Raw genomic sequence first — 72,089 nt, 5'->3', positions numbered from 1 at the left:
TTTCCGCCTTTATACATTTCCTTAATATACAATAAAACAATCTCAAGCTGTTGAATTTAATAAATCTCTGTGTAGTACCTGATCAGTACACATTTCCCAAAGGTGAGTCCATATTCATCACTGTCTTTGAGACATTAAAAAATTTTATATAGCTGTGTTCTCAGTGAAAATGATTTTAGTGTATTTTTGAAAAGAAATGTTGCATGGAGCATCTTAATGCAATGATATAAAAATGATCTGGTATAATTTGCTGAGCATAAACTCACCCTATTCTTTCTCCACTCATATATGTTAGTGTGAATTATGTATTTACTTCTTATTTGTATTTTATTTTTTCACTTGCTTTGCATGGATTTATAATATTGGAAAGTCTTGGTTATTTATAGCATGACAAGTAAATGTTCAAAAGAACCATGCATTGTCTTTGGCTTCTCTTTTCTATTGCCTTTAGTCATCCGTACTTATTTTTACTGGTGTAACATGGTGACAGAAAGAAAAGGCTTCTCAGTTCCTTGAGGCCACAACCATGTCTCTCATTCATATTCGTCCTACAGGTTAGACTTGTTTAATGATCTCCTGTGACTCCCATTAGGAGGCACAGCAGTGAACCCAAAGACACTGGCATATGCTTGTCTTTTCACAATTGACCCACGTATTATTAATGAACATGCATGTTCACGTTTTATTTTTACTGATGTATATTTTTAGTGAAGTGAATAGCACATACCCCCTTTTCTTTGTCTCAATGCTAATACCAAGACATGAATTCAGGACCTTATGCTCTTGTCTAGGTCTTGTTGCTCACAGCTAGTGCTGGTGCTCTACCACTTGAGCCACACATCTAGCATTTTTATTGGTTTACTAAAAACAGAGTCCCATGGACTTATCTGCCTAGCGGGTTTTAAATTTTGATCCTTAGATCTCAGCCTCCTGAGTAGTTAGGATTCAAGGTGTGAGCCACCGGTTCCTGACCTAAATGTGCATATCTGAAGCATGCACTTTGATGAGTTTTGACAAATATGTACACATGAACCCATATATGTCAAGCTAACAAACGTTTTCATTATCCTAGAAATTTTCTTATTTTCTTCCTAACCAAAACCTTCTTGTTGGAAGCAACTACTGGTAGGATATTTTCAACACAGACTATTTTTGCATATACATACCTCATACAATATATGCTTTTTTTAGATGTGATAATACCTATCAGTTTGTAAAGTTTATCCTTGGCACATATATATGCATATATGCTATCTATAAGCATCATATATAATGCATAGAACAATATGGTGCATGTTTGTATCTTGATATTAATGGCTATTGAATCATTTACAATGCATTATTATTCACCCACAAAGATGAATAAAGTGTTGTTTTCCGAAATGTGAGTGGAACTGGGAATCATCATGTTAAGTGAGATAAGCCAAGGTTTTGCTCATATGTGGAATGTAGAACTAATACAGATAAATAGACAGACAGATAGATAGATGATAAAAAGGAATGTTTAGGGTGGGCAGTGAGTGGAGAAGGGGAAAAGGAGAGTGCGATGGGGTGAATATTATAGGAATCCATTATATGCATTATGAAAATAGCATAATGAAACTCATCAAACACTGTTTAAGAGGTGGGTGGAGACTTAAGAAAGTAATATAGATGGGGTAAATTTGAACATATATTGTCTATAAGTTGTAAATATATCAATGAAACTCCTTTGTGCAAATAAAATTTGCTTTAAAAAGCCTTAAGACTGAGGGAACAATAGGTGCAAAGTTCCTGAGACAGGAAGATGCTTGGTAGGACTGAAGAACAACGAGAATCTTGAGTGGTCTCTTGAGTGGAGCCAACACAGCAGATAACAATAAGAGAGGAGACTGGAGGAGTAGGAGGCTTAGGTGATGTAGGGATTTTAGTCTATTGAGTTGAGATCCTATTAATCTCTTAGGAAGTCCTTGGATGGCTCTGAACAAAAGAGTAGTATGATCTGAAGGTTATTCTCTACAAATCACTCTGCTGCTTCTATGGGGTGGGAGCTTCAGAATGCTACAGGGAAAGCAAGGATGACTTACCAGCAGTCTGGATGAGAAACAGTGGCAGGTGGGACCAAATGAAAGCTGTGAAGCCTGAGAAATGGTTAGTCTTGCCACATATTTTGAAGTTGGACCTGAGAAATTATTCACCTGGAAAGCAGAGTATTAAGGAGATCAGTGTATATATCTATTTGTGCATTCTGTTGCATGCTAAGGGAAAAGCTGACTTCATTAATTTGTTCTAACAGCATGACATTTTACCTGTAAAAGGACAGAGAATGGTTGCGTTTTTGTTTTAGAAAACTATTTTATAGTTTTTACAAAATAAGGTACACATATTCAAATAAACTCAGAGAACATTCTTAACATCACTAATGCAAGAAATAAAGTACCCATAAAGTTCAAATGTATAATGTTTTACATGCGTTGTAATGAGTTCAGAGACTGCGCTGTGGAATTGCACAGTTCCTGTGACATCTCTTGTTTTAGTGTTGTTTCTAATGTGCGTGGTTGATGATCTTTTTTCATTTAATTTAATTTTTATTTCATTTTATTTTTATTTAGTCTGTAGATAGCTGTTTATGTTTAGGGGAGAATTTTCTGTGGGTTATATTCTATAGCCATTTTTACCTTCTTACGTGGTTCCTTTTTCTTTCTTCTCATTGTTTATACATTTAAATGGATTCTATACATCTAAGTCTGATCTAAATTAAGCCCTTATTTGTTCATGTAATCATTTCAGAGCTGGACTCAGCAGCAATGAATTTATTTTTAAAAAGCCATTTTTAATGTACAATTTACATTTGGAGAAAGTGTCAACAACATTTAGATTTTATACTTTAAGTGACCATTTATATGCATACTGCACCTTGTACATAGAGTTGTGAAGCCAAGAAAAGATAAACAGTTAGCTGGCCATAGAATGCATTAAGTGTAGAACTGACTGCAAAATCGCAGTGAGCTATAGCCAGTTCATTGGTATTTTCATTAGGCAGGATATACTGAATTTCATAATTATGCTATTGTTATTGACTGATGATCCACAATAAAAGTTCATGTTATTATTAGCTAAGACTATTATCCATGTAAATAAAATCTCTGCACATTTGAAAGAGATTATTCATTCTGAGATTCTTTGTGGCTAAGTATGCATTCCTTTCAGAGCCTTTCTTTTTCTCTATTTGACACAGTCCTCAGGCTTATGTTTCTAGTTCTCTGTGTCTCTAGTAGGTGGACCAGGGAGTCCTTCCAATCCGAGCTTTCCCTGATTTTAATGATAGCACAGAGCTTTCTAATTCCCAGAAGTGGCTGATATTATTGACTACAATTCTTATTCTCAAGAGATGTTGGAAATCCAATGATCTGGCCCTTATTCATTCTCCGTAGGTTGGGGATAACCTTTGCAATCAATCACACAGTGCAGCTGACTTTAATGCTGCCTGCCAACTAGTCTCCAGGGGCTCCTTTCTCCATTTCTATTTTTATTTCTACATAGGGAGCTCTCTTCAAGGATGAGGAGAATGCGGTGGTAGGTTGTGATCCCAGGTTGTTGAAACAAAAGCTGCAAGAGCTCTTGTTCTAGGGATAAACATGAGTCAGGGCCAGTTCCTACTGCCCACAAAGGGTTTTAACTGGAGCTACATGTCAGCCAGCTAAATCAATCAGGGAAGGTAGATGCTGGGGATTTGGAGGTGAATACTAAATAAAGAGGAGAAAAACTCCAGGGAAGAGAGCATGCATGAAGTCAAAGGCAGCAATGTTCTTTCCTGTGCAGAGAAAACTTTGTGCCCTGATTCCTGCACAGTGCTGGGGTCTATAGGTCAAGGAGAATGCCTACAAGCTGCTTGACTCAAGCATATGCTATAAAGGCTCAACAATAGGAGCAGCATTTGCTGTTCTTTTGTTATTATATTCAACCTGATTCTGCCCCATAATAGAGTAAGTTGCATTTTGTCACATGCAACCCATTGTTCTCATAATGACCAATGGCCTATCTATCATTGGCATTAGTAGGCCAGCATAAAAACTCATCATCATTTACCTTAGAGGAAAATAGTTTGGATTCATGTAGGATTTAAGCCTGTTCTCACTTGAGTTCCATTCTCATTCAACTCTCACAACTTGCAATCATAGAGCTATATGTCATTATATCTAATTACAAAATTATTATCATTAATCATTATTAATTAACCATTCATTAATTATGAGTTAATATAGCATATGAATGTAGTACTCTATAGTGTAATATATGTCTATATAAATATACACATGGAATGTAAACTTTGAAAACAGGCGATTTTTCTCAGTAAGTCTTAAAAATAAACAAAGTATAGAAAAGACAGGCTGTGTTTTCAATTTATGAACCATATGTAATGTTTGTTTATCCTATGTAGTCATAGATAATTTTATAGGAGAAGTAGTAGTGCTGAGGTGTCCCCAAATATTTATTATTATCATTTTTTATCTATCAAGGTAAATTAACAGAGCAGGAAGCTAGGCTGTGGACCTTTTGAACAGATAGGTTATAGGTTGTCTAAAAGTCAATTCGACTATCTTCTCAATCAGTAGTTCTAGAATGGCTACCTCCTAGTTTTTAGGAGAAACCTCATTTACTTAGGGCCCTCGTTTCTGTTTCCCCATAAGACTTGAAGGGAAGGCAGATTGGGATAAAAATGGGTTGATTTAACAGGAGAAATACTCATATTATGAAGTGTTGAAGATTTTTTTGCTGCTGATATGAAAGAATAAGTAACTTAGAGAAGTATTTATGGTTCAAATGTTGAAGAATATCTCTAACTAGGGAGGGTGGTTAAGAAGGAGTAACATAGATGAGGTGAATTTGATCACAGCATATGATATGCACGCTGTACATATCAGGATGAAACTCCTTTGTACAATTAATTTCTCTAAACAAACAGTTAAAATAATAAAAATGCAATGTTCTGCTTGCAGTACTCTCATACATATTGTGATATTGTATATTTTGCATCATTTTCATTTATGCTTGGCTTTATCTCATCTTGTTTTGTTCAATAAGGCTCTAGATACAAAAGGCTATACCATCTGGCAAAGAAATGTAGGGAATACCATCTAGAGTTGCTTAAGCATACTCTACAATATTCACTGAGTGAGAAAATTAACTAATGATTTAGAATGTGTCCCTGTCATTAAGTGGAATGTGACTGAAGGGGAAGTCAAGTAGGTTATAAATAATTCATTCATTTTTAAAGAAAGTGATGCCATATAGGGATATGGATTTTTTTCTCTGCCTATTAAATAATTAAAAGGTAGAAAAGTGTTTAAAGCAGACAGAGCAAGTTTATTTGAAAAATGAAAGAAAAAGCACATAAAGGAAAGCAAGGAGACTCTGAAAAGAAGCCCCCAAGAAGAGTCCAATGGAGTCCTCTCAGAGGTGGGCTAATATAGTACAGAATCCTTCCATATCTCTTCCTCTGGGCTTTGCACTGATGCTGGATGGCTTGTGGATGCACCAAACAGGAACCTGGGGTATTCTGGGAAGAAGCATTTGAGCAAAAACAAAAAGCACTGTGACAGGCAGCCTGCTATCGGCCATGTGTTATGTCTGCCACTTTTCCCCCCATTCTAAAAGTTCCACTTTCTTTCACTCAAAAGAAAAGAAAGAACACCTTTAAATCTCAGGGAAGAGATTTAGTACAACATATGTGAATTTCTAGTAACAAAACAAAACAAATTCCTGCCAAGGCTGGGCATTTTTCTTTGTTTGGGTTTTTGTTTTATTTTGCTTTTTCACTGTATTATAAAGGTGATGTACAGAGGGGTTACAATTGCATAAGTAAGGTAATAAGTACATTTCTTTTCCAGCATTGCTACTCCCTCCCTTGTTTTCTCCCACTTTCCCTCCCCACTCCAAACTGTAAAGTTCATTTCCAACAGGGTCTAATGAGTATCCCTGTTGCATTGGTTCTCCCTTGTCCCACAGTTTCTGTGATTCCCCTTTACTTTCCCCAAATCAGATAAACTTATATACAAGATAAAGGGTACCCAAATCAGAAACAGTGACGAAGAGGAAAAATCCAGAAGAGAGAAAAATAAAAGACAAAAGAAATAAGTGCAAACAAACTGCCCCCAAAGCCACACTAGGCCCTCTCAGGGATTCTGGCTCACCAGACTCCTTATGTCTTACCTCCATCCTTTGTTCTGAACTTCCTCTTCTACAGCCATAAAGATTAAAATCCAATTTCTGTCCCATGGCGTGGTTGTAAAATGCTTTATCATAATCACCATGCCTCCTGTCTTACTTTTTCCAGTGTAGATAAGCCTGCTTTCTTTTAGTTATTGTTCATTATCTTACTTTCAAATTTCTGTCTTCTGAATGATGTTCCTTATATTTTATTAGGAACAGGCAAATAAAGTTGAATCACTCTTAGATGCGGTAAATTCCCGAGTCAGCTGCCTAGCATTATGCTGATGTTGTGACTTAACAGTATAACACTTCTCAGTAGAGCAACAGTGCTATTCCCTGGCTGTGAGCTAAAGTCCGAGGAAAGAGATGGGGCTTTTGTGAGAAAAATGTAAGAATGTACTGTGAACATTGTTTTGAGTTATAGCGGTGACATTTGAAAGTTAGACAACACACTACTGGGCTAAATATAACAAATGAGTTCACGGAAGAACTCAGAAATATGATTATTACCAAGTCTTATTCCAAAAATTCTTTTGGCAGGCTGGTAAGATGAATGTTTGTAGATAACAAGGTCAGTCTCCAGTAATTTGAATAAGGTGGGGTCCACAGTTCAGTTTCATGGGGAAAGAATGGTTTGCTATTTTTACTTGTGTTCATGTACATGAATCTGTGATATAATTTCAACATGAAAATTTATTTTTACTGGATCTATGGGTATTTGCCAACATTTTGTTTGAGTTTGTTAATGCCCAGCAGTTCAGTAGGAAGAAGCAATGCAAGTGGAGAGCAGCCTTTATTTGTACTCAGTTTAAAGGCTTACAGCTACCTCACAGGAGAAACATTAGTTTTAGCCCTGAATTAACAGAGGCAAAGCAGTAGAATTAGATATTCTATTTCTGGAGAATGGTACCCAAAGAAAAAGGCCCAAACTGATTAAGTATTCAACATTTGGTATGTATATGGCTTCAAAGTTTATTTAAAACCAAATCACTACATTGTTACCAACTGTTGCCTCTCCTCTTCCAAAACATAATAGAAGCTGGGCTCAATAGAAGCCGATAGCTCAGGCCTGTAATTCTAGCTGCTCAGGAGGCCGAGATCTGATGATCAGAGTTCAAACCCAGCCCGAGGAAGGAAAGTCCATGAGACTCTTATCTTCAACAAACCACTACGGAAGTGGTGATGTGGCTCAAGTGATAGAGCGCTCGCCTTGAGCTGAAGAGCTGAGGGACAGCACCCAGACTAAGTTCAAGCTTCACGACCGACAAAAACAAAACAAAACAACATAATAGACCTGGGAACCACAATGCATGATACATACTTGGCCTAGGAGCCTTTCCTTTGCATTCCTCAGATGTGGGCTCCTCAGTAACCATTTTCACAACAAATTCCATTCAACAAGTGATAGAGACTCTGAGAAAACATTTGTGGAGATGAGAAGAGAAGCTAGAGTCTTGTTCCTTGATTGGATGTTTGCTTAGAGGGCAGATATGTTTATAATTTTACTTTTCTTGTGTGTATGCATTAGTATAAAAGGGGGAGAGGTGTGGGGGGAAAATTCGAGCATAATAAAAGGTCTAGACTAGAGTCAGCTCTGGAACAGTCTGTGTTCCCCTTTCTGGTTGTAAGAAGAATGCCTGGATTTCCCAGGGTAAGTGGATGTAGCAAAACATAACTGAATTTGGGTCATCATATAGTTATGTCACTTAGGGAAACTGTTACATATGAAGAGAATCAAATTGGAATCAAATTTCTCATATATAGTGCTAGAATTTGGAAGGCCAAGGAATAACAAGTACAAAGAAGAGATTTCAGAAAACTTATAAGCCAGTAAGGTATTATTTTAGATAAGATGACCTTCTCCTATATTTATTGACACTTAATATTTGTTGATTATCTACTGATGTTTATTGATACCTAATATCTTAATATTACAAAAGAGGAAAATCCTTGGGAAAAAGAGTTTTGCAAAACAATAAATCTCAAAAGAGACTTTGAGAAACACAGAGAATAAAGAAAAGAGAAAATATGAATAGCTAATCCTCTTTCTGCCTCCTATATACAAAGAAATCATTAGATAATGTAAAAGAATGATGCAGCAAATGAAGAACCTAAGAATAGTCTAGAGTAAAAACAGAACTTTCCCACATGCAAAAAAGGTGATATATAAAAAAGGCACAACCTTTTCTAAAGGCAAATCAGAATGAAAAGGTAAAGACATTTCACAATTTTTCTTCCTTCCCTCCCTCCCTCTCTCCTTCCCTCCCTCCCTCTCTCCTTCCCTCCCTCCCTCTCTTCCTTCCTTCCTGCCCTTCATTTTTTCTTCTTCCTTCCTTCCCTTCCTTTTTCCTTTCCTTCCTTCTGTATTTGTGTGTGTGTGTGTGTGTGTGTGTGTGTGTGTGTGTGTGTGTGTGTATGTGTGTGTGTGTGTTTGCCTGTTCTGAGGTTTGATGTCAGGGCCTGGTGCTGTCCCTGAACTTTTTTTGCTGAAGGCAGTTGCTCTGCCCCTTGAGCCACAGTGCCACTTCCAGCTTTATTGGAGATAAAAGCCTAGGGACTTTCCTCCCCGGACTGGCTTCAAAATATGATCCACAGATTTCAACCTCCTGAGTAGCTAAGATTACAGGAGTGAGCCAGCTATGCCTGGCATGAGTTTCTTTTTTCATAAAGATGCTGTTTCCTTCTGGTAAAAGAAGGAACTTTCCTATTAACAAGGGCAATAAAGTGAGTGATTAATGATTATACCAATAAAAACATAAACGGGTTAAATAGAAAATCATAAAGGAAGTTAGTGACAAAAATCAAGTATATCAGATATTAAACAATCTGAATGACTTTAAATCTTCAAGTGAAAGACTCAGTTTGCATTAGAATACTGAAATGTATGTCTCAAAATAAAGATACTTAAAAATAAGATTTTAAAAATGTACAGAAAAATCAGAAACTACAAATAAAATATAAACCATGTTAACATTAGACAATGTGGAAATTAAGAATCTGTAGCTGTACAAAGGATAGAATTTGATATTGAAAGCATGAGTCAAAGAGGATATACAAAACAATTTTATATTTCTAAATACTGTAGCGGATGGAATTAACTTGACTTAAAAGCCTATTTTGCAGGGCTGGGAAGTTGGCTCAGTGGGAGAGTGCTTGCCCTGCATGCATGAGGCCCTGGGTTTGATTCCTCAGCACCACATAGGCAGAAAAAGCCAGAAGTGGTGCTGTGGCTCAACTGGTAGAGTGCTAGCCTTGAGCTGAAGAGCTTTGTTTTTGAAACCTCAGTTTTCTGATTGATTCAAGAAATGTTGAGTATTGTTTTGTGTTGTTTTCTCTTTATAAGGTTATCATTTCAAAATTCTTTGCATGTAGTAGCTTATACTGAAAACCACATTGTGAAAAAATATTTTTGAGCATATAATGATATGAAACTGTTGTGGGGCCAAAAGATTCTGTAGTCAAAATCATTTCTACAAATATTTACCAAATGTCTATTTGCAATCAAGGAGACAAATAAGATATACATTTCTATACAATGTAAGGAAGTCTTCAAAATAGCTGAGATAAAGGTTTCTATCTAGTATGATGGTGTCTTACAGATAGACAAATTAAGTCAAGATAGATGAGATATGCAAATCAACAGAAATTTGGTTAATTTGACAAAAAGCAAAGCAAATGGCTAATAAATATAAAAGCAATGAATTTATTAAAGAAATACAAAAGAGCCCAAAGTTAAAATCATTAGTAGTATTTAATAATTAACATTCACAAACTTGGGTACTCATATTTTCTTGTGAAATGTGAATTATTGTAACCATTCTGCAAAACAATCTGGCAATGATCACTAAAATGTAAGGCCAACAAACCCCTAGTCCTAAACAGTTTACTGTTAAATCAACTGCTCACGGCAAGGAAAATGCCTACATAAATTATGAAATATCCCAGCTATGGGGTATTTTGTATTCATTTAAATAATCAAGTGGTTCAAAACTGTGCCAATTGACTTAGAGGAATTGTTGCAAAGTAATATGACTCCAAATTTGGGGAAGAGTAACGAATCATGTAAACGTTAAATCTAAACACATCAACATTTTTATAATGATATAAACATTTTCCTAAAGTTGCAGCCTCTTTTAAAATATGTATGGTAAAATAAGCAACCATAGGAGAGGAATCTTTAAAACATCTTTCTAAATGCATGGAGATGCTCATGTAAATGAGTAAACAGCATGGAATGGATAGAAAGATATACACTCACTTTTATCATGGTTTATCTCAAGATGGTGAAGTGGAGCAGGGGCACAAGGTAGATAAGGAACGTGTGCTGTGCATCTTTATATTTCTTTGCTAGTTTTAAAGTTATAATTTGAAGAAAATCCAAAGTATAAACTCTAACGAAAAACAATAATGCTGGTATAATAGAATTTATTGAGTCTGGATTTGGCAAGGATAACAGTCAGAAGTATTACAAGAATAAGGGATTTAATATAGGAATTAGGTGTTACCTAGTTGTGGGAGTAGCTGAGGTAATGATGCTGGGCACAGCTGCCCTGAAGGATTATGGGAGCAGCTACTTTTAGCAAAGCTACTGAGTCAGATCCCCCACAGTCTCTTTAGACAAATAGTGTGCACTTCAAGGTCTGCCAGATCTTAACAAGAAGTCTTTTCATTCAGAAACTTGTTTTCTCTGGGTTTATGGGAAATTGTCAAGAGGATTCTGAACAGCATTGCACCAAGCTTAACCGGGTTGGCAGAGCTTGATCCAACACATCAACTTGGTATTTATTCAACCCCTATCATGTTCAAGTCAAGAGAATAACTACAATGTGCTTCTAACTTAATATCCATATATTCAAACAATGTCCATATATAGTCACATATTTACTTATATATATATATATATATATATATATGAATGAATGAATGCAACAAAATATCACGTTCTTAGTCCTTATTTATGTGTATCATCACATGGCCAAGAACTGGTTTTATATTTTGTCTTTCTCCATACCACATCCCTTTCCCTCAGCCAGCACCTCACTTGCTTTAAGTTCCTTGTCTCAAGAGTATCTCAGATATTTATTCCACTGAGTGTCTTGCTTTCCATTAAATTGTATCTCAGGAGTACTAAGAGGATCCTTATGGAAACTCCTGAATGCTGAATGCATTGGTACAAAAGAATCATTCACAAGAGGGCTGGGAAGGTGGCTCAGTGGTAGACCGCTTGCCTTGCATGCATGAGGCCCTGGGTTCGATTCCTCAGCACCACATAAGCAGAAAAAAAAGCTGAAGTGGCACTGTGACTCAAGTGGTAGAGTGCTAGCCTTGAGCTGAAGAGCTGAGGGACAGCGCCCAGGCCCAGAGTTCAGGCCCCACGACCGGATCCCCCCCCCAGAATAAAAAAGAATAATTCACAAAATCCAGCAGATTAAACACCAAATATTTCTTTCACATGTTCTATAGATTAGAAGTAAGAGAATGAATAAACAGAATGTTTGTTTCAGGGTCTCTCACAGGCTAGAAGAAGAATATTGACTTATATGACATAACCAGATCAGCATTGGTACATGGAAGCCCATGTTGCTAATACACCTATACCGACTCCTAATTTTAAAATAGGCATGTTACCACGGTGTGGCTTGGGGAACATACTATAGGTAGGCTGAACCATATGACATTAATCTCCAGGGTCTCATATGCCCTTATTTAGAACAGTGAATTTTTTTTCTTGCCTGCGAACATCAGAACTTCAGGTTCTCTCACTCTTGGAATCTAGGCATATACCGGCTTTTCCTCACATTCTCAGATATTTGATGTACCTGAGTTAAAATGAATAACATGGCTTTCCTGGTTCTCAGACCTCTCTACTTACACTAATCCATGCCATTGGCATCCTGAGGTCTCCAGTTTACAAGTGGCTTTTCATCTTTGGGGCTTTTCATCCTTCATAATTACATAATTCAATTCCCTTAATAAATTCCTTCTCATATATCTGTCTGTCATCTATCTGTCTATCTATCATCTCTTATTTGTTTCATCTTTTGGGGAAACTCTGAATGATACATAGTTTTTAGAGTTATTCCTACAAGTCAACGTAGCACATTGAATTCCAAATCACTTGATGAATGCACAAATGTTAATAAACATGCTGAATACAACATTGTATTTCTTCTAACATTCTTAGAATATATTCCCAAAGATATTCTCCCACTTTGACTGATAAATTGTAAAAATATTCTTGAAAGTATTTTTAAATAAATGTTCTTGCAGTGGCATAGTATACTTTCTAGAGTCAGACTTAGTATTTTTTTTTTCAATGTTTGTCTCCAGGCAAAAGTCTAGACGAAATGAGAAATGATGCAGAAGGTCTTGAGGAGAGTCAGTATTTTCCCACAAGGCACAGGTTATTTAGTAAGGGGAGGTGAATCTAGTCAGACAGGAGAGGTTCTTGCTGAGTGAAAACTGAGTGTTCATTGTAATCTCTCTCTCTGAATCTTTAGGTTCCCACTCATTTTCAAAAACTGTCAGAAATACACTGTAAGAAATCCTGAGAAGCCATGAATTTGATTTACAATTAATTTTAGTCACTTTAGTATCAGTAGTTGGTGTTTGGTGCTCAAACTTGAAATAAAAAACAATGAGGGATTTTTTCAAAGGAGACATAGATGTTTCTCTTTTCGTACTCAAGCCTTGAGTTGGGAATATAAAGCCCTAAACTCATCATTTACTTTTTCCAATTTTTTAAAAATAAATAGATCCAGAGTGCCAAGATAATATGGGGAAAATGGGCTTCATTCACATGTTGGTTAATCAAAATGTAGAACCTCATTTTCCTTTGGAAAAGGGATCTAGATACTCTGCTTCAAACCAAAAAATCTGTTGCAAGAAGGAAGTTTTCTAAACGGAGATATGACATGCCAAACTCATTCTCCAATCTCCTGGTCTATCAATTCAGACAAAGCAAGATTAAATTTTCTAAAATCAGAGTTACATTTTCTAAAACTTTGACAACTACTTGAATCTCTTTTTTTTGTGCATGAGAGTATATTTAAAAGATTTAGGTTGTGTGTATGTAACTTTTTCCAATTTTTTAATATAGTTAAAATAGTCAATCTTCCTTCTCTCATGTCCTTATACTCTATGTATTTATTACATGTTTAATACAAATGTTAGTAAGTAGTAGATCACTGCTATAGTCTCAATGTTTGTATTCACCGAAAATTCAGATGTTGAAATCACACTCTCAAGGTAATAGTATTAGGAAGAAGTCATTGGGAGGGAAGTAGATAGGTGGAGACTTTTTGAATGGGATTAGTACCCTAGTCAAAATATCCTGGAAAAAAAGTGTCCTGGAAAAACTCCCCTGCTACTTGTACCACATGAGGATGTAACAAGCTAAGATGTCTAAGGAAATGGCTCACTGTCCAAGATATCCTCTAGAGCCTTGATCTTGCATTTCCCAGCCTCTAGAACTATGTGAAATAGATGTTTGCTGTTCAATCAGCCATCTAGTTATAGTGTTCTTTTATACTACCCTTAATTGATTCAGTCACCCAAAGCTAAAGGATCCAACTTAGTAATAACTTAAGAAGTTTTCTGGATCTAAAAGCATCCTATTTCCATTAACAATGAATCTTTTAGTGCTGTGAAAAATCATCCCTTTATGGAACAAGTTTTGGAATCCCATCTTCAAGTTTCTGCTTCTCTGGACTCACATCAGTACCAAAAGTTATTATATATTTGGTCAGGAAAGTTGAGTCTCTCCAGGGATCCCATGAATAAAACGTTCTAATGTAGGAATTGAGGCCTGGACAAATGTATGTGGTTGATTGACATTTATATGAAAGATTGTAGCTGGAAGACGAGAATGTTCACATTGATTAGTTCATGTTTAGGCACTGGCACAAATGAAATACTTTTCAGGATGTTTGTCAAGTTTGCACAAAGTGGAAGCTCATGAAGAGCGAGAGTGAATGGAATTGTGGTGCTTGATCCTCACACCTCTTAAGGAGAATGACTTCTACTTCACTTCTTCCTACCAAACAATGTGTGAGGCCCCTACAATTGGCAAACTACAGTCTGAAATAACACATGAAAAGGCATTCAATGGAACAAATTTCCAGACTTCAATAAGAGTACATGTTGTGCATCAATTTTGAGGGCTATCATGAGATCCCAAGCTGAAAACTCCATACTTAATTTCCTATTATTTATAATTTGAAGTCAAAACAAAGGTCCACTAGTATTACTATATAAAATTACCTCTAGGACATGTACATAATATATATAAAGCATAAATTTCGTTCTATATTAAGATATAGCATCATATATGTATATATATTTAATTTTATTGTCAATGTGATGTACAAAGGGGTTACAGTTACATAGGTAAGATAATGAGTATACTAGCATTTTAGATGAGATATGTTCACTATGTAATAGTGGTTATGTTGAGTTGTTAATATATAATTGATAACATTATTTCTTTCTTGCATCTGCTACAATTTTCTAAATGACTGGCTAAATAAAGTCCAGTCTTCTCTACAATCACTCTAATATTAGTATTTTGAGCTCGACTAGTATTTTTTGAGTGGTCTGTGCCAAATATTATACTGTAATATGGGAATTACAACCATAAGACACATTTTTGGCTTCAATATTTCATAGGCTAACAGGGATGTGTTATTCAGACTTTCTATTGTTCTACAAAATGCCTGAGAATATTAAATAAAAATGAAGAAAGATTAATTTTGGCTTATTATTCCAGAAGTTTCAGTTTACTTGGCTTTATTGCTTTGGGCCTATGGTGGCATAGTCCATCATGGTGGTATTACATGAAGGAGGAAGTGTATTCATTTCTTGGCAAACAGGAAGCAAAGCAAAGCACAGAAAGAAGGAAAGTAGGAAAGAAGGAAGGAAAGAAAGAAAAAGAGAAAAAGGAAGAAAGAGAATAAAGAGAAAGGAAAGGGAAAGGAAGGAAGAGGAAGAAAGGAAAAAGGAAGGAAGGGAAGGTAGGAAGGAAGAAAGGAAGGAAGAGAAAGAAAAAAAGGAAGGAAGGAAAGAAAGAAAAGGTCTAACTTTTGTAAAATGGGAATTTCTTTGTATAACCACTTAAAGATAATAAAATTAAAAAAAATAAAGGTTATAAGATATCATCAGAAGACAAAAACAAGGTCTAAGCCCAAATATCCTTTTCAAGGCATGCAAGCTCTTCAAAGCAAAGGTTATATTACTAAAAGTGTGAAAGTTGTCAAACAAGTCTTTAACATGTGGGGCTTTAGAGAACATTCCAGATCTAAACTATAGGAGGACATATAAATACATATACATACACATAAGTGTGTGTGTGTGAGTGGTTACAGATAATAGTGTTCAGCCAGGTGCCGGTGGCTGGTGGCTTACCCCTGTAAGCTACTCAGGAAGATGAGATCTGAGGATCAAAGTTGGAAGCCAGCCCAGGCAGGAAAATCAGTGAGACGCTTATCTCCAATTAACCACCAGTAAACAGGAAGTGTCTTTGTAACTCAAAGTGGTAGAGCTCTAGCTATGAGCGACAAAGCTTAAGAACAGTACCCAGGCTTTGAGTTCAAGCCCCATGATGGACAAAAAAAGAAAAGAAAAAAAATATGTTTATCTGTTGAACAACGTAAAGTAGATAGTTCTGAGGAAAAGAAGCAAAATATAGAAATGCCTGAGTTCTGGACTCTGAAAAGTTTAGAAGAAAATCAGATAAATATGAATGACAAGAATTTGAACATAAGACATGAAATAACTGACATAGATAAAAATAAGGAAGGAAGTACGTAGGATACTCACTGTTTGCTGCCAGTAAAGAGATTTGTCTTAAATCAAATCTTTATTAATAGAAATACACTAGAAAAACTAGAGTGAGTCAAGTCCAGATGTAGAAATTATATCAAAGCTATATCTATGATGGTTGAAGAGGAAGGAATTGTTTAAAAAGAGCCACATACCTTATTGATTGGTAGAATTTGTAGATATACAGGGGAAATGGAGTATGTAAGTGTATCTTTTCTACTTCTGGTTTGATTGCCCAGATAATGGAAAAGGCTATTAGCCATGCAGGAACTCAAACCAACATGCATTTTGTGGGAAGTAAAATGCAGAAAAATAGCATGATTTGTATTGTTACTTAGAAATGAAGCTATTTTTAAAATTATAAAGCATATAATATGTCTGTCTCCATGGTACATTAAAGAGAACATACTTAACAGTGTCAAACTAAGAAATAGCTGTTCCAGATGACTTTTCCTATCTGACAATTACAAAACTTGTAGACAGCATGCCATGAATATCAGAAAATGTAGGAAAAGGTATAGAAAGTTTGTAGGATTCCATCTGACTCATCCATCACTCTTCACAAGTCGTGACACAGTCTTCATTTCTTTCTTTTCTTTTCTTCTTCTTTCTCTTTTTCCTTTTTCATTAATTAAAAAATTCTGAGCTCACAGTTTATGTTGATTTCACTGTTTTCCTGTGTGGCATAGTCCTGTTATCTCTGTTCATCTGAACACTTTCTTTTTTTATTTTTTTATTGTAAAGATACTATACAGAGGGTTACAGTTACATGAGTAGGGTAATGAGTACACTTCTTATTGAGCATTGTTACCCCCTCCATTGTTTTCCCCTACCATCCCTTCCCTCCCTATCTTCCCCGAGGTTCTTTTTTTTTTTTTTTGATTGTGATTAAGTGATTAAATAATTTCCCGAATTTCACAGTATTGTGGAATAATGATGCTCATTTAAAGTTACAAGTTCATTCTAACTTTCCTGGAGCAAATTGTCTATCACAGTCTATAACATATAACGGTGTACACATGTTATACACCATACATGTGATCAGCAGCATGGGGATATTTAGTAGTGGTTCGACCAGATGAGTGGGAGTTCTTTGTTTCTTGAGTCCTGTTAGTTTTGTCGTATCACCTAACATTTTGGATTTAGCATCCACTTATTAGGGAGACCATGTACCATTTGTCTCTTTGTTCTTGGCTTACCTCGCTCAACATGATTCCTTCTAGCTCCATCCATTTCTCTGCAAATGCCATTATTTTGTCATTTCTAATGGCTGCATCATATTCCATTGTGCATAGCTACCACAATTTTTGGATCCATTCATTTGTGGTGGGGCATCTGGGTTGTTCCTATATCCTAGCTATTGTGAACAGTGCTGCAATAAACATGGAGGTGCATGTGTCCTTGTATATTGGTTCCTGTTGTTCAGGGGAGATGCCTAGAAGTGGTATGACTGGCTCATAAGGGAGGTCAATATTTAGCTTTTTGAGGACCCTCCAGACTGCTTTCCAAAGTGGTTGTATAAGTGTACATTCCCACCAGCAGTGTAATAGGGTTCCTCTTTCTCCACATCCCCTCCAGCATTTGTCGTTGGCTGATTTGTGGATGTGGGACATTCTGACTGGGGTGAGATGGTATCTCAGGGTTGTCTTTATTTGCATTTCCTTCACCACCAGGGATGATGAACATTTCCTCATGTGTTTCTTTGCCATTTTTATTTCTTCATTTGAGAAGTCCCTCTTTAGTTCCTTTGCCCATTTGGTAATTGGTTTGTTAGGTTTGGGAGGGATTAGTTTCATCCTGTATATACAGGATGTTAACCCCTTGTCTGATATATTGCTGGTAAATATTTTTCCTAATTAGTTGGTTGTCTTTCTAGCTTGGTTGAGATAGATTTAGCTGTGCAGAAGCTTTTTATTTTAAGGTAGTCCCATTTGTCGAGTCTCTCTCCAACTTGTTGTGACCCTGGGACTCTGTTCAGGAAGTTCCTTCCTGTGCCTATTAGTTCAAGTGTCTCTCCTACTCTGTCCTGCAGTAGTTTCAGAGATTCAGGTTTAATATTAAGGTCTTTAATCTGTTTTGAGTTGATGTTGGTGCATGGTGATAGGCTGGGGTCCACTTTTAGTTTTCTGCATGTGGCCACCCAGTTTTCCCAGCACCAGTGGTTGAAGAGGCTGTGTGTGTTTCTTCCATTGTATGTCTTTGGCTCCTTTGTCGAATATCAGCTGGCTGTAGGCCTGTGGATTTATTTCTGGATCTTCTATTCTGTTCCATTGGTCTTCAGGTCTGTTTTTGTGCCAGTACCATGCTGTCTTTGTTATTATAGCTCTGTAGTAGAGTTTGAAGTTTGGCATGGATAGCCCTCCCATATTGTCTTTATCTCCTAGAATTGTTTTGGCTATTCTAGGTCTTTTGTTGTTCCATATGAATTTTTGGACTGTTTTCTGTATTTCAGTGATGTACATCATTGGGATTTTAATAGGAATTGCATTGAATTTGTATATTAATTTTGGAAGTATTACCATCTTTACTATATTGAGTCGGTCTATCCAAGAGCATGGGAGGTCTTTCCATTTCCTAGTGTCTTCTGCAATTTATTTCTTTAACTTTTTATAGTTTTCATTAAATAGTTCTTTTACATCTTTTGTTAGGTTAATTCCTAAATATTTTATTTTTGGGGAGGTTATTGTGAATGGGGTTGCTCCCTTTATTTCCCTCTCTTCTTGTACATTGTCAGTGTACAGGAAGGCAACTGATTTTTGTGGGTTTATTTTGTATCCTGCTACTTTGTTGAAGTGATTTATGATTTCTAAGAGTTTAGGGATGGAGTTTTTGGGATCGTGAAGGTATAGTATCATGTCATCTGCAAAAAAGGATAGTTTAACTTCTTCTTTCCCTATGCGGATCCCTTTAATGTCTTTTTTCTTGCCTTATTGCCCTGGCTAAGGGTTCCAGGACTATATTGAAGAGGAGTGGAGACAGTGGGCATCCTTGCCTTGTTCCTGATTTTAGGAGAATTGGTTGTAGCTTTTCCCCATTAAGTATAATATTGGCTATTGGTCTGTCATAAATGGCTTTTATTGTTTTTAGAAATGTTCCTTCTATTCCTATTTTCTCCAGAGCTTTTAGCATGAATGAATGTTGAATTTTATCAAAGGCTTTTTCTGTGTCTGTGGCGATAATCATGTGATTCTTCACCTTGGCTCTGTTGATGTGTTGCATTACATTTATTTACTTACGTATGTTAAACCATCCCTGCGTCTCTGGGATGAAGCCTACGTGGTCATAGTGTATGATTTTTTTTTTTTATGTGTTTCTGGATTCTGTTAGCTAGAGTCTTGTTAAGGATCTTTGCATCTGTTTTCATCAAGGAAATTGGCCTGTAATTCTCCTTTTTGGTTGGGTCTTTGCCTAGTTTGGGGATGAGTGTGATATTGGCTTCGTAGAATGAGTTTGGGATAGCTCCCTCCTTCTCTGTTTCTCTGAAGAGCTTGAGGAGTATGAGTATTAGTTCTTGTTTAAAGGTCTTATAGAATTCTGCTGTGAATCCATCTGGTCCTGGGCTTTTTTTTTGTTGGAAGACTTTTGATAGCTTCCTGTATCTCATTGTAGGATATTGGCTTATTTAATTGGTTTACTTCTTCTTTGCTCAGTTTGGGCAAACTGAGCAAACTTGTATTTCTCTAAAAATGCATCCATTTCTGCCAGATTTTCTTCCTTTAGAGAGTATAACTTTTGAAAGTAGTCCGTTAGAATTGTTTGGATATCTTGGGTACGTGTTGTGATTTTTCCCGTGGCATCCCTAATCCTGTTAATATGGGTTTCCTCTCTTCTTTTTTTAAATTAATCTTGCCAACAGGCCATCAATTTTGTTTATTTTTTCAAAGAACCAGCTTTTTGTTTGGTTTCATCTGAACACTTTCAATGATTAAGGAGTCAGTGAGTGGGATGCAGTCAATACTCAATGAACATATGTGAAAATGGAATAAGGAAACCTGGAAGTTGAGTAACTTTGGGATTGGCAGAGGAAGAATGACCAAAGGGATGACAGTTGTCCAGATACATGGTACACATAAATCAATATATTAAATTGAAATTTCTTTGTACAACTATCTAAAGATAATAAACATTATTTGATGAATAAATTAATCAAAAAGGAGCAGCTACAATGTAATAATGTGGTAGATAATACTAGATTCGTGTTAGGAGACCTGGGTTGTAGTTTCATTTCTGTCACTTTGGCCAGTGAAATATTTGTCCTTTCTGTTTATTTTCCAATGAATCCTTCTATTTTACACTTCCTACACAATATTGTAGTACGTACTAAAATATTGCATATGCAATGCTTTAAATATGAAACGTCTTCATTTGCCTCATGTGTTGAAAACCTGAACCTCAATTGGCACAACTTTGGGGATTCTAGAAAAAAGTTGGAGGTGAAATCTATTGGAAGAAATTGGTTCCTGGGAACAGGGTCACCCATTTTAAGATTTTACCTGGTCCTGGATTCTCCATTGATCTTTCTGCTGCCTTATCACCATAAAATGAGAAAGTCTGTTCCATGCTCCTGCAGCCTGGGTGTTCTTCCCTGCCAAAGATCCAAAATCAACAGAGCCAAGATCATGGACTGGAACGTCTAATGCTATGAGCTCAAATGAATCTTTCTTCCCTTAAATTGTTAAGTTAGGCACTTGGTCACAGTGACAAAATTACCAACCAGCCAAACAAACAAAAAAATAACTAATGCAGCATGTTGGTATACTTGTAGTCCTAGGTACTTGGGAAACTGAGGCAAGAAGGTCACTTGAGCCAAAAGGCCAAGGCCAGCCTGGCCAACATGGTGATACTCTGACCCAAAAAGATAACTCCAAATTTACATTTAAGAATATGTAATGGGGCTGGGAAGGTGGCTCAGTGGTAGAGCACTTGTCTTGCATGCATGAGGCCCTGGGTTCGATTCCTCAGTACCACATAAGCAGAAAAAGATGGAAGTGGTGCTGTGGCTCAAGTGGTAGAGCACTAGCCTTGAGCTGAAGAGCTGAGGGACAGTGCCCAGGCCGAGTTCAGGCCCATGACCTACAAAAAAAAAAAAAAAGAATATGTAATGGTCAGTAGTTCTTGAAGGTAAAACATTCCATCATAATCATCTTTATATGGCCAACAATTAGTCTATTGCTGAAAATATGGAGGATGGTTAATGAATAGTCATTGAAGATTAAATAATTGATTAATCATCAGGAATGTGAAGTTTAAGGTCTAGAATAATATCTTTAATATCCAGGATCAAGAAAAAAAGGTGAAGCTATAAAGAACATAAAAACAAAACAAAACAAAAAGAACAAAACATAAAGAAAAAAATACACTATGACATAAAGAGAAAACAGTGGTAAACTTCATTCTGAAAAAGAGTGATTTGTGTCTGGCCTTTTTAAATAATTGTAAGAGTGATAGATTTGATAATAAAATGCAAGAAATAACTATTTAGAGATCCATTGCTTCTGAAATGTTTCCATTTGTTAAGTGGTTGTTGGTGGTAAAAGTACAAATGAATAGTGAAGGAATTAGAATATCTTATTTTTCAGTAAGTTTTTGTCTTATATATACTTTTCATAGTCAGAACAATTCTATTATTAAACATCTACCTGGGTGCCTTGGTTTGAATGTTTTTGCCCTTCCATAATTCCTACTGAAGTGAAATCCTCAGTAAGAGAGTCTTAAGAAGTGTGGCCTTTAGAGCTATTGAGTCATGAGGGGATTAGGTTCCCTTAGGAAAGGATTTGATTATAGCAGTTCACCACTTTTCTCTCCTCTGCCTTTTGCCAAATGCTTAGCATTTGTCCCCAACAGAAGTGCCACAATTGCCACAAGTGCCACAAATGCTCACTTGGAAGGAGAGACTGCGGGCTCACTGGCAGGTCCCTTGATCTTGGGCTTACCCTGTAGAACTGTAAGAAACAAATTTCTACTGCTTATAAATTACTCAGTCTATATAATCATTAATTATCACAGCTTAAATGTGCTAAGACACTAAGCTTCCATGAAAAGCTGTTCCGGTCATGCTCTCTTCATAAAAGAGCCTGGCTGACGCTTAAGGGTCTGGTCCAGGTCCTACTTGACCAATGATCATTGTGGGAAGAGAAGAAAAGAAAGCAGCAAGTGGGAATTGTGTTTTATTTTTTATATGCCCATGAAGAACTTTTCTCTAATTTGCATAAAGGTGCATCCGCCCTGGCTTGTAATGCACCCAAAAGAATATTCAAAAATAACAGACAAATCCTTAGTGTGAATTCTGATTACATAAAGTGCACCAGGCATTTTTATGTAAGATTATTATTACTTATCACATGGTCACCTCCACAAGGTCCATTCTGGAGAGTATAATGAATCACTTTCAGTAGCTTTATGCATAACACCTACTTTATAACTTAGTACCTAATGCTTTCATTTGAAGGATCCACTGAGAAATAATCTCATATATATTCATTGACCTCCTGCCATGGGATATCGCCTCTTGATCTTTCTAAGAAAACTTTTGCTAATTCTTAGACCTTAGAGACATAATAATGAATAAATGACTGATTAAAAACATTTCTCATTGAATTTAAGCACTTAACTGAAAAATCATCTAGTTTAAAAATTTTGATGCTACTAGATTCGTGACATTGGGGAGATTTTTATAGCAAGAGCTGATTTGCAAATATTTTTCTCTCAGATTTCTGCTCTACATACAATTTTCTTTGTCTTTCATTTTGTTTTTAAAAAATGGAAGAATTTCACATGAGACAAATACATGAGAATGTTCTCAAATATTGAAGCTATGTGTGGCTTTAGAGGCAGATGAGATAAGATATTTGGGAGCTTCTTTATCCAATCATTGTTCCTATTTACAAGGACTCTTAGATCTGAGAAAACTCTAGTCCCACTCCATGGAAAGGTGTCTTTTCTTCCTCCTCTGCTTGAGTATGTCCCATGAAGGGAGTTGCTAATGACGGTCTCTTCTGCTGCATTATTGGATAGCAGTAATTTCCCCCTTTCTTCCTATTCTAACTTGACACATTGGGCAATGTAATCATAACAACTAATATTTTTAAAGCAACAGTTGTTTCTTGAACATTGTCTTATTTGGATTAAATGCTTTCCACGATTGCTAACCATTCTGTGCATCAATTAAACTTACTTGTTACCTACATTCTTATTTTTCAACTTCCTCCTTTAGTTTCCTTAAGAGCCTGGAACCTCTTTTTGCTTCCTGAGTAGCCTGCATCAAGTATTCCATCATAGGGATGTAAAACTGTCAGATTAAGGCAGTAATGCATGCACTAGTATGCTGGCTTTAAAAATGTTTTTATGAATAGATTTTGCTTATTTCCGTGGCATACATAACCCATCATGGCCATTGTCAAATTACCAACAGCAGCTTGAAGAATTCTTAACAACTTATAACTATCAGCTCCAAGTATGGTTCCAGAATATCACTGGATTAAAAGAGGTAGGATTGCTGTCAATGAGGTAGAAAGCAGAGCTATCAGAAAGGCAAATACAATGTTGAGGATATTTTTATCTATATGCAAGTATGTAGAAGCTCAGTTCTAGTCTTCTCTGTAGCACATTTTTATATTTACTAATAACAGTACCCAATATTTTTGGCTAAAGAATAATAAACAAAACCTCTTAATATTAGCCTTAACAAAAAACAAGATTCATCCAGTTATTAAAATATTTGATGCTGCTTTAAAAGAAAATGATTGAGATCTTGTCAATGTTTTATGGAACTGGAAGCAACTCTTAAAACAAAAATGAAAAAAATACTTTTAATTTTAAAAGGGTAATGGTCATTTATATATTCATTCAGCATGAGTGAGCACAAGACTATGGTATTTTGACCACTTTGGACATCCTATTCACACAGAGATACAGAGATACACATTACTGAAAAAAGCAGCAGTCATTACTTTATGCCAGGAACTATCCTACAAATGAACATGACTTCCATGGGGACAAAGTACTTTGTTTAATTCACTGATAATTTTCAGCTAGCTAGAAGAATGTGTATTTTCTGGTAGCTCTGTGTGTGTGTGTGTGTGTGTGTGTGTGTGTGTGTGTGTGTGTGTGTGTGTGTGTGTGTGTACACCACATGAATGCATGAATGCTTTATATATAATAAATAAACTGATGTAAAAGAGTTCATCTATGAGATAGCAGCTGATAAGAAGGGAACTAGAATTTAAATACATGCCATCTCAACAAGTGTTTTTTCAAAATTTAAGTATTTAGTGCAGCTGTTTGTTATTCACATTCTACTACAATGTGATAACTCAGGAAAATAGAAAAGAAGGAAGCCAATCCTATTCAATCTCCTTGCCAAATAAAATTTAAAAAGGTATATTGTATAATAATATTACCCATGAGGAAGAGATTTTTTTTTTTTTTTTTGGTCTGGTCGTGGGGCCTGAACTCTGGGCCTGGGCACTGTCCCTCAGCTCTTCAGCTCAAGGCTAGTGCTCTACCACTTGAGCCACAGCGCCACTTCCGGCATTTTTATTTTTGCTTATGTGGTGCTGAGGAATCGAACCCAGGGCCTTGAGCATGCAAGGCAAGCGCTCTACCACTGAGCCACCTTCGCAGCCCATGTTTTTGTTTTTTATTATATAGTTTTATTATAAAAATATTATACAGAGGTGTTACAGTTACCTGAGTAAGGTAATGAGTACATTTCCTATCAAGCATTTTTACTTCTTTCTTTGTTTTTCTCCTACCATCCCTTCCCTCCCCAATTGCCCAACTCCTCCCTCCTCCCCTCATGAAGTTGTAAAGTTCATTTTCAACATAGTGTCTCCTACATCTCATTGTTACAATGATTCAACCTGTATCCTTATCTCAGCATTTTGTTATTTCCCTTCCCTCCCCAAATTAGAAAAATATATCAACAAGATTCAGTGCACCAGAATTAAATACAGTGAAAAGAGGGGTTATACCATGGGGGAAGAACATAAAAAGAAACAAAAAAAATCACATTCACATAGTACATTATAAGTACATTAAAAACAACAGCAAGACAGATAAAACCTCTTGTGTTCCTATCTTGGGGTTCATTTCGCTTAACATCATCTTATATGGTCATATGTACATAGCTTTTGACCTTTTCTGCTTGTCCTAGATGTATAGTAGCTATTGCAAATAAGGGAAACCTTGGGACCTATTTTATTTACTACAAGGATAGTCCTACAAAAGTATTCATAGCAAGGGGTTGCCTAAAAGGCATATTTCAGGATTCCATATGGAATCCTAGATAAATGCTTTCTAAAATAAAAAGATCCATTTACTTAATTTCATTAATAACAATTTACTAAGCTTAACAAGTCCATGTGATCTTTAGAGATACATTTGATGAAGGCAGAGAAGCAATCCTTTAGTATTGGTTTATTTTCTGATCAGAGCATATTATTCTTCATACTGTATAGTTATTATCTTTTTTGTTCAATTCCCCAAGAATCATGTTCTTCCTTACCAAGTGTACCCTTCCTGGCTAATTTAATATTTCATGCAACACGAAAGAGATGGTGAGTCTATTAATAGTCACAATGTCTTGAGTCTTCACAACTTACTTATACTTGAACAATTCAGATCTCTTAGGTCATGGAAGAGCTATTAGGTCTTAAATTTCTCTAATATTATCTATTTAATTACGGCTACAGCTACCAAAAATACAGTAGTTTCATAGACCATATAGGAAATTAGAATCACATTTTGGTTATATTAAATTTATTGAGTATAATTTTACAGTATAAGTACAAAAGAACACATAAAAACAGAAGAAGAACATATATGCTCTTGAAGTCTTCAGGCTATAATCATTGCTTTCCTATGATGTCATCTCTTTTGATTTTAATTACATCTCTGCACTCCATTTACTGGTGAGTAAGAGATAAGGGGTTCACCAGTTAAGTGAAGTGAGATCTCATTTGTGCAAACTTTGCTTAAAACTGACCTTGGAGAACATGACATCATTACACATTGATTGAAGACAATGAAGATATTAATGGGAATGGCCCACTGGTATTGGAAAGTAATGCTTGAGAAAACTCTGGGGCTGGGATGGTGACTCAGTGGTAGAGCATGTGCCTTGTATGCATGAGGCCGGCCCTGGGTTCGATTCCTCAGCACCACATAAACAAAAAGAAAAAAAGCTGGAAGTGGCGGTGTGGCTCAAGTGGTAGAGCGCTAGCCTTGAGCTGAAGAGCTGAGGGACAGCACCTAGGCCCAGAGTTCAGGCCCCACGACCGGACCCAAAAACAAAACAAAACAAAACAAAAACAAAAACTCCCCCAGGAGTAGCCAACCTTATAGGACTGACTGGCATTAGTAAATTCCTGCAGTAGGGTCAGAGGACTTTCCAAGGAGCCTGAACTAAATAACTGAACACACGATAAATTATATCTCCCATCACTTCTACCAGTCATGAGTCCTGAAGACAAAAGCTAGTGCTATAGTCAAAACAGACAGGTAACAGACAGATTAAATGCCAGGGTTGATGGTGGACGTCCCAATCCTCAGAACACTGAATTTGGTCCTTGTGTGAAATAGATAAGAGCAACACAGATTTCTGTGAAAATACTTTTCTGGTGGTCAGATCTGGTAAACCCTAATGAACCCAAAGCAATCTACTTTAAGGATGCCTTCCTTGATCTGGAGCCTGGCTCTTGACCCATGGAAAAACATTAAGGTGTATGAAATAAGGTTGATCAACCTCATATGTTATATTTAGGAATATAGACTATCCCAAAGGAGAGAAGTAGAATTATAGAAAATATGGCACCCCACTATAAAGCTCTAATATATCTGATCCCAAACCACCAAAGAGAGATTCCATACAATTTGGGGGAAGGTTTTTCTGATTGTAGAATCAATATTGGAACTGGTCCTGGCTAGGAGTATCATAATAGGTTAGTCCCAGCTATGAAAGGGGGAAAAAAGGAAGATTTTCCTTGAAACAATTGGAAGTGCCTCTGATGCTTACAACCCATGCAGAAACAAGGAAAATTAAGCCACTCTGCCTGAGAAGGTAACTGGAGTCAATCTTAGACATTTACTAAGAAAGACTTGTAAATTTTCAGGGAGTTGACCCCAAGTATAGTGTTCTCTGAGGAGATGGTCCTGGGTCAGAGGTCTTGCTGGGATAAGTCTGTGAGTGATGCCATTCTATGCATTGGATTCTTTGACAAAGTTATAATCTATGCTAGAGAATGCCATATAATCACTGGATAGTAAATGAAAATGTTTCACAGTTAAAGTCTCCTCCTGCAAATCTGCAGACTTTAGTTTTAGGCATTTATTGTTCTGCGTCAAGATAAGAGTTAGGATACTGTCCTTGATGTCTTTGATGTGAAGCTGATTGCCTGTATCTTTGAGATTATTAGTAGAACTTACTACCTGCAAGATTTTGATTTGTTTGCCTCTCTGATTTCCATATTTCTCACATGAATAATGTTTGGGGGGTATGAACCACGGACTTGAGGGTGACAAGGATCTCTTCTTTTCTTTCCTATCTCTGAGGATGGCTGGTATGGAAGAAGCAACTTTCATGCTTTTTTTTCCATTGGGGATTAAAGAGTAAATATGTGAGGAAGGGGTGGAATGAAAGCTGTCAAATTTTAAAATTCAGTGTTCCCAGAAGAATACACTATTTCCTATTTATATGGCTAGCTAGCAAATAAATTTAGAAATACCTGTGTTAAGTGTAGAGACAAAGCATTCAAAATTCAAAGCATGGATCACTTACTCTATCAAAATAAGTTATGTGTTTCTTCTACTTCAGTGCTACCTCTGTAAAGAGAATTACCACAACAAAGCCCAGTTGTTCCTGAATGTTTTTGGGGTTTGAGGCGACACATCTCAAGGACATGTCTTCCAAACAGAAATGCTGATTTGTATGAGTGACATTCATCCAGGATCTCACAGTTTATGTGACTTTACAGAAGTCAAGGTGATCATCTTTGGACACTTGTGAAAAATCTTAGGGCAACAGAATATCTTTTGAATCTTAGAAAAGAAGCTATTTATTTATTTGTTTGTTCATTTTGTCAGTTGAAGGGCCTGAACTCAGGGCCTGGGTGTTGTCCCTCAGCTCTTCAGCTCAAGGATAGTGCTCTACCACTTGAGTCACAGCGCCACTTCCAGCTTTTTCTGCTTATGTGGTGCTGAGGAATCGAACCCAGGGTCTCATGCATGCAAGGCAAGCACTCTACCACCGAGCCACCTTCCCAGCCCTGAAAGAAGCTATTTATTAATCTTAATTGGTAGTATCCTTTGCAGAGAACTTGCCTAGTTTATTAACAATTAACTGAAAAAGATAGAGACGTTATTGAAAACTTTTCATGGGCCAAGTGTATGGAATGAAGTCAGAAAATTCTAAGAAATATATTCAAAAGCAAGCCTAGTATGGGTTAGTCAAAAATTCCACTCATATATAACATATATCTTTATATCATTTACTTGAATACGTATAATTTTACACAATTACATTAGTAAGAAGTTTTAAAAATCATTGTTCTAGTCATATAATTTTACTTAACTTTGTGTGTATTTTTGTACTTTTGCAATAGCACCAATGTCTTATTTTTCCTTTCTAAAATACTGTGCCTTTATTTTTTTCAAGAGCCTAGGTCTCCCAACTGTGTATAGAAGTGGTGCTTTGCATTGCATAAGAAATGTTGCTCTGAAAACAGGCAATTAGTTATAAACTGGGCCTGCTATTGTCATTTATTGATGAAGAAGCACTGATGTGGAGTTCTTTCTTTTGTAAATTTGAGATAAGCTGTCCTCCCAAAGACATCTAGATAAGAAGAATCAATGTACATTGTCATTTTGACAGGCCACACTCTCATGTTAGTTTACACATCTGCTCAAGGAGAGGAAACTATCAGATACTTTTACTGATAATAAACAAGAGAGGGTGTCTTGGGTTTGTATCTGAGGACAGCCTGTCAAGCCCAACAGAAAACACAATCACCTCTTTCTCCTAAATTCTGTTGTCCTACAAGGGGAGCCATGATGACGGCTGATTCTCTATTCAGTTTGAAGTCCTTCGTAATGGCTTGAATAATTTTCTCAGATCTGACCACAGGATTGGGTGTGAGTTCTCTCTCTCTCTCTCTCTCTCTCTCTCTCTTTCTCTCTCTCCTCTCCTCTCCTCTCCTTTCTTTCTTTCTTCCTTTTAGAAGACTGGCTTGGAACTCAATATGTATCCTCAGGCTGGCCTCAAGCTCCCAATCCTCCTGCTTCAACCTTCCTAAGTGAAGTACTATGAGCTATTTTCTTATGTGTGTTTTCAATCCCTTATCTGAAGTAACAAATGAAATGTCGAGCAGGGATACCAAGAATTTAGTGGCTTCTAGAGAATTTGTAGAAAGGACTGGTTCATGTTAGAAGCTTAGGAAAAGTGGTGATCTTTACAACAATGAAAAACTTCCAGAGAACAATACTACAATGCATACTGCTTAACCAGCTACACATGTGTGTTCAAACTGCCTTCATCAGCACCAGAGAAGCTTGCTCATGGCTTACGTATTACCAAGCACCTCTTCTATTCCTGTCACTCTCTTTCTTTTCTAGCTATTTCTGAGTTTAACGAAGAAACAAATACTGTTATTTTCCCAATCCTCTCCTCTTTCCCTTGTGTCATAAAAAGAATGTTTTCTAGTTATCATCTATTAAACCAACATGAACATATTTTTACACAACTAAAAATTAGAACCAATGTGTCGACACTAAAGAGACTGATCAGGCATGCTTGCTTATTCCAAGGGAAACATAATTTTAATATTTAACAATTAAAGCTAATAAAAGAAGTGTCAATATTAGCCCAAAATGATTGCCTCTCATAGAATTTTAGGTGATTTATGGATCATTTTTATCCAGGCAACATAAGGGCAGAGATACAGAAGGATTATTAAAAATAAGCAAAGAATTAAAAACATATAGAACTATTTGAACTTATTCTATAATTATTTGAAATAGAAATGTGGGTGTGTGTAATTAGAAAACAAAACCATAGATTATCCATTTGAAGGCCTACATGAAATAAAATGTGAGGTGATTATACATGAAGTAAAACGACCATCCCGGGTCATGAAACTTACTAAGTGCTAAGTGCTAACGATGAAATATCAAAGATGGATTCTGACTTTTGCTGTGTTTGCTAAAGGTCTTAAAAAATTATAATCTTTGGATTGCAAGACTTTTCAGTTGCTATTTTGTTATGCTATTGTAGGATTAAAAATGACAAGGATATTGAAAATTCAAGATTATTTTCGTTACTGTTGTGGCTTTTCTAAAGTAACAAGGGCCCCTGGGTCATCAGAAGGGCTAGATCATCCATCAATGCCATTTACAAACACACCTCTGTGGAATGAGAGAGCCACAGAAAGCCTTGCACCCTTGAGTCCATTGTGCTGATTTGTTCATGGCTTGTGCAATCTACAATCAGGCAAAGACACCCAGAGATAGCTACAGTGGCATGCTGACTTTACTTTTGTTTTTCTATACTATTCTACTTTTCCTCTGTGTTGATTATCCGGAAAAAAATATGAGAATAAAATCAAGAATTAGTTCTTAGTACCTTTTGAGCAATTGCTACTACAAGTGATTAAGTTGTTATTTTTCAGTATATTTGGCACTTCAAAAAATTGCATTGGAAGGGCTATAATAAAGATGTGCCTTGTTCCAAAATTCACTCCTTTAAAACTATGCACTTACAGAAAGATAAAAATCATCCTGAGGAAGAATCCTAAACCTGAATTTTATTTAGTTCTGATTCATTCTGATTGCATAAAGGAAGAAAACAGCTCTCTCTAAATTACTCATCCTGTTGTTTATTATGAGTGAACCTCATACAATGCAATGGTGCCTGAAAATCCATTAGTCTATTGTGAAATATATAATTATACACTATTATGAAAATAAGAAATTTTATTACACATATGGATTTGACAGCCTGCAATTAATTTAGACTCTCTAATTAACATATGTTTTACTTAATGGTAAGTGATTATGGATTATCATTTAATTGTGAATAATTTCAAATGCTCAACGGGTTTTTTTTTTTTTTTGAATGTTAGAAACAAAAGTAATCATTTTCCAGAGCAAGAGGAGTGTGCTTTGTGCTTTGGTTTTGTCCAGTGCCAAGAACACTATAATGAAATTAAAAGTAATAAAATAGCTTTCCTTTGAGGAAGCAGCTGACTGTTTTTACCGTGTAATTTCAGTAGCATGTTTTTGTGAATTTTGTTGTTGTTGTTTGTTCATTTTTGTGCTTGTTCTGGGGCTTAAATTCAAGGCCTGGGTGCAATCCTTGAGCTTTTTTGCTCAAGGTTGACACTCTTATCACTTGAGCCACAACTATACTTCCTGCTTTTTGCTGATTAATTGGAGATAAGAGTTTCTTGGACTTTCCTGCCTGGGTTAGCATTGAACCATAATCCTCACATCTCAGCCTCTTGAATATCTAGAAGTAGAGAAGCTATTATCATATATATGAATATCGCTGTTCTTTTGTATGTACGTGTGTGTTACTTCTGGGACATTGACTCAGGGCCTTATATTCTCACACTCTCACTTGAAGTTTTTTGCTCAAGGCAAAAACTTTACCACTTGAGCTATACCTGTACTTCCATATAAAAAGAGCCAATTGTACAGAGAACTATAGTAGCTCTTGTAAGTTGTATTAATTGAATAGCATTTTTTGTGAGGAGTCATTCTAAATTCTTGGATCTCATCAATCTACCATAATTGAGAATGCATTTGCATAATCAGCTTGTATGACCAGTTGTATTTTTTTTTACTGTAATGTAATGGTATCTGATTATCCTTGAATAATGTTTTATTTCTGAATAATAAAAGCAACTTTTGTTTCTATGTGTCACAACCTTTTTTTCTATTTGACTCCATCTTGAAGATAAACTTCTGTGTTTTGGGAAGGAATGTATTAATAAGAAAACAGAGTGCACAATTCATTTCTCCCTCCAGATACCACCTGAGGCTTGTGAAATGCTCTCAGACATCTCCACTTTCAACAAACCTAGAGCACCTGGGATTCATGGACTATATTTCTTAAGTAAGAATATTTTTGTTGAGATTTATAAGCAAACACTTAGTACTTTCCTGCAACATTTATCTTGGTATTCATGTTTTAATTTACATTTTTGACAGGATATATTGCTTTTTAAAGAAAACAAATCCACATGCTACAAAATATAATCTGGAAGATAGTCATTACATTTGGGCTATGTAAATGTTTACTGAAAGTAACTGGTCCCCTAAATGTGTGTGTGTGTGTGTGTGTGTGTGTGTGTGGTGTGTGTGTGTGTGAATGTGTGTGTGTGTGTGTGTGTGTGTGTGTGTGTGGCATCTGATAGAGGGAGGAGAACAAAGAGTGAAAAGAAGAAGGAAAGGAAGAGGGAGAAGGACAGAGAGAGCAGACTGAGAGAGGAGAAAAGGGCAAAAGGAGAGAGGAGAGGAGAGAAGAGCGAAGGGGAAGGGGAGAGAGGAGAGGAGGAGAATGAGAAGAGGACAGGAGAAGAGTAAAAGCAGAAGAAACAAGGGATAAAACTAGAATGATGTGCTGTTGGCTGTATGTTAAAAGAGGCTAGGTGCTTGCATTGCTTCTCTCTATGTTTAGAGGAAACCTAGACTAGACTGTAGGGAAAGATCCTTAGTTATTAGTAGATGGAATATTCATCTGAAAACATGCCAACACCCTAATCCATGGAACACAATAGTTGCAGTATCTATCTGTTCTCCACTTACAGATTTAATCTATCATAGATTAGAAACACTTTAAAAATTATTGTCAATACTAAACATGGACTTCTTTTCTTGTTATTTCCTAAACTGTATGGTATAGACTATAGCATTTACATTAAATCAGCCATGGCAAGTAATCTGTGGATTATTTAAAGTACGTAGAGAATGTGTATAGGTAACGTGCAAATACTTTGCCACTATGAATAAGGGACTTGAATGATTTTAGATTTTGGTTGATGTCCATGGAGGTCCTGAAAACAATCCACCTCAAATGCCAGTGGACAAATATATTACATTAAAGGCAAAGATGCTCTGTAGAAGTGTCTAACTTAAGTGTCTGGAGAAGGAAGATAATTTTTTTATTAACAGGGTAAGTTCAATGAAGTTACACGGAAGAGTTGGGTAGAAGAAAAAGCCCTAGAGAGATATTACAACAGGAGAATGGTCAGAGAGATGAGTTGGCTTTTCTATCCAAACTCAAAGAATGTCTGAAGTTTCCAGGTATTAGAAATGTACACTGTGGCTCAAATGGTAGAGCACTACCCTTGAGATGAATTGCTGAGGGACAGCATCCAGGCCCAGAGTTCAGGCCCCACAACTGACAACAACAACAAAAAAAGAAAGAAAGAAAGAAAGAAAAGAAAATGCAAACCTTCACACAGTCTTGCCAACATCTTGATTTCAGCCCAACAAAATCTACTCTGAACTTAAATCTGTTTTCTACTTGGTAAGATAGAATCGAAGATGAAATTTCAGAGGTTTCTATAAATAGACAATACAGGTAGATAATAATAAATCTGAGTTGTTTTAAGTCCCTCTGATTGTGACATTTTGTTACAACAGCATTAGAAAACAACACATGAATTAACAGTTTCAAAAAGTAATAATAAAACAGTTGATATGCATCCACCTCTAACCACAGGATTGCAGCATGAGATTGCAAAGAGATCATGTAATTTAAATCTCACAACACATCTGTGAGAGCAATAGTAAAGTCAGCTCCATTTTGAACATGTGAAAATGGAGACTTAGGGTCAAAAGTAAGCAGAGTGGATGAAGATCTGGAAGTCAGAGAGAACAACTCTTTTTCTTTCTTTCTTTCTTTCTTTCTTTCTTTCTTTCTTTCTTTCTTTCTTTCTTTCTTTCTTTCTTTCTTTCTTTCTTTCTTTCTTTCTTTCTTTCTTTCTTTCTTTCTTTCTTTCTTTCTTTCTCTTTTTTAAATGCAGAGTAACTTTTATTTTCTTTTTTTAATATATAATTTTTATTGTAAAGTTACTGTACAGAGGGGTTACAGTTACATGAATAAGGTAATGAGTACATTTTCTATTGAGCATTTTTTTTTTGTCTGTTCTGGGGCTTGAACTCTGGGCCTGGGGCACTGTCCATCAGCTCTTCAGCTCAAGGCAAGCACTCTACCATTTGAGCCAAGCACCATTTCTGGTTTTCTGGTGGTTTATTAGAGATAAGAGTCTCACAGACTTTTCCCTTCCCCTCCCCAAATTAGAGAAGTATATGTACAAGATGCAGGGCACCGACATAAAATATGGTGAAAATAGGGGTTATACCATGGGGGAGGAACATACAAAGCATCAAAAAAAACCCACATGGTACATTATAAATATGTTCGAAACAATAGCAAGAAAGAAAAAAATATTTGTGCCCCAATCTTGGGGTTCATTTCACTTAACATCATCTTATATGGTCATATGTACATAGCTTTTGGCCTTTCTGCTTGTCCTACACATGTACTAGTTATTTCAAATAAGGGAAACCATAGGACCTACGTTTTTAAGGGCCTGGCTTTCTTCACTTAATATAATTTTTTTTCCAAGTCTTTCCATTTCCTAACAAATGGGGCAATGTCATTCTTTCTAATAGAGGCATAGAATTCCACATTTTCTTGATCCATTCATCTACTGAGGGGCATCTGGGTTGGTTCCATATCTTAGCTATGGTAATAATGCTGTGATAAAGACAATTGTGCTGGTAGCCTTAGTATGGCCTTGTTTGTGATCAATGCCCAAAAGTGGGATTGCTGGGTCATAGGGGAGCTTATTAAAATATATATATATATATATATATATATATATATATATATATTTGGTATTTGTTTCCAGTGAGTTTGTCTGCACAAGGGTTGTTTGTTTTACCTAATACCTCCTATATTTTTCCTTGAATATCTTTTCTTTTTTTTTTAATGGTCCGGTCGTGGGACCTGAACTCTGGGCCTGGGCGCTGTCCCTCAGCTCTTCAGTTCAAGGCTAACGCTCTACCATTTGAGCCACAGCGCCACTTCCAGCTTTTTTCTTTTTGCTTATGTGGTGCTAAGGAATAGGACCCAGGGCCTCATGTATGCAAGGCAAGCGCTCTACCACTGAGCCACCTTCCCAGCCCCAACTATCTTCATTTTTAATCCTTCAAGTTTATCATTTTACCCACTTTCCACTTGCATTCTAAACTGCATTAATCAGGTCTATGTATTTTTCCTAAACAGGTTATCTTCTCTAGGTTAATATTGTGTATACTTGTAGGATGAAATGATTTTTCTTGGGCTTATTTCTCATTTTCTCTACACATTTTTAACATGTCAATATCATCCAGTTCCTGTTTTTCATTTCCATGGTGTCTGATGGTGACAGTTGTTGCTGTAGAAAGCATATGCAAGGTATTTTTTTTAGTGCATTTTGGTGACTTCATCTTGCTATATAAGGCAGAGTTTTAAACCCTCATCCACCTTTTGAAAATTTTTACCTGCAAAGCTTAAAGGGGTCATTGACCAACCATAACTAAAAACAAACCAGTTGCAAACTGGTTATGAATAATCATAATAATCCTATACTATATAAATAATAATAATAATTATTATTATTGGTGAAGCTACAAAACCTACATTTTCTATTGGTGGAAAGGTCTCCAGGATTAGATATGTATAAAGGTATCAACAGGACTCTTATTCTACAGCAGGTTTAAAAGGAAATTACAAAAAAGGCTAGCCACAAGAAAACAAAAACCTAACAAATGCCTCATATCTAGGCTCAAAATTTCTTTGTATAATGTCAGTTCCAGTGAGATGATGATTAGTTCTTTAGGTATGGTCCCATACCAGCACCATGGACACTACTTGAGAAACTTAAAAATGCTCCCTGCAAAATGTATCCAACTTTCCCACTAAGGTTTCATGTCTCAGAGGCTCTGGGGAAGAGGCGCATCAGTTAGACTTTAACAGCCTTAGGTATTTCTGATTACCTTAAAGTTTGAGAACCTGTGGGTTTGTTCATGCCACAGCCAACAGGAGCCTTTGACAAGTGCTAGTGGAAAGTTTAAGAAACTCCCTGCTCTTGTTACTCTTCAGGGAGTGGAAAGACCTTACAGGGTAGAGACAGCCTCAGAGCAATCCACAGAAACAAAGCAAGAAAGATTTAACACACTGTTTAGAAAGACCTTCCTTCCTTTCTTCCTTCTGTCCTTCCTTTTTCTTTCTTTCTTTCTTTCTTTCTTTCTTTCTTTCTTTCTTTCTTTCTTTCTTTCTTTCTTTCTTTCTTTCTTTCTTTCTCTCTCTCTTTCTTTCTTCCTATCTTTCTTCCTTCCTTCCTTCCTTTTTCTCTCTCTCCCTTTCCCTCCCTCCCTATCTTCCTTCCATCTTTCCTTTCTCCTCTTTCTTTCTCTCTCTCTTTCTCTCTCTTTCTCTTTCTTTCTTCCTTCCCTTCTTTCTTTCTTTCCTTTCTTTCTTTCTTTCTTTCTTTCTTTCTTTCTTTCTTTCTTTCTTTCTTTCTTTCTTTCTTTCTTTCTTTCTTTCTTTCTTTCTTTCTTTCTTTCTTTCTTTCTTTCTTTCTTTCTTTCTTTCTTTCGCCTTGAACTCAGGGACTGGGCACTGTCCTTGAGATTTTTTTCCTAGCACTCTATCACTTGAGCCACAGCTCCACATCCAGCTTTTTGGTGATTAATTGGAAAATAGACTTTTCTACCTAGGCTGTCTTTGAAGCATGATCCTCAGATCTCATCCTCCTAAGTAGTTAGGATTATGGTGCACCACTAGAGTCCTGCTACTTGTCTTCTACTTGCACTGAGAATGCTCTTCTCCAAGGACACTGACCAAAAGGGTCCCCAAAGCTAGACCAGTTGAAGATGTGATGTGATCAAGTAACTGCTTTAAAATAGGGATGAGCAATCAGAGAAGTCAGAAAGTGCATCCAATTAATTCAGGTTCTCTCCCATAACTGGTCCTACTCCTGACAACTTACTATCTTTGAGTGAATAACAAGTGAGTGACCTCCCTCGTGGCTGTCAGTTTATCTTGAAGGAGTGCATTTTTGAGGCCACACATGCTCCCTTTACACAAGCACAACTTACCACCAAACCCTTAGACCTGTCACCCCATGGTTGTAGTTAGCTAAATATTTGAAACTGAATAAGGAACAAAATGGTGAAAATGAGTACTTTATTAACCAACTTAAATAGTTTTATATTGCACTTCAAGAAATTTTCTCATTTGGAAAATTGCAATTGGATGACAACTCAAATATTTAAAATGAAATGTTAGTGCGTATAATCAATTCCTATTTCATATTTAAATACAGGCAAGCAACTTTTAGTAGAAGAAAATTCATTTCTCACTGTCATCATTAAATAAATATTTAAACGCATTTTCAAACACTAGTGAAAAGGTAGTTAATTTTGGGCTTTTCAGAGATGTCTACATATTTACATTTGTCCCAACATTCTGTGAACATGTTTCTTCAAAATGGAGAAAAGGGGAGATTTGAGTAGGCTTTGGGGAGCGCTTCTTCCTATAGCTAAAATGAAATGTATGAATTAGTATTTTTTTGGTGGGCAACAGTTCTCTAGGAAATTTCCTTGAATTTCCAATATGTTAAACTAGTTGAGAGATTCTCTTTGTCCCTAAAGTAATGCAACAGCCTCTTAGTTGATCTCTTCTATCCCATTTTCCCTACTCCTACAATCCATCCTGGAAGATAAGTCTTTCTGCAACTTTCTATATACATTCTTATCAAATCCTTAACAATTCCTATTACCTGCTGGCCAATTCATTCCCAAATCACCTCTTACTATGATGGTTCAAGTAGGTGTTTGAAACACCTACTTGAAACACACATATATGTGTGTTTCTGACAAATCAGGCCTTGTACCACAAAGTCTACAAAACCAGAGTATCAACCTGGCATATTTGTGTTTAGTGTCACTTTACCCAATAATGAATTAATTATTAGCACATATTAATAACAAGTTATTTACTTTTAGCACATATAAATTTTGTAAACTAGAGGGGTAATTATGACACTTATGTACATAAATATAATGTGCTTTGATCCTATTCACTCCTCTGTCATTCTTTCTTATCCCTTCCTCACTCCCTTCCTTTATTCTTTTTACCCCTTGCTAGTGGTTCTCATTTAACTTTCGTGATCTCGGATTTTGTTTTGCATTCTTTCCTCCCAGCTTCACAAATGAGAGAAAATAGACAATATTTGTTTTGTGGAACTGGCTAATTAATTGAACATGTTGGTCTTTAGTTCTATTCATTTTCCAGCAAACAACATAATGTTAATTTCCTTTCTGGCTTGGTGTAGCTCCAGTATGTATATATTCCACATTTTCTTTCATCTATCCACCCATTGATAGGCACTGAGGCTGAGTCCACAAGTATATCATTGTAAGACTGATGGAACAGATGTGGGTGTGCAGTTAGCCTTGTAATAAGCTGACTTTGATTCTTTAGGGTTTATACTCTGCAGTGGTTTGGCAGTATCATATAGAAACTTTAGTTTTTACTGGTTCTCATACTGGTCAGATCAGTTTACGTTCCTGTCAGTAGTGAATGACTGTGTGACATGAACACCAGCATCCTTGGTGATTGCCATTCTTACTGGGGTGAAGTGGATTGCATTTCCCTGATAACTATAGATTTTGAATATGTTTTCACATATATTCCAGCCCCTTTTTCTTAGCCAGCCACACTGGCTAAGAATATAAACACTATATTAAGTAATCCTGGTGGTAGTAGACACTCCTAGGCTGTTCCTGATTTTAGAGGAAATGTGTTCATTTTTTTCTTCAGTCAGTATGTTGATGATAGGTGTGTTATATCTAGCTTTGGTTATGGTGTGATATGAACCTTGGGTTCAGTTCCTAGTTTCTTTAGGTCTTTTATCATGAAGGAATGGTGGATGTTTTCAAAGGATTTTCTACATCTATTCAGCTGATAATAAGTTGTTTAAATACTCTTTTATACCCCATTCACATTCACTTTTGGAATCAATCAAGCCTTTTATGTCTTATGGGACTTTAAATTACATTTAGTAAAAATATTTAGTGTGAGCCAATCTCAATAAATGAGCAGAGCCTTGCCCATAATTCTACCTATAGTGGGAAGTTGTTAGGAACATCATAGTCTGAGGCAGATTTGGGGCCAAATCATAAAAGTAACTAAAACAAAATAAGGGTTGAGGGTGTGGCTCAAGTGGTACAGAGCCTGTAAGACAAGGATGGGTCCTCAGTTCAAGCTGCAGTACCACTAGCAAAACAAAACAACAAGTGTGTGTGTGTGTGTGTGTGTGTGTGTGTGTGTGTGCACTTGCATGTATGGGCACACACTGCCAGAAAGTTGCTGTTATAGACATTCTCCCAGGGCCCTATTAAAGGTCAAAACAATTCTTTTAGACAACCTCATGCACCATGGCTTCCAAACAATTACCTGGAGGGCAGTTCTGTAAATTCAGCTTTATGGAGGCAAATCTTACACATCATTTAGTGTGCTAAGCACACCATTTAAACTATACATGCAGCCTTGTAATCTCCATCACTGTCAAGGAATAGAACATTTCTATCACCCCCTAAAGTTCCATCATCTACCACTGCAGTAATCCTCACTCCTGGACAGGATCCAGTCAGAGATGATCTGACTTCTGTCTATATTATTTAGTTTTCTCGAATCAAAATTCCATATTAAAGGAATCACGTGATATATGCTTTGTCTATTCTTTTGCTCAGCATGTTTGTCAACTTCATCAATGTCAGTGCTTGTATTATATTCATTCCTTTCTGTTGAGTAATATTCCTTTGAACACATGCTGTATGCTAAAATGTGTTCAGTTTGCTTGGTGAAGTATATTTGTCTTGTTTTTAATTTGGGGAAAATAAAGTTGCTCTAAACATTGTATGAGCATCTATTTATTTGTGTAAATGTACTGGGCTAGCAATATTGCATATTATGTGTATGGATAGTGTTATTCAAAACCTGTCAAAACATTTCACAAAATGATGTGGCAATTTATATTCTGACCAGCAATATATGAAAGTTTTGCATTCTTGGTGACATTTATTGTCATGAATCTTTGAAATTTTAGTAATGTAGTTATGTTAATGGTGCTCTTTATTTCTCTTAATTTGCATTTTTCTGATGACTAATGATGTTGAGTACTCTTTATAAACTCTTATAGACTATTCAGATATTCTCATATGAGGTTGAGGAGTACAGTGTCTGAGTACTAAACACACACACACACACACACACACACACACACACACACACACACACAAATTCATATATGCATCTGTTCAAACCATTTGGCTATTTTTGTCAAACCATTTGCCTATTTTTCTGACTGCATTGCTTTCTCATTTTTGAGTTCTAAAAAAAATCCTTTTTTTTTTTTTTTTTGTCAGTCATGGGGCTTGAACTCTGGGCCTAGGTACCATCCCTCAGCTCTCCAGCTCAAGGTAAGCACTCTACCACCTGAGCCACAGTGCCACTTCCAGTTTTCTGGTGGTTTATTGGTGATAAGAGTCTCATAGACTTTCCTGCCTGGTTTGGCTTTGAACAGCAATCCTCAGATCTCAGCCTCCTGAGTAGCTAGGATTATAAGTATGAGCCACTGATGGGATGCCTAGCTTAAAAATTTTTTAAATTACTTAGACACTGTTCATTGTCAGACATAACTGTAAAATGTTATTTGCTTACTGGTATCTTTTAAGAGGCAGAGATCTTTAATTTTGTTGAATTCCAGCTTATAACCTTTTCTTTTGTCATCTATGCTTTTTGAGCCCTATACTTCTTTCATGGCTTTAACTTGCAATTTTGAGTCTTCTATATATTTTGAATGAACTGGCTCATTCCGGAATCATTTGTTCATCTGAGTATATGTTTCACATTGAATTGCCTCGAATATCTGTTAAGTGGGTGGGTATATTTCTTTTTTTATATTAACTTATTTTTATTTATTTACTTATTTTATTGTGAAAATACCGTACAGAGGGGTTACAATTACATGGGCAAGATAATGAGTACATTTCTTATCAAACATTGTGGACTCCTCCTTTGTTTCCCCTTCCCACCCCTTCCCATCTTGCCCCCCGCCCCCAGCCAAAGTTGTAAAGTTCGTTTTTTGACATAATGACTTGTACATCTCATTGTTGCAATGGGTCCCTATTTAAATGACTTGTTTTTTCCCTTCCCGTCCACAAATTATACCAACATCAAATACAGTGAAAGCAGGGGTTATACTGTGGGGGAGGGACATACAAAGCAACAAAGAAATCATCTTATAAATATGTTAGAAACAATCTCAAGAAAGAAAAAAAAATTTGAATCCTTATCTTGGGGTTCATTTCACCTAACATCAACTTATCTAACCTTTTCTGCTTGTCTCAGACATATACTAGTTATTGCAAATAAGGGAAACCATAGGACCTATGTTTCTTTGGGCCTGGCTTACTTCACTTAATATAATTTTTTCCAAGTCTTTCCATTTCCGAACAAATGGGGCAATGTCATTCTTTCTGATGGAGGCATAGAATTCCATTGTGTATATATACCACATTTTCTTGATCCATTCATCTACTGAGGGGCATCTGGGTTGGTTCCATATCTAAGCTATGGTAAATACTGCTGCAATAAACATAGTCGTGCTGGTAGCTTTAGTATAGCCTTGTGATCATTTGGGTAAATGCCCAAAAGTGGGATTGCTGGGTCATAGGGGAGCTCTATGTGGAGTCTTTTGAGGAACCTCCATACTGCTTTCCAAAATGGTTGAACAGTTTACACTCCCACCCTCTGCCCCAGAATCAACTCCAAATGGATCAAAGACCTCAGGTGCATATATTTCTTGGCTCTATTTTGTCCCAATCATCAGTGCTTAAGACTTGATATCTTAAGACTTGATATTTGGTCATATAAATAATCTGAAACTTTGAAAGCAAGTGATTAAAATCTTCCTGTTACCTATGGATTCTAGATCCTTACCATCCTGAACAAGCAATTGAATGGAGACATGCAGAAAAGAAAACTCGTAAAGCAAGGAGTTTAGTAGAGAAAGAGAAAGTATACCTTTAAGGAAATACTTGGTTTGAACCAGGAAACTATGGAGTAAATTGTAGTTTTAAAGTTTGTTTTCTAGGGTTAGCAAGAATATGGGTGGACTGAGCTGGTTTTAGAGAAATGAGGGCTCATGACTTTGAAATGACTATCTCATTCTTTGAAAGAGATAGTCCTACGTACAAGGTTGTCACGCCCCAAGTTTAAGTACATGTTTGAGATTTAACCCATATGAATGAAGTAAGTGTTAAGTAGGACTTTTTCTGAAGAGGTCAGACTAAGGACATACACATTTCTACTGAGCAGGTGTCTCTGTTTCAAAGTTTTGATGTCTAGGGAGAAGTTCTAAGAGTAAGTACGGAAAATAAGTAGGGAGGTATTAAGAAAGATGCATTGGGTATTTCCTGGATGGCCAGGAGAGGGGGTTGGTTTCACCGGCCCCATTCCAAATTTGTCTTCTTTTAAAAAAATGTCGATTATTCAAATCCTTTAAATTTCCATATAAATTATGTGGTTAATTTGTCAACTCCTGTAAAACTGCTGGTGTTTTATCTGGGAGAATTGATGTCTTGACAATATTGAATCCTAATAATACCGATCCAATAAATTGGCATGTCTTTTCATTTACTTAGGTCTTTGAAATCTCTCAGCAGTGTTATGTGGTTTTCAGTGAATAGATTTTAGCTAACTTTTCAAAGTTATCTAAACTGTATCTGGGTGCTCTGACTCTTGCTGGCAATCCTCTCTATTCAAGAGGCAGAGAGCTAGAAGATGGTTTTAGAGGCCAGACCAGGCAAAACTCCATCTCAGGCAGTAAAAGCTGGGTATGGTGATCAACACTCCAGCTCTGTGGAAAGCATAACTAGAGGCTCACAATCCAAGTTAGGCTGGCACAAATAGGAGGTGACCCGTTTAAAAATAACTAAAGTTAAAGTATAGGGACATGGCTCCAGTGGTAACCACATTACTATCAGTAACAACAACAAAAATCTTAGTATTTCATGAATTCAGATGATTATTCAAAAACAATATCATTAAAGCTTTCCCCCTCATACAGATTTACCTTTTTTTTTTTTTTTTTTTTTGGTCGTGGGGACTGAACTCTGGGCCTGGGCGCTGTCCCTCAGCTCTTCAGCTCAAGGCTAGCGCTCTACCACTGGAGCCACAGCACCAATTGCAGCTTTTTTTTTCTTTTTGCTTATGTGGTGCTGAGGAATCGAACCTAGGGCCTCATGCATGCAAGGCAAGTGCTCTACCACTGAGCCACCTTCCCAGCCCCAGATTTACCTTTTTTCTTTTGGATTTTAACCCTGTACGTTGAGACTTTATTAGGTTCAGTACCTGTCTTGTAGTTTTTCTATGTAATGCATAATCCTCTTTTTTGAAGATGAGTGACAAATTTCATTTCTTCCCCTTCTATTTGGATGTTTATTGTTTTTCTTTGCTTGACTAATTTTGTAGAATAGAATTTCCTTTGGAATATTGAATTGCATTGGCAAGAATATTACTGGAATTGAAGCTTCCTACTGCTCACTGCTCTTGTTAGGACTTGAGAGCTAGAATGTGGGAAAGAAGCTGGTTCATCCACAATGTTCCTGAAGAAGACAGAGGAGATCCTCCACATGCCTATCTTAAGGTTTTTCAAACTGTAAAGAACGTTTGTAGAAGAAAAGGGGAGGACTGAGAGACAATGTGCAAGAATATACGAGGCAGGGACTTCTTATCCCAGAACTACATCTTTCCTCTTCTCTGGACATCCATCTCCTCCATCCCCAAAGGAAGGCTTCTCTTCAATAATATGTAGGAGCAGAAGACAGAAGGAAGGAAGGGGGAACAAAGGACAGCTTAAATGAACGCTATTGCTAAGCATAATTAGTTACCCAGCTCCCCAAACTTAGGAAGAAAACATTAATTGCTTCATTATTTTGGTCTTATAGTTGTAGGCTATTCATTGATGTCCTTTCTCAAGGTGAAGAGTTTCATTGTTTGTTTGCTAATAAATTTATAAAGAATAATCTAGATAGAGATCTATCTGAACATCTATCAAGATAATCATACTTTCCCTTTATTATGCTAAGATAGAACATGGATTTTACTTTTTGTTGTCAATAATAATTGAAATCAGAACTGTACTTGCTGGGCTTGTGCTGTACCACCCCCAGCCCTGAATTTTTTTTATGGCTAATTATTTTAGAGATGGGGTCTGACAAACTTTTTAACCTTGATCTCCAGATCTCAACCTCTTGAGTAACTAGGATGTGTAGGCATGTGCCATAGGTATCTGGCTCATTGATTCTTAATTATTAAAACATCCTTGAATTCCTAAAAAATATGCTGCGTGGATGTGATACTTGTTATATTTTTGTTCTTTCAATTTGATACTTTATAAAGGATTTTAGAATCTGCTAAAACTAATTTATGTTTCTTTTTTTGTAATTTCTTGTCTGGGTTTGGTGTTGAGGCACTTTTGACTCTAAAATGATTTAGAGAATGTTTAATCTTTTAACTGTTGAAAAGATTTTGTGTAGGATTAGTATAATTTTTGTTTAAATGTTTGATAGACTAAACATAACTCTGTTTGGGTGGGAAGTTTCCTTATGGTAAAGATTTTAATTATTTTTCATTTCTTAAAGAGATGCATAACTACTCACATTATTTATATCTTTTTATTTCCAATTTAGTGACTTTTTTAAGGAACATATTTGCTCTACTGATTGACATAAAGTTGTTAATAATGTTCCATTACTACCTTGAAGTGAGTATAGGATACATGGTCACAAGCCATTTTTTACCTGATCTTTTGTGCTTTTGCCAATTTCTCCTGATTTGTCTCATTGAAGAATTTATCAGATCTAGAAAGAACAGTGCTGGAGGACTATCAGTACCAAATTTCAAACTCTACTACAAAGCCATAGTAATAAAAACAGCTTGATACTGGCACAAGAACAGACATGAGGACCAATAGAATAGAAGTGAAGATCCAGAAATGAACCTACAGACCTATAGCCACCTAATATTTGATAAGGGAGCTAAAAAATAGAATGGAAGACAGCCTCTTCGGTAAATGGTGATGGCAAAATTGGTTATTCACCTGTAGAGAACTAAAGCTAGATCCTTATATATCACCTTGCACCAGAATCAATTCCAAATGGATCAAAGACCTTAGAGTCAAAGCAGACAACCTAAAAACATTACAGGATGGAAGAGGAGAAACTCTAGGGCTCCTAGGCACAGACCGATATTTTCTCAATGGAGACCCAGAAACACAACAAATCAAAGAAAGGTTGGACAAATGGGATTGCATGAAGCTGCAGTTTCTGCATGGCAAAGGACATAGCTAACAAGATCAATAGAAAGCCCACAAATTGGGAGAAGAGCTTCACTAGCCATAGAACAGACAAGGGTCTCATATCTAAAATATAGTCAGAACTCAAAAAATTAAATCCCCCAACAGCAAATCCTCAAAGAAACAAAAGCTCAATAAATAAGTGGGCTAAAGACTTAAAGAGAAACTTCTCTGAAGAGGAAAGAAAGATGGCCAATAGACACATGAAGAAATGCTCAATCTCTCTAGCCATAAAAGTTATGCAAATCAACTTGTTTTTCCCCTTCCCCTTAAATAAGGATACAGGTGGAGCCGTTGCAGCAATGAGAAGTACAAGTTGTCATGTTGAAAACGAACATTACAACTTCGGTGGTGGGGGGGTGGGTTGGGGGGTGGGGGGAGGCTGGGAAGAGGTGGGAAAGGGAAACAAAGGAGGAGGCTACAATGCTTGATAAGAAATGTACTCATTATCTTGCCCATGTAATTGTAACCCCTCTGTACAGTATTTTCACAATAAAAAATTTTAAAAAAGTTATGCAAATCAAAACAACATTGAGATTCCACCTCACCCCAGTTAGAATGACTATAATCAAGAAATCTAATAACAACAGATGCTGAGGGGATGTGGCCAGAAAGGAACCCTACTGCATTGTTGGAGGGAGTGTAAACTTGTTCAACCACTTTGGAAAGCAGTATGGAAGTTCCTGAAAAGATTCCACATAGAGCTCCCCTATGACCCAGCAATCCCACTTTTGGGCATTGATCACAAACAAGGCCATACTAAGGCTACCAGCACAACTATCTTTATCATAGCATTATTTACCATAGCTAAGATATGGAACCAACTCAGATGCCCCTCAGTAGATGAATGGATCAAGAAAATGTGGAATTCTATGCCTCCATTAGAAAGAATGATACTGCCCCATTTATTAGGAAATGGAAATACTTGGAAAAGAATTATATTAACTGCCCAAAGAAAATAGGTCCTATGGTTTCCCTTATTTGCAATAACTAGTATATGTCTAGGAGAAGCAGAAAAGGTCAAAAGCTATGTACCTATGACCATATAAGATGATGTTAAGTGAAATGAACCCCAAGATAGGGACACAAGTATTTTTTTCTTTATTGCAATTGTTTTTAACATATTAAAATGTAATTTTTTTGTTTCTTTTGTATGTTCTTCCCCAATGTATATCCCCTGTTTTCACTTTATTTTATTCTGGTGCCCTACACCTTGTATATGCATTTTTCTAATTTGGGGAAGGGAAGGGAAATAACAAAATGCTGAAGTAAGGATACAGGTTGACCCATTGTAACAATGAGATATATGAGACACTATGTCGAAAACGAACTTTACAACTTCAGGCAGGAGGAAGGGGAGGAAGGAGTTGGGGAGGTGGGGAAGGAAGGAATGGTAGGGGAAAAACAAAGGAGGGGGTAACAATGCTTGATACAAAATGTACTTATTACCTTACTCATGTAACTGTAACCCCTCAGTACAGTATTTTTTCAATAAAAAACATATAAAAAATTTATCAGATCTAATGATTTAACAAATCAACTTTGGTTTCATTACTTTTTCTTGATATTTTAAATTTTTTTATTCTCTTTTTAAACTGAGGATTGAAATTTGTTTAGTTTTTATTTTTGGCCCTTAGATCACAGCTTTTTAGATCTCTTACTATTTTTGTTATATTAAACTAAACTTCTCCGTCTAAGTACTACCAGATTTCCTTCCCACAATTTGTCACATTTTCTTTCTAATGGTTTGTTCAAAATATTTAGTAATGTCCTCTGAGATTTCTTTGACATAGGAGTCATTAAGAAAAGCATTAAACTTTGAGTGTTTGCCCCTTGTAATTTCATCCTATGTTTGATGCCTTATAATTTAAAACAGACTAAAAAGCCTCTTGGTCTCTGGTGGTCTTTCTTCCTCCATCTCTCTCCTCTGGATTTTGCTGGAAAATCAATCTTTTCCTTGTGAGCTAATGGCTTTGCTTGGACAGGCCCATAGACTAGGCAGCTCACCTTATTTGTTTTCCTCCTCTCAGAGATTACTGTTTCTAGAAGCGGTTATTTCATGTTTTGTTGTTGTTGTTGTTGTTCAAAGTTCTGGTTGTATAGGAGAACAATTCCACATCCTTTATTTCAATATACTAGGTTAGTGAACAATTTTAAATTAATTATTTTGTAAAATTGAATGGTTTTGTAGTATTTGAATTAATCTTCCCAAAACAGAATAGTCATATAATAACATCATATATGCAATATGTATATGTGTCAGAGGACACAGTGATGTCTGAATGTAACATGAATACCATGTACAGAGGGAATTTAATTTATGTTTGGCAGCAAATAGAGAATAAAGTCATTACATAGTTGCATCTCTTAAAGTTCAGACTGTTTCACAGATTAGGAATTTAAGTGAAAATGTTACTGTACAAATTATTGGTTTGAAGGAAGAAGTTTTTTGAGCTAAAATGAAGTAGGTTCACACTGATACTAGTAAAATTTGAGAGAGATCTATAGCCAAATTCTTAGTTGCTATTAGAGGATCCAATTCCATCCTGTTCTTGTTTAATTCTTTGATATGTTGGATGGTTTTGGGTTTTTTTTGTTTTGTTTTTGTTTTTCATATTTACACCACTCCTGCCAAGTTTAATAATGTCCTGAATATCTGGTCACAGTTTGATGCTATTTTAACTCTCTTTATACTTTAAACCCATGAACTGTTTTCTCCTCGTGATGGGTGGTTGGATCAATATAAAACCACATAGAAATTTAGAATATCATTTTTCTGGGCCATTCTTCCAGGGACAAGATAATCAATCAAAATAAAATTTTTTTACCACATTTATCTATAAACAGAATGTGCAGAATTGGAATAAATCTTGAGATAATTAAACTTGGATAGTCCGTGATTCTGCCCTCTGAACTTTTGTCTATGAATACCATCTTTTTTTTCTTTTTTGCCAGTTTCAGTTACTATCCAGGATCCAGCTAATGTTTCATTGTCATCTACAAAGTCTTTCTTGACCACTTCAGCACACATTGATCCTTTGGCCTTTGAATTATTACACCTTTTTATAATTTACATATACTGATCAAATATTCTTTTGTAACACATTCTATATTTAATTTATGCAATGTTTCAGTGTGAAGGAAGTTGCTATTCATTTTTCCTCTCACTTATTGTAGTATTTATTAGGCATCTGTTCTTTTCTGAGCCCTGGGCTAGAAGATGCTATTCATCAGTGAAGAGTTGTATTCCCTACCTTCTGACACTTGAAGTAATGGAGAAGTAGAGACATCAAGCACCCACTTAATATTTCTCATACAACCCAGCTCCTGTCAAAGAGCTTATCATATCAATATATATTCACATATTTTGCTTGGGATACCTTCATGAAAGGGATAAGATATGGAGACTGAAATGTATTTAGCTAGGCAAAGGGCATAAAGAGAAATCTTGTAGATGTCAGGAATGAATGGTATAATCCTTTCAGCTGGAAAGAGTCTTGCATTAATCAAGTAAGTCAATGCCAGGGGAACCACTGGAGCCAAGAACACAACAGGCACTGGTAGAGATGGGACTGGAAAGGATGGCAGATGATGTGTGGGACTCCTAACCACATTATGGAATTCATTGTAGTGTCACCTGCTTAGAAGTTACTTAAATGTTGTATTCAACATGGAATGGAGTCCCAGAGGCAGGACATTACTTCAAAGATGAAGTATCTATATCATGAAGAGGATGAAGTAAGAGTAAAACTGTTCCAAAAGAGTGGTTATCAAACTTCACTGTGAATCACAATCACTCATGTGGCGATTAAAACCACAGGCTCTCCTTTTTTAACACAGGAGGTCTCAGCAGCCAATCTTTATTTCATTCTTTCTTAAAAGAAATAAGTTGCAGAATAAATATAATTGAGCAACTACAAGAAGAACAAATGGAAACCAAGATAGACAACTCAAGGAAACAGAGGTGTAAAGGGACGGGGGGCCAAGATGGTGACAGAACAGTAGGGAAACACCATAGCTCTCTCCAACCAGAGAGTTTGAGTTCCAATGCTTAATTTCTTCAAGAGACCAACAATAGCAAAAAGACAAATACCCAGAGAAAAACAGGAGGTGAAAAAGAAAGAAAGACAGAAAGATAGAAAGGCAGAAAGACAGACAGACAGAAAGAAATAAAGAGAAAGAAAGAGAAAAAGAAAGAAAGGAAGGAAGGAAGGAAGAGGGAAGGAAGGGAAGAATTTCAGAACATAAAAGCACAAAGACCCTTCCCCCAACCTTTGCTGACTGCACAGCAATGCACCAAACTCTGGCTGGCCCAGCCCAGCCTGGCCCGGCTCGGCAGGGACTGCTGGAGACCCCAAAGCCATAGGGGTCGTCTTCAGAATGCCAGTGCAGGAGACACCCAAGGTGCTGCTGATTGCAAAGAGAAACTGCAGAGCTTGGAACCTGCACAAAGACCCTTCCCCCACCCCTCACCAGAGTGACACCACCTCATCCTGTCAAAACCACTATGCCTCAAGGCCTCATGGCTGAGGGGGTAATCCCAGAACCACAGAGGTCCATCCGCAGAAAGTGCAGAAGGTTCCCAAAGTGACCTGGAGAGTGCAAACAGAGACAGAAGCCTGGGAGCTCAGAACCTGCAGAAAGACTCCTTCCCCATCCCACCCCAGCGGCCAGCACAAAAAATGCCCATGGTGCCAACCTGGACAGCATCAACAGAGATAGAGATAGGGAGAAACACTGACCCAGAGCAGCCACCACACAGCCCAGCCCACAAGCATCCAGTGACCTAAGTTGCATAGAAACAGACATCTGTCACAGCATGACTAGAACGCTCCCAAATAGCTCCAGGGTGAGTATCCCGCTGGGGACAGCATACCTGAGGGAGAGCAGTGCTGGAGGTAACCCCCAGAGCTTGACCCAGACACCCCCCACACCTGGACTACATGTCCCACTGAAACTTGGAACTGTGCAAGCGGTCTACCAGCACGCGGAGCACATCCAGCCTGCCAGGCTAGATCAAGATTGCCCCTCCTTGTCTTCCCCTGTGCACGTGTTTACCTTGATAAAACAGCAGTACTGTGTGTTGTACATACGTGGAACAACAAACTAGAGATACTGTACTGCTGTATCAACATTGCCTCCTAGCAGAGAAGTATGTGTGTGAAAAGCCAATATTCCAGGTGTAACCTAGGTGTGAAACTAAAAACTTTACTTGTTGGCAAAAATTTGAATAATGGCAAGGTGCGAGGGATGATGGGCACATGGAGGAAAGCTCCACTGTTCTGTAGGAGATTGTTTTAAGTGGAATCCATTTAAATTCAAAACAGTTACGAACAGCAAGCTGAAGAACATGAAGGTATTCTGTATTCATTTTCTTCGAAGGACCTACAACTTAGGTGAAAGTTATGACCAACCGGACTAAACTACCCACATCCTATATTCTAAGGTCTAAGTTTAACTGGTCAACATTTAAATGGATTGGAGCTATTGGTACAAAAAGTGTAATGGGCTTTGTTTCCAACTCTTTTACATTTCCCTACCTTTTCAGCCTTTCATCCTCTCTCTCTTTCTCTCTCTCTTTTTTTCCATATTCTTTGATTTGTATGTGGTTTCTCAGTTAACATATAGCTAATAGCTCTTATTTTTCTTTTCTTTTTAACTGCTTAGGTCTATTTGGATATAAGGGTGAAAATTCACTTGATGAAAATACTTGTGTATATTTAAAGACCCAATTGCTCCTCTGGAGCTTGTACATTCAAGAATGATTAAAGATTGCCCCTGGAAGGGAACTTAAATGCCCAAGCCAGAAACAGTGCCCTGGGCCACAGCAGCCAGCAGCAGAAGAAATCTGAACTGCGTACCCCAGGCTCATACCCCAGGCTGGATACCCAGCAGCCCAGGTCCAACCAGCATGCCCCAGGTGGAGGACTGGGGGCCAGGGCCAGCTCTGGGGGTTGGGTGCCTGAGCTGCACAACCCACTCCTCCTGCTTGAAGTCAGAAGCTGAGCACATGCCTCAGAAGACAGGGAAAGCAGGGAACTGCACTCCTGAGGAATTGCACCCATGATGGCAAAAGACCTGTGTTTCCAGGGAGAACCAGAAGCCCAAACCCCGCCGGAGCCTGACTTGTATATCCCAGGCCGGGGATTGAACAGCTCAGGCCACCAGCCCCTGATTTTAGTCAGGAAATCATAGTGGACTCCAGCAACTGGGAAAGTAGAGTACATCCAGCACACCGGCCTCAGCAAGAGCACCTGTAGGAATAAGCACGAGCATTCTAGGGTTCCCAGTCCTTGGCTAAAGGGGGGAACTGCCTTTGATCTCCAGCAGCCATCTGAGAGCCCTGTGTGGGTCAGATTAGCAGCTGGAGGTGGGCCTCTCCCCCAACAGAACTGAAACCAGGTACAGAATCTCTCAGAAAACCCAGAGCCAAGAGCGAGCTTCATCAATTGATCCAGAAACTAACCCAGTACCAAGCAAAGACAGACAACTATTGACCAAAATAGTCAGAGTTTCAGATTAGTCTCCAATAACCCCTGAATCCTCATGCAAAAATCACAGAGAATATTTATAAGACATATCAACACCCAGGATAGCAAGCTATCCCCCAAAGCCAGCAGCCATGCGGGGAGAGCCCCAGTGGGAGCAAAGCAGGAATGGAAGACAAGCACTACATCCAAAAGATGCTGGAGGCAATGACTCAAGAATTAAAGTGAGAAATAGATCAGGAATTTAAAGACACAGAAACAAAATATCAAAAGAGATTCAGTATTTCAAAAAGGGGATGCACGCAAAAATAGAGGCAGTACACACCTTGATAAGAGATGAGATTAATACTCTGAGAACCAACATAGAAGCCATACATGGCTCAATTTCCTCCATACAAACCACAATCGAAGCCATAGTTAACAGAGTGAATGAAATGGAAATCAGAATATCAGATACGGAAGACAAAATGCAGCAACTTTCAAAAAAGTCACAGATATGGAAAAATCACTTAAATTATGCCAAAGGGAAATCCAAGAGCAAGCAGACAGTGCCATGAAATTTAACCTTCGTATAATTGGAGTAGAAGAAGATGATGAATATCAAAACAAGGGAATGCAACACCTATTCAGCAAGATAATCAATGAAAATTTCCCCCATCTTAAAAGAGAACATCTTAACTACATCTAAAAAGCAGGATCCCAGAAGAAACATTTCTAGGCACATTATAGTAAAAATGATAGATCTGAATAATAAAGAAACAATCTTGCATGCAGCAAAAACAAAGAAGGAGCTATAGTATAATAGGAAAAAATTCAGACTCTCTGCAAATCTCTCCACACAGACACTGAATGCAAGGAAGGACTGGGAAAGTACCATGTCAGCCCTGAGAACCAATAACTGCCAGCAAAGACTGACATACCCAGCAGAGCTAGCATTCACATTTGATGGAGAAACTAATTTTTTTTCACGTTTTCTTTTTTAAAATAATTTTTAATTTTTTTTATTATGAAAATACCATACAGAGGGGTTACAATTACATGAGGAAGGTAATGAGTACATTTTTCTTTTCTTTTCTTTTCTTTTTTTCTTTTTTTTTTCTAAATCAGCATAACATATTAATAAAGCTGCAGCATCTGCTTTTGTGTTACATTTGGCAAAAACAAAACAAAGTTACCCCCAAGCCTCAAACAACAAAAATCTCAAGCAAGTGGAGCTGACAAACTTTCTAACACAAAACGAAGATTAAAACCTGTTCCCTCAGTGAGTGCCGTGGTCAATTTGGGCATGCAGCAAATTTGTTGTTATATAAAAGATGCTGCTACCTCCCCCTGCAGATAAATCTGTTGAAAAGCGAGCAGAGTACAGTTCTTATCAAATATTGTTGCCTCCTCCTTTGTTTCCCCTCCACATCTCCCTCCCCCCGCCCCCGCAGCCTTCCCCTCCACTCCCCTACTCCCAAGCCAAATTTGTAAAGTTCATTTTTCAACATAACAACTTGTACATCTCATTGTTGCAATGGGTCCACCTGTATCCCTATTTAAATGATTTGTTTTTTCCCTTCCTCTCCACAAATTATACTAGCATCAAATACAGTGAAAACAGGGGTTATACCATGGGGGAGGAACATACAAAGCAACAAAGAAATCATCTTATAAATATGTTAGAAACAATCACAAGAAAAAAACCATTTGAGTCCTTATCGTGGGGTTCATTTCACCTAATATCAATCTATCTGACTGTTTCTGCTTGACTCAGACATATACTAGTTATTGCAAATAAGGGAAACCATGGGACCTATGTTTCTTTGGGCCTGGCTTACTTCACGTAATATAATAAACTAAATTTTTAATAGTAAGGAAAACCTAAGTGAATTCATAAACAATAAGCCAGCATTACGAAGAATATTAAGAGGGGGAACACAACCTGAAGAACACAATCAAGAACAGGGATCTACATCAGACAGATATCACTAGAAGTCCAACTTAGTAAGCACAGGAGGAAAGGAAAGATGGCATGATACTATGCCTCCATGATCCCCAAAACTCCATCACCAAACTCTTAGAATTTATAAACCACTTCAGCACAGTAGCAGGATACAAAGTCAACCCGCCAAAATCAGTTGCCTTCCTGTACACCAACATTGTACAAGCAGAAAAGGTAATAAAGGAAGCAACCCTCTTCACAATAACGTCCATAATATTTAGGAATTAACCTAACCAAGGATGTAAAAGAACTATTTAATGAAAACTATAAAAACTTAAAGAAAGAAATTATAGAGGAAATGGAAAGACCTTCCATGTTCTTGGATAGGCAGACTTAATATAGTGAAAATGGCCATACTGCCAAAATTGATATACAAATTCAATGCAATTCCTATTAAAATCCCAATGACATTCATTACTGAAATATAGAAAACAGTCCAAAATTTCATATGGAACAACAAAAGACCTAGAATAGACAAAACAATTCTAGGCAAAAAAGACTACATGGGAGGGATCAAGATGCTGGACTTCAAACTCTACTATAGAGCCATAATAAAAAGGCAGCTTGGTACTGGCACAAACACAGACTCAAAGACCAATGGAATAGAATAGAAGATCCAGAAATAAAACCACCTGATTTGCCTGGGAAGGTGACTCAGTGGTAGAGTGCTTGCCTTGCATGTAAGAGGCCCTGGGTTCGATTCCTCAGCATCACATAAGCAGAAAAAGCTGGAAGTGGCACCATGGCTCAAGTGGTAGAGTGCTAGCCTTGAGCTGAAGAGCTGAGGGACAGTGCCCAAGATCAGAGTTCAGGCTCCATTACCATAAAAAAAAATACAAAAACAAAAAACAAAACAAAACAAAACACCTGCTTACAGTTAGTTGATATTTGACAAAGGAGACAAAGACAAACAGTGGAAGAATCATACCCTTTTCAACTACTGGTGCTGGGAAAACTGGGCGGCCACATGCAGAAAACTAAAAGTGGAACTAAGCCTGTCACTATGCACTAACATCAACTCAAAATGCATTAAAGACCTTAACATCAAACCAGAAACTCTGAAACTATTGCAGGACATAGTAGGAGAGACACTTGAACTTATAGGCACAGGTAGGAACTTCCTGAACAGAGTTCCAGGGTCACAACAAATTGGAGAGAGACTTAACAAATGGGACTACCTTAAAATAAAAGTTTCTGCACAGCTAAAGACATAGCTGCCAAACTAGAAAGACAGCCAATTAACTGGGGAAAAATTTACCAGCAATATATCAGACAAGAGTTAATATCCATTATATACAGGGAACTCAAGAAACTAATCCCTCCCAAACTGAACAAACCAATTACTAAATGGGCAAGGGAACTAAAGAGGGACTTCTCAGAAGAAGAGGTAAAAATGGCAAAGAAACACATGAGGAAATGTTCATCATCCCTGGTTGTGAAGGAAATGCAAATAAAAACAACCCTGAGACACCACCTTACCCCAGTCAGAATGGCCCACATCCTAAATTCAGCCAACAACAAATGCTGGAGGGAATGCGGAGAAAGAGGGACTCTATTACACTGCTGGTGGGAATGTATACTAATATAACCATTTTGGAAAACAGTCTGGAGGGTCCTTAGAAAGCTAAATATAGACCTCCCTTATGACCCAGTCATACCACTTCTAGGCATCTATCCTGAACAACAGGAACCAGGATACAAGGACACATGCACGTCCATGTTTATTGCAGCACCGTTCACAATAGCCAGGATATGGAAACAACCCAGATGCTCCACCACAGATGAATGGATCCAAAAATTGTGCTACTTATACACAATGGAATATTATGCAGCCATTAGAAAGGACAAAATATGGCATCCGCAGAGAAATGGATGGAACTAGAAGAAATCATGTTAAGTGACATAAGCTAAGAGCAAAGAGACAAAGGGCACATGGTCTCCCTGATAAGAGGATGTTAAATCCAAAACAACAAAGGAGATACAACAAAGTAAACAAGACTTGAGAAACAAAGGACCTCCACTCATCTGGTTGAATCATTACTAAATGATCCCATGCTGCTGACCATATTATATGGTATATATGTGCACATTGGAGGGAAACTAGGAGGAAGACACAGAAACAAAGGGAAACAGGGGAAAACGTACGACAGCAGGACCCATCAGCTGCACTGGTCATTGATCAAAACAAACTAAGCAACTCATTGGCAGCCATGGGAGGAAGGGAATGAGTCGGAAAGAGGGAACAGCTGACACTAAACAAAAGGAAAGAAATGTACATATCACCCGATGTGGAAGAAATAAATGTATTGTCAAAGCTCATAAAACTCATAAACTTTATAGACCACGATAAAAGCAATTTGCTCCATGAAGGTTAGAATGTGTTTGTGACTTTAACTAAGTATCATTATCCCACAATACTTTGAAATTTGTGAATTTTATGCAATCACTTAATCACAATAAAAATTGCTATAAAAAAGAGGTGTAAAGGACATCTGTATTTATTAGAAGTATATATGGTGTGTACTCAAATATAACTTAAGTCTGAAGTGTGACAGTTCAGATAATAAACTCAAGTTAAAAATATCCCTAACTTGGGGCTGGGAAGATGGCTCAGTAGTAGAGTGCTTGCCTTGCATGCCTGAGGCCCTGGGTTCGATTCCTCAGCACCATATAAGCAAAAAAAGAAAAAAGCCCGAAGTGGCACTATGGCTCAAGTGGTAGAGCGCTAGCCTTGAGCTGAAGAGCTGAGGGACAGCGCCCAGGCTCAGAGTTCAGGGCCCACGACCGGACCAAAAAAAAAAATATCCCTAACTTGATATGTCAACATCAAAGAATAGGCGGTCAGTGATAGCATGTGTTAACTATCCCTTACAAAACTTTTTCATCCTGTATAGTATTTTGCAGATAGCTGATGATTTATAAATATGAAATGCATGAATGAATATATTAATGAATATTTTTCCAGATTCCCCTTATCTTGCTCTAATTTTCCCAAACATGCTTATCACCTTTCACCATACAGCTTGGAGGAAAGGCAAGGTCCTGGTTGCTTTAAATAACTGATGCATTGCCCCTTGGAATAATTTGAATGAAAAGAGTAACAGTCAAGCTAAAAAAAAAAAAAAGATCTTCAATCTGTATCCTCAAACACTTTATAAATGTTTCTATTTTGCACTCACATGCATACAACCAAAACACTATACGATTTATGCTATTTCTTTTAAACTAGATTGTGAATTCCTCAAGGGTAGGGACTCTGCTTTACTTATCTTTTATATAGGTAGATCACCCACTGTGCCTCCTTCTAGTAATGCTCCAGTGTTTATGTGGGACTGAGTTGAATTATAATGAGCACACTGCAGATATTTGACGTGTTGATTGGGTAGTAGTTGAGGTAAAGTATTTTCTTCCTTCTGAATTCTTACATTTCTACCTCCTTCCTTTCAGTGAGATAAAATGGCCTAGGAGTTTTCTCTCCAAGTATTATTTTTTTAGAAGGAAATGCTTCTTTCCTAGTCTAGGGTTAAGGTTTAGGTTAGAGACTAGAATGCCTACCATATTTGACTGACCTCAATTCTAGCATCTCAAATGAAGTCAGGCTAGGTTCATTTGAACAGTAGTAGACAGTGTAAATCAGTGTTAGATGGTGATAATCATCCTCATTAATGGACTGAGGAAAATGTGAGTCCATAAGCAATAATATTAGAATTTGGACATATTGGTACATGTCTGAAACCCAGCACTTTGGAGATTGAGGCAGGATGATTTGGGTTTGAAGAGACACTGGTTTACAGAACGAGATGTTGTTGTCTCAATAAACAAAGAAAAAAATAAACAAATAACTAAACAAATAATAAAAAAGAAATAGTTATAGAAATATGAGCTGAGTGATCTGATACCAGGAATGGTTTGTGAGTTAGGCCTACTGGATCCAGAGCTCTAGTCTGGAGATAGGAATAATGGAAACAGTGACAGTCTATGGTGGTATATGATTTGCAACCCATTAAGGAGCATTTGGTCAATAGCAGGTGGCTTTTGTCTGCAGGTGTATGTTAGACACTGAATCACCCCAGAAGTCAAGAGTTACAGAATCAAGTTCAGGTGAAGATGTTTTGTTATGTGGGAGTATATAAGCTATGGATTTTGTTGTGGTGGTGGTTTGGCAGAGCTGAGGACGACATTCAGGGCCTTACCCTTCCTAGGTAAGTGGTCTTCCACTGAGCTACATCCTCAAACCCTGTTTCTGTTTTTGTTCTTGTTTGTCAAACTTTGGTCTGGACAAATACTGGGCTCTTGGAAAGGGAACACATTGAGGTAGAATTCATGCCAAAATAGTGTCCAGCATAAAAATACCTGGTTCATCTTGTTTTCCTGACATGTTGATATAAAAGTCACTTAAATGAGGATGGCTACAAAATGTACCTAAAATGATTCACTTAAACTGCGCTCGATTTGATCATATTATAAGGCTGGCCTCACTTATTTGGAAGCAAAGCAGAAAACAGAAGCAGTATTACTTGCTTGGTTAAGAAATGCATTGCCTTGACAACCTTAGTATTATTTTACAGAAGAGCTCTTTCTGTTTAGCTCTCTTCTGAACCACTAAACCTTGTTTATGAAAAGAGCATTTTTCAGTCTATCTTTTAGAACATCTTAAATGGACGATTTGGTGTCAGCTGGTGCCTGGCTCTTCATCAGTTTTGCTCTAAATTTAATTTTCCTGGTTTTTTCCCCTTGCTCCACTGAGTCCTTCCTTAATTATCAGATTAGAGTGTTCAGCATGATTCCTGGAATTGTTCGTTTTTGTCAAGTAGAAAGAAAACAGAGCATTGATATATGTAAGACTGAGCCTTCTGATCTAATGATTCTCCAATTAGTGTCCCAGTCAATCCCAAGAACTACATCTGAAATGACCAGTGACCAAATGCTCTGTCTTTCCTGCTCCCTTGATCTTTCATCTGCTGCTGGATTTCTCTATAAATTATAAAACAAGGCTTTAATATAAGAACTATACAATGCCATGTGAATAGCAGAGTGTGCTCAGCTCCTTTATTAAGTGAGTCTGTTCTGATCTCTGTTTTTGGACAGAATTCAGTGGAAAACACATTCTCTACTTTGCTCCTGGGTTTGGTCATTTAAAAAAAAATTTCATTCATAAGTAGACATTTGGCTGCAAAGGGGGTTGGAAAGCACTTTGGGTCCCCAAATCCACAGCAGTGTCAGAAGTAGGTTGTAGGTGTGTGGTCAGAAGAATATTATACTATCGTGACTAGGATAGCTTTTTCAATTTGACCTTTAAACTTGAGATTTGTACAGTTTGAGGGGATAATGAAGCCCCTAAAAGAGCATAAAATGTATGCTCATCTTTGTGACCCTCTCATTTGCATATGATGATATGGAAATATGGAAACAGAAATCTGTTGGATTCACAATGTATGGATACCCAGTAAGTCTACATGAGTCCAAGAGACCCAGAACTGAGTGAGGAGTTGTTCTGGCAGCCGTGAAATGCTATGCATTCTATTCAAAACACAACTTACTTCAGATATAAAACAGAAAGGATCAAGGATATCTACAAAACAGGAGAAACACAGAAATAATATCGTAGACTTTCGTACTCATATTGCTGCCCACTTTGGACAGTCACTTTTGGCTAAAACTAATGACATAAAAGGGAACTGAACCCGTAGTTCCTTGTCTTCAACCCTTTCTTACTCATTAGTGTTGATCAGTGTTGGTAAGATTGAGTCTATGAAGTCATGAATAAAACATGATTGGGTTTGTTTTGTGTAATATTTCTACTGTTCTATTAGGGAAAGAATGTATACAATAAACAAGCCACAAAATCTGAATTGCATCATTTTATCTAAGTGTCCTATGAGTTAAATGCCCATATATTTGCATATAAAAATAAAGTGTACAAATAGAGATGAATACAGGTGAATGGTTAAACTAAGGTAAATATTTATTTATATGATTTCTTTTTGCTGGTGCTGGGTTTGAATTCAGGGCTTTATACTTAGTAGGCTGGTACTATTCTATTTGAGCCTAGCTTTTTGTTGATTATTTTGAAGATGTTATTTACAGATTCTTTTTCCTGGCCTGGCTTCAAAATACAATTCTCTAGATCTCAGCCTCCTGAGTAGGTGGAAATACAGGTATGAGATATCAGCTTAGATTTAACATTGAAATTTTTCTTTGCTTTCAATGATGTTCTACAATAAATTAAAAGAAAGAAAACACTGTGACAACATGGCCAAAAAAAAAAAAAAAGCAGAAAGGAAAAAGCTTTACGTTTTGGCAATTTTCCTGGACAGGACTTTTGCTTATTTTATATACTACATCCACTGTGGATTATCAGTAATTCCAACACATGATTGGAAGTTTATAGTTGTTGAGTTGCAAAGCAATGTCATTTTTTTTTTTTTTTTGGTCCGGTCGTGGGGCCTGAAATCTGGGCTTGGGCACTGTCCCTCAGCTCTTCAGTTCAAGGCTAGAGCTCTACCACTTGATCCACAGCGCCACTTCCGGCTTTTTTCTTTTTTCTTATGTGGTGCTGAGGAATCGAACCCAGGGCCTCAGGCATGCAAGGCAAGCGCTCTACCACTGAGCCACCTTCCCAGCCCCAAAGCAACATCATTTTGTATATGTGTGTGTGTGTGTGTGTGACAGTGTGTGTGTGCAAGAGTGTCTGTATATGTGTGAAAGACAGAAAAGGTTTCTTATTAGTGGAATTTTATTACTTCTATTTTATTACACTTCTCAAGAACTAGCCTGTACCTACTAAAAGAAAGTGTAAGGGATGACTCTCTTCATTTGCAAAATGTTTCTTTTTAATTATTGCAGTCTAAACTTCTTTGGAAATTCAAAGAAAAAGGAGAGAGAGAGAAAATATTACCCATAATTTCATCATTAAAAATGAATATCATTTTATTTCATTCTCTCTTCTTTTCTCACACCTTCTTTCTCAAATTTCAATTTTCCGTTCTCCCTTCATATGTGTGCATGCATATGTGCGTGTGTGTGTGAGTGCATATGTGTGCACGTGCATACTTAGGTATAAGAGGATAAACAGCCAAGAACAGGTGGTACTCAGGTGGCTGAGATCTGAGGATCTTGATTTGAAGCCAATCCTGACAGGAAAGTTCACAAGACTTTTCTCCAATTAACCACCAAAAGAGCCAAAAGTAAAACTATGGCTCTAGTGGTAGTGCACTTGCCTTGAGCAAAAATAGCTAAGAGACAGCACAGAGTTTAAGCCTGACTACCAGAAAAAAAGCGGACTAAATATATGCACATTTCCTTTTCATATATGTATCTTTTCAAAGACATCCTGTATATAGAAATATCTATTCTGATGTATAAATATATATTTTCTATATGATTTTTTTCTACCCAAAGCAGTTTTGTACTCTTTTTAAAAATTTTATTTTTAATCTTATTGTAAAGGTGATGTACAGAGGCGTTACAGTTATATAAGTAAGGTGATGAATACATTTCTTGTCAAACAGTGTTACCTCCTCCTTTTTCTCTCACTTTTCCTCCCTCCTCCAAATGAACTTTCCAACATAGTGTCTTGTGAGTATTGCTGTTGTATTGGTCCACCCTTTGTCATTTGTCTCACCATTTTGTTATTCCCCTTCCCTTTACCAAATCAGATACATGTACATACAAGACACAGGGTACCAAAATAAAAATACAGTGACAACAGGGGATGAATCAAAGGGAAAAACTATGAAAGAAAGAAAAAATAACTTCACATAGTACATTAAAAACAACAGCAACAAAGAAAAACCTCTTGCTTCCATATTTTGAAGTTCATTTTGATTAGCATAATTTCATATGGTCAGATGTACATAGCTATTGAGCTATTGTGGTCCTCTGCTAGAACTATCCTTCACATGCCATATGTCCCTCAGTAGATGACTAGATCAAGAAAATGTGGTATATATACACAATGGAATTCTATGCTTCCATCAGAAAGAATGACATCACCCCATTCCAAAGGAAATGGAAAGACTTGGAAAAAAATCATATTAAGTGAAGAAAGCCAGACCCAAAGAAACATAGGATCCATGGTTTCCCTCATTTGTAATTACTATATGTCTAGGATAGTCCTAGCAGAGGATCACAATAGTTCAATAACTATATACATATGACCATATAAAATGATACTGATTGAAATCAACTCCAGAACATGCACTCTTTAGAAAACCTTGTCACATGCTTTTTATCTTAATGTTATTTGAACATTTTTCTTCAAATATTGTTTTAAAGATTAACATCAGGATAATACTTGTATAAATCAGTGTCTTAACAGTTGTAGGTGAAGGTAGTTTTCAAACTACCTTCTATAGTTGAATATAAACCTTACCCATATGTACTTGTAAAAATATTTAGAGCCAGGTGCTGGTCATTCACGCCTGTAATCCTAGCTATTCAGCAGGCTGAGATCTGTGGCTATAGTTCAGAGCCAGCCCAGCCAGAAAAAGACCATGGAGCTCTTTATTTCCAATTAACTGTCCAAAGGCTAGAAGTGGAGCTGTGGCTCAGGTGGTAGAGCACTAGCCATGAGACAGCACCCACACCCTGATTTCTAGCGTCAAGACTGACATACGCACCCAAAAAAGTGAGAGACCCAGTGCCAGTAGCTCATACCTGCAAGCATAGCCACTCCAGAGGCGGAATCCTAGAAGACTGAGGTTCAAAGTCAGCCCAGGCAGGAAAGTTCACAAGACTCCCATCATATTAACTAGGAAAATGTCATATTGGAGGCCCAGTTCAAGTAGCAGAGTGCCAATTATGAGCAAGAAATTTGAACAAAGGCGTGAGGCTCTGAGTTCAGTTTGGGATATTAGCACAAAACAAAACAATCCAGCAAAATAGAAATTAGAAAATGCCCTACAGACTAGTCATGTCTGTAACCTCTATTCAACTAATCAGTGCCCAATAGTGTATATTCTGTAGTTTAAGGAAACCTTACAGTCAATTCAATCAACTGCATGATGGCTAAGACTTTAAAAATAGTCAAAAATAGAATTGATAGTAGCCATCCATTTGATATCCTTGACTAGAAACAGTTCTAATCATCACAAGATTAATCAGTAAGGTGTTAGCATAGGTCAATAAAGCAGAGAAACTTGAGAAAAAGAACTTTATACCATTTCAGGCTTCAGCCCATTATCCTTTCCACGCAAGTGCCCTCAGGCTTCCAAATTAATTGCATGAGGTTTAAGAAGATTTAAGGTAAGGGGGGTAGAGAGCAAGCTTGGCCACTGCTCTCTTACTTTAATTAATCTCTTTATTCTCTTATAGTTCACTCCACCAGAACCACACACACAAAAAAAGTCATATCAAGTTCTTTTGAGTTGTGGAAACAATTGGGTTACAAAGTAAGCTGATACAGGGAGGATCAAGGACTGTAAAACTTAGAAGTTGTAACCAGTGGACCTGAATTGAAAGGCCTTTTACACTAGGTTTTTCATGCTTCAGTGGAAGATTTTTTTTCTTCTAGGTTCCCTGGATCGTGCCCTTAACCCCTTGGGGTTTGTGAACATAAAGTTTTCTCCTTTTGACTTACAGCCTAGGCTACTATTTTAAAAATGATCAGGTTCAAAAAGCTTCTTCTTTTTTAACTCTGTAAGAATTTAAGGCTCCTTTAGAAGCCAAAATCCTCTCTGGATGACTAAAAAGCACTTATATTTATTTATTTTTCCCATAGCAATCTTTTCATTGTATGTCAGAAACTTGGCTAGTTTCTGTATGCATATCCTCCTTTACTCTGAGAATATTTATTGATCACTTACTATGCACCTGGTGTCATGGTAAATAAATAAAAATAATAACCCCCTTCCTCTTAAGCTCACTTTCTCTGGGGAAATGGACATTCATCTTTTTTTTTTCTTTTGTGTTTCTTTCTTTCTTCTTCTTTTTTTGGCCTGGCCTGGCCTGGACTTGAATTCAGGGGTGTTGTCCTTGAGCTTTTTCAGCTCGAGGCTTGTGCTCTGCCACTTGAGCCACAGCTCTGCCTCTGGCTCTGTGTGTGTATGTGTGTGTGTGTGTGTGTGTGTGTGTGTGTGTGTGTGTGTGTGTGTGTGTGTGTGTGTGTGTGTGATTGTTTGAAGAAAGAAAATTTACAAATGTGAGATATGCTAGAAGGAGATGGCTGGTACTCTCAATGCTAAGAGAAGAAACACATTGAATGAGTAGAGATGTCCCAAGGGAGCAGGAGGGAGACTATTTGCAAAAAGGAGTCGATTGGCTAATATTGGGAGTGGGAGCAGTGTTGGGGTGGGAAATAAGTGTGTGTGACCCACAGCATTCCCCCTACCAAAGTATACCTACAGTGAGCCAAACGGATGAGCTTCTAGATTTCAAGTCTGTGGGTCAACGCTGTAAAGAAGCCCCAGAGTCCTGGGCATGGTGATGCATATCTATAATCCCAGTGTTTATGAGGCTGACTCTGAAGGACCATGAATTTGAAGACAGTCTTGACTATGTCATCAGCCATTGTGTCAGAAAATGATGTGGTTTGCATAGGTGTAGTGTTCTCTTCCCTAGAAAATGCCTACAGTAAAGCCTTGGCCTCAGGATGATGCTACTAGGAAGTGCTATGGGAAGGTCTTGATGGAAGTTTTAAAATCATTGAGGTAGAGCTTTGGAAGGGATTAGAGACCTTGTAGCCATTTCTGTCACTGTTCTGGTTGGAGGCATGACTTTTTAGACAAGAGCATTTTGCTCTGATTCATGTTCCTTGGACATTGACATTTGCATCATGAGGTGATTACAGGAAGATGCAGCCACTGCTCCTGTGTGGTGTAGATTCTGAAACTTCAGAACTGAGGGAGGGGGGATAAACCTTTCCTCTTTATAAAGTTAATTGCTCCAGTATTTCATTGTAGTAAGGCACAGCTAATATACTCTATTATTTACAGTGCGTTTCGCCCAAGGCATGAAAATAGATTAAAAAAAGATTCAAAGCCACATGAGACCAAAAAAAACCCCAAAACCAAAAAATCCAAACACTTGTCAGAGGCATAACTCAAGAACTCCAGTAAGGAAAGACAAAGCATAGCAGCCTTAAAAATCCTCCCTTCTACAACACAATGGGTCAGACTAGGAGAGTGGTTATAATAAAGGTTTAAGGAGGACACTGTTGTAGGTACTGACGATGATGTGAATTAGCAAAGTCAGAGTCCCTCTCCTTGAGTAGCTCAAAGTTGGGCCGAAGGCACAGACATAGGGCCTTGGTGATCAAGTCTATGCCCAGGGCAGACAGAGCATCCACTCATGTGGATATTGACCCACGTTGCATGCTAGAGATGATATTGGATCCAAGTGTTGAGAAGGACTGAGAATTCTTGGTATGGAGGAGATGCTGAGAAGAATGGAGACCAAAGAGACAAAGGAATAAAGAAAGTAGGAATTCTGGAATATTAAGGAAATTACTTGGGAATGCAGTGTAATGTTTTCCAAAAGCTGGTTTATGATTGTATTTCTCAGGTTGCTGTCAAAAATAAGGATGAATAAGAACACATACACACACACACACACACACACACACACACACACACACACAGTTTTAAAACCATACATATTCTCATGTGCTAGTATGACAATGGCTCTCCCCTAAGATAGCTTGCTTGCGATAAGGAAAGAAAGACAATATCTCACAAATACCAATGTCTGGCAGTAGCAAAGACAAAAAGATCAGAGGCAAATCCATGCTTGTGAAGAAGCAAGAACAGAGATGTAAAGGTGATCTGTTGGCCATCGTCAACCCATTTATTTCCAAGGTTGATTCTGTGGATCTGGCTGTTTGTGTGGGGATCTCCTTCTCCCTCATTGTCCGCGGCTCTTTCACCTTGTATGCTCCTCCCTAAGTTACATACTTGGTAGAACAAAATTACTTTCTAGATGCAGGAAGATCATTTTTCAATCAGGGGATGTCTGAGTAGCCATCTAGGATTGCCAAAAAGATCTTAAGAAGAAATATTACAGTGTGAGGAAAATTCTGAGGTGTCTAAGAAGGTGGCAGGATGCAAGGTGGCAGGGAATAAGAGGAATTAGCCAGTTAGCTGCAGGGGAAACAAAACAGAGGTCTATGATCCACCACCATCAGAATCAACAATGATCAAGAACTACTCTCCATTTCTATCCTAATCCCACTCCCGCCCTTATTCCACCCTTTTATTCTCACTGCTCCCCTTTGTCAAAGTTTCTAAAAATGCTCTGAAGCTCTGGGTCCAGTAGATGTTTTGCTAGCTGTTATCTAGGTTTGCTGCCATTAGTTTGTGGAAACCTGTCTCCGGTCCTTTGTGTTTGCCTAGTGTTTGTCACAGCTCCATATCCCTTTATATCAGAAATCTCCAGGGGCTCAAGAGTTTTGGTTTAACAAATGGAACTAGTGGAGGCAGGGCTGGAGGGAAGGAAAGAGAGAGAAAAGGCAGAGAGAGATGGGGAGGGAGGGGGAGAGAGTGATCTGAGAACATAAGGAAGTGTTGCTACCCGGATGATGTAGCTCATAGCTTTGCTTCATATTTCCTCTTAGGAGTTCAAATAAAAGAATTTACCTTTTATTTTCTATGAGAAACACTTCTACTCCTTATTTCCTTCAGTGTTTTCTCTGGAATATCTGAGATAATAATTATTCTTTAAAAAATTAGCCTTATGGAAAATACGACTATGAAACCAACTAACTCATGCTTCCCTGTATCAGATTTACTATTTGTCTGAGCCCAGATCTCACCCAAGTGTAGAATAAGCATGAGGAGTTGACAAAATATTTGACAAGTGAGTCCAGGGAACAGAAATGAAGACTAGGAACAGAGAAACAAAGAATGCTAAGCCTAAGAACCAAAGAAGAATGTTTTCTTTAGTGTTGAACATTATTCCTCAGTTAATTAGATTTAATAGAATGTTGTTTTACTAATCCTTTCATACTTCTGAGTTTAGAGTCTATTATAACTCTTCAATTAATGTTCGTGGGCGTAAAAGTGATACTTTGGCAACTCACTAAATGAGGGCTGATGACCTCCCATGGATGGGCAGCTACTAGTAATTAATTACTTTATATAAGTCACTTGAGACTTTGAGTGTCTGTCTTCCTTGTTTAAAGGGTTTCAAAGAACTTTTAGATGGTTTTTATTCATTTGTTGTCCTGATGAGTCACTTTAAGCACAAATCTCCATTCGAAAGCAGTATATATTTTTGTACTTAAGTGAAGGATTTCCAGCTTAATTAAGCTTTCCCGATTGGAATAGGGATAGCAATTTTACTTTTCTGCATCCTATTCCTGATGCCAGCTGGATTGTCCCTCAGTTTCCCCACACAGATGGTTTCTAAATTTAAAGTTTAGAGATTTTTGTGATGGCACAGAAGCCCCCTGTGTTCGGTAGACACTGTATTTTGAGTCTTGATCTTTCCGTAGCTAGCAGCATGAGAGAGACACTCCTGAGACACTGAGCAATGTTAGTAAGCCACAGTTCCAATCAGCTCAGTGATGAAGAGTGCAAACAATGGGTAATCGTTAACATGTCATGTTGCCACACCATGGTACTCAGTAAGATTATATGTATTGAGTGAATTTTCAGTTTGTGATGTCTTCAAGTGATGGTGGTCTTATTGGAACATGACCCCATTATAATTTGAGAAGCTGTGCACATGAATGTCTTCTTGAAAGCCCATGATGTTCCTACATAACATATTGATAATAAATGCAAGGCATGAAAGTGTCTTTATAATTTGGGTTTGGGGAAGATGGACAGTGATATTACATCAAGTACTTTTATATACTCTGACTAAGCATGTAAGATAACAGGATAACATCACTATCTAATGGAGAATCTAATGTACCAAAATACCAATCAATCAATAAATAAAACAAAAATTTCAAAATCCTCAAACATAGGGGTGGCATGAAATGCACTGGGAAGATAACAATTAGTCCTCCTAAAAAGAAACTCACTGTATTTTCACCAGTAACAGTGATAAGCATTACACCACAATCTAATTAGTTCAAATCTAAGAAAGAGTTTTCATTCTGGATTTCCTATCAGATGGCAAATTTTTTTTCAGGAAAGTTTTTAGAAGTTTAATTATTCTCCAGAGCCTAATATCTGCCAAATAGCTCACTACTCCCTTAAATTTGGTTATGTTTCCTGTGGAGAAGATACTGATGTTGACTTTCACTTTTAATGGGAAGATTGTGTTAATACATGTTTTTCTTCACTCCTGCTCTAATTAATATGTACAACTCAAGAAAGCTGATTTATACTACCTCTATTTTATAAAAAAGAGTAACAAAGACGTTTTGAAACAGAAGATGGATCTTAGTACATACTAATACTTTCAACAATGCAGATGGAAAGTAAATTTCTCAGAGGATAAAACCCAGGCAGAAAAACACTGTAAGTAATTCTACTGGCAGAGTGGAAAGCTATGTTTTCTGTCATCAAGTGGTTCAGCTAAAAAGAAAGCTCAACAAAACTAGAATTGCTGAGTGAAGGCCTGTAAAAGTGAAAGGCAACTTTTTTTTTTTTTTTTAGGAACTGTGTTCAAACATTCTGATACTCTTGAAGTAACAGGGCCATATTTTTACATTCTTCTCTCTAACTTACAAATAGGTAAGGAGAAAAGATTTCTTTTTTTCTTTTTACTTTTATTTCTCTTTTGTAATCTTTTAAGGATTTGTATTTGGAGAGATTCTTATCTCTTTCTCATGCATCTATCTTTCCTTTCCTTCCTCTTTACCTCTTTTCTTTCCTCTCCCTTTTCTCCTTTCCTTTTTTCTTCCCTTCCATCCTTCCTCTCTTTTTTGCCATCTGAAAGCCAATTCATGTTAACATCAATTAAACAAACCAAAGCACTAAAATGTATTTTATTATTTGAGGCTTACAGCAATATATTATCCACTCCCCCCACCCCCAAAAAAACCCTCAGAGTGATAAATACACAAATATGAAATATGGCTACTCTGAAATGGTAAAAATGCTAAAGCCCATGTTAAAGAAAGCTCCTATATTTGAAGAATTATCTACCTTTACTTCTCTCCCTCTATTTTTCTGAGAACTGACAAGTTTGCAACAATTCAAAATTTCTTTCTTTTTTGTATTTTCTTCTGATAATCTTTGTAGGAGTTCCTTTGTGAGATGATAATCTGCCGTGGAATTTTCAGAAAAAATTCATATGAACAATTCACTTGATTTAGTCCATGAAGATGTTACACTAGTTTCCAAGGATGGTTCAGCTATGATGCAAATGCCAAATTTCCTCAGGAACTGGACACTAAGGCCAGTGTTATGTTTCCAATATGATATGCCAGAACATAGGCTCAGGCACTGAACTCTTGGTTCTCTTCTGTTGCCACTATTTTGGGATGTTGTAGAAACTATTATAGATGGGGCTTTGCTATAGAAAATAGGTTCCATAGTGAGTGTCTTGGAAAGATATAGCTGATCCTAGGCTGCTGCCACCACCACAGCCACCTCCTCCCCCTCCTCCTCCTCCTTCCTCTCTCTCTCTCTCTCTCTCTCTCTCTTTATCCCCCTCTCTTTCTCTCTCTCTGCCTTGTGTTTGTCATGGGATGAGTCATATATTATCTTACCATATACTCTTGCTGCCATGATATTCTGCCAAATGCATGGAACCAAGAAGCCATGCATGGGACTCTCTGAAACCATGAAGCAAAAATAAATCCTTCCTCTCTTAAGTTGTTTCTGTCAGGCATTCTGTCATGGAAGTGATAAAAGTGATAAACACAGCCAGTAATGGAGAAAAGAAGCAGTTGATTTGACAATAAACTGGAATGTACTGAACACTGTCATAGATACACGTAGTACCTTGGAGGAATTATAAGGAAGGCAGCTGAATCCGAGAAGCTTCATGAGAAAGGACATTTGAGTAGGTTTGAAGAGGCTCAGGTTGGAAAAGATCAACACAAGTCAAGTTGAACAGAGGCAGAGAAACTAGAAAGCAGAGAGTCCCCTCTAGAGAATAAAGACTCTAGATTCTCTGAAGTATTAGTTTTTGTAGGGATAAAGTGGTCCATAAAACCAAGGAAACAGGCTGTGGTCAGGTCTCAGAGAGATGCCATGAGGGTGATTTGCATGCAATACTGTCACCTGCTGATTTACCCACAGAGCACAGGCTTGTGACATCAACCCTTAAGAAAAAGATCCATCAGCATCTTAGTGCATTTGTGCTTCTACAACAATATGTCTGAGTGTGGGTAACTCATGACAGACAGAAATTTATTTTCTTGTAGCCCTAAGGGCTGGGGTATCTGAGATAAAAGCACTGGCAACTTTTAAGTCTATCACTATATGGCTAAAAGATAAACATGGAAGAGGTTTAAAAAGAGAGAGAGAGAGAGAGAGAGAGAGGAGAGAGAGAGCTGGGAATGTGGCTTAGTGGTAGAGTTCTTACCTAGCACACATGAAGCCCTGGGTTCAATTCCTCAGTACCACATGTACAGAAAAAGCCAGAAATGGTGCTGTGGCTCAAGTGGTAAGGTGCTAGCCTCAAGCAAAAGAAGCTCAAGGATAGTGCCCAGGCCCTGAGTTCCAGCCCCAGGACTGGCCAAAAAAAATCACCAAAAAATAGAGAGAAAAAGGTTGCTTACTCACCCTTTAAAAACTGCATTCATTCTACTCACTAGAGCAGAGCACTCATGATCTTATGAAGGAAGCCCTGAAATTCCCATCTACTGACAACATGGTGTCAATAAAATGGCGTCCAAATTTCCACAAGAGTTTTGGAGGGATAAACATATAAGCTATGGCACACAGGGGAAAGTACTAAGAAAACAAAACCAACTCAGTCATTTGAGGTAACAGTAACAAGAACTTCAGTCTACCAGCAATGACAATGTGAATGATACAATTTTTAGCAATTGAAATTAGGGTGGCTTTACAAGACTTACAATCTGATTTAAGAAAGGGGTTTTTGATCCTTGGCAAGGTTGTAATTTTTATCCTAGAGGATAAAAATTTTAAGAGATTTGAAAAGATTAGCCGCCTCTTTTGTTCTCCTTTTATAAAATTAAAATGTGCACATCTGCTAATAGGCTATTTATATCAGAAATGCAATCCCAAAGTGTCTTTCAGCATTCAAAACATAAAGGTATCAGGCTATGATAAAAATGTAGGTCTTCAACTATTTCTACCAGTTTCTTTCTATGCAGGAAGCATGAAATAATCTTATGATCACACCTCATCTTTGCAAGAAAAGTCTCACTTTTGTTCTCTCCTGGGACTGATCATAGTATCTGAGCTGTATTTTACACAGTACCACTCAGTGAAAATCATATGCTGTTTCATAGCCCAAGTGCAGCAATTCAAGTGACATTGATTGATTTGCTACAGGTTACTGTGAAGAAAATACCTCACCCAACTCAATTGTTGTGTTAATGTGAACTTAAATGCTGATACTTACAATGTTCACAGTTTGGGGATAAGTGAGATATCCTAAAAAAGAATGTCATTATACAATGCCACCTAAAGATTAGAAAAGATGACTGATATCATAAGCTTTTCACTGAAGTATTTGTATGTGGATAATCATTGAACTCAATCTACTTCTGCTGTTCCAATATGACAGAATTATCATCCTTTACAATTTTCTATTAAAAACTGTAAGTGAATTATTTAAACTTTTGCTCAAAGGTCCAATAACCCTCAGATCAACTTAATTTAGTCATCAACATAAACTAATGGAAAATTAAACTTCATATTCAGTACACCATAATTCCTGCTTTGTACATTTTATGACTACAGATTTTTCTTGTAAACTAATTTTCTTTATCAAAATGTCATAGTAGGAGCAAATACTTTGGCACACGCTTTTATAACTTTATTATAACTTTATTATTATGAGTTTCTCACTGTTAGAATTATTTTTCTTTTATAAGCAATAGAGTCTGAACTTAGGGCCTCCCACTTAATTGTTTGCTTGTTTGCTCTACCACTTGAAACACGCCTACAGCCCCACCTTTTGCTGGTTATTTTGGAGATAGAATCTAGTACATTTTTCTGCATTGGCTGGTTTCAAAACACAAACCTCTAGATATGAGACTTTTGAATAGCTAGGGTTCAGGCATGCACCACTGGCACCCAGTTAGAATTATTTTCTATG

The sequence above is a fragment of the Dipodomys spectabilis genome, unplaced genomic scaffold (genome assembly GCF_019054845.1).
Source record: "Dipodomys spectabilis isolate Male_0828 unplaced genomic scaffold, ASM1905484v1 ptg000089l, whole genome shotgun sequence".
Classification (NCBI taxonomy): domain Eukaryota; kingdom Metazoa; phylum Chordata; class Mammalia; order Rodentia; family Heteromyidae; genus Dipodomys; species Dipodomys spectabilis.
The sequence above is the reverse complement of the archived record's forward strand: the minus strand, read 5'-3'. Positions refer to the sequence as shown.